Raw genomic sequence first — 66,505 nt, forward strand, 5'->3', positions numbered from 1 at the left:
CATCCCCTTTGTTCTCTAAACTGTATCTTTTAAAATACTACTCTCCCTTTTTCTTCTCCTGCAGCAGGCGCAAATGTTTCAATGCGGCCCCTATCTACTCTGTCCCAGAGGCTGGTCCAGATTAGAAGATGGAAAAATGAACTCGGGACAATAACTGCTGAGCTCTTGCAGTCCTCCTGCATTGATAGGGCCCAGTTGAATGCATGGAGGCAAACAATTGCAGAGTCGCGTAAAGCGTTACATGAATATGAAGAGAGGAAGGACGTGGGCGATGAGAGCAGGCAGGATGCTATGGTCAAGCTCATGGGGGAGCAAACTGATATGCTCCGCTGTATGGTGGATCTAATGCGGGAAAGGCAGCAAGACCACAGACTGCTGCTGCAGCCCCTGGATAACCGCCCTCCCTCCTCCCCAAGTTCGATAGCCTCCTCACCCAGACGCCCAAGAACATGCCGGGGGGGGGGGAGGCTGCGGGGACCAACACAGTCAACCCCAGAGGATTGCACAAGCAGCAGAAAACTGGCATATCCTAAATTTTGATTTGGTTTCTGGACTAGTCCTTCCCTCCTCCTCGTCCACCCCCGTAACTCAATACCCCCCTCTAGCTTCTGATTTCTCTCAGTGTTTTGTGCAACAACTAATACAGAACGGTTTTTAAACAATTGTGACTTTATTTCCTTTCATATATATATATGGGGGGGGCAGGTAACTTTAAGAGAAACAACAACAACTCTCACAGCGTACACTGGCCAGTCATGAAACTGGCTTTCAAAGCTTCTCTGATGTGCAGCGCGCCCTGCTGCGCTCTTCTAATCACCCTGTTGTCTGGCTGTGTGAAACTTGTCAGCAGGCAAGTTGCCTCAACCTCCCACCCCGCCATAAATGTCTTCCCCTTACTCTCACAGATATTGTGGAGCACACAACAAGCAGCAATTACAATTGGAATATTGGTTGTGCTGAGATCTAACCAAGTCAGGAAACTGCACCAGCGTGCTTTCAAACGTCCAAATGCACATTCTACCACCTTTCTGCACTTGCTCAGCCTAGAGTTGAACTGCTCCTTACTACTGTCCAGGGTGCCTATGTACGGCTTCATGAGCCATGGCATTTAGGGGTAGTCTGGGTCCCCCAAGATAACTATAGGCATTTCAACATCCCCAACAGTAATTTTCTGGTCTGGGAAGTAAGTTCCTTCCTGCAGCTGTTCAAACAGACCAGAGTTCCTGAAGATGCGAGCGTCATGCACCTTTCCAGGTCATCCCACGCTGATGTCGGTGAAACGTCCCTTGTGATCCACCAGTGCTTGCAGCGCCATGGAAAAGTACCCCTTGCGGTTTATGTACTGGCTGCCCTGGTGTTCCGGGGCGAAGATGGGGATATGTGTTCCGTCTATTGCCTGCCGCACTTAGGGAATCCCAGCACATTAAAGCCATCCACAATGGTCTGCACGTTTCCCAAAGTCACTCCCCTTGATAGCAACTGGTCATTGATTGCATTGGCTACTTGCAGCACAGCAGCCCCCACAGTAGATTTCCCCACTCCAAACTGATTCCCGACTGACCGGTAGCTGTCGGGCATTGCAAGCTTCCACAGGGCTATGGCCACTTGCTTCTCAACTGTGAGGGCTGCTCTCATTTTGGTGTCTTTGCGCTTCAGGGCAGGGGACAGCAAGTCACAAAGTGCCATGAAAGTGGCCTTACGCGTACGAAAGTTTCGCAGCCACTGGGAATCATCCCATACCTGCAACACTATGCGGTCCCACCAGTCTGTGCTTGTTTCCCGGGCCCAGAATCGGCGTTCCACAGCATGAACCTGGCCCAACAGCACCATGATCTCCCAATCGCCACATGCCGTGCTGTCTGTGTCCATGGAGAAGCTCGCAAGCGTGGCAATAGCGGGAGAGCAGAGTTGGTGGCAGAAGCTGTGTTGCTCGGTTCACGATGGCCGAGCAGAGTTGAGTTGGAGAGGTGGTTTCATCGTAGCAGGAGAGCAGTAGTGCACCATCTGCTGAAAGCAGTATGGCGTCTGCATGCCAAAAAGGGGCGAAACGATTGTCTGTCGTAGCTTTCTGATGACACACATCCAGAAACACCCGCCAGAATGTTTTTGCCCCATCATGCTAACTGGGAGCTTAACAGAGAATTCCAATGGGCGGCAGGGACTGTGGGAACTGTGGGATAGCTACCCACAGTAGGGGCACGGCTCTGACATTTGATGCTAGCCTTGGTACTGTGGACGCAATCTGCCAAATTCACCCGCTTTAGTGGGGACACAGAAGACCGAACGTATAAAATAGCTTCCGAAAATTCGAATAGAATAATTTTGAAATAATTTTGTACTGTAAACGTACTGAGGGTTAGCAGTGCCATGAGAAAAAGACAGACAGAGCCTAGGAAAACCACCAGCCAAGAGAAGCTCAAGAGGCCTAAGCCTACTGAGGTGTCCTTACATCCCATCCTCAGGTTTCACATAGCTCAGGCTGAGGCCTGCCTCGTTCTGTGGAGCTCCATACTTGGCCAGGTTAGGCTTCTTCAAGGCCTGGTATGAGGCCTCCCTGCTTTTTCACTAGTTTCACCCCTAACTTGGACTCTACACAGGCCACCAGGGCTAACCCCCTTAATCTTATTTTAAAAGAGCTATGAAATCATTAACAATCATGGGCCTCAGTTCCACACCTCATCAGAACAATGGCACCTCCATCAGCCCCTGGCACCACGCCAGAGCCCTGTTCCAACACTGACTCAGACAGAACGCAGTGACTCCTAGTGAATTAACACCACTGTTTTCTGGACCTCCTGGGTTTTGCCCACAGATCCCCCTACTCAGCACTGAGCGGGCCTGATCCTTCCAAAGGTATGACATGTAATGATAGGTCTCAGCTGGTGTCCCTTATGGGGTTGGTGATGGGATAAAGCACCAGGGTGACTAGGGGCCAGGACTACACCTGTACAGAGATGACGATGTCACCCGCATGAGGGGAGCTTGGGGATCTGTTGCTCTCTAGTGGCTGGTTCACATGGATGTTAATGAGTGTGCTACAGCCACTCCCTAGAGATGGTTCGTCCTTTTAGTTCAGAATCGCCTGGTTTTTGCTCTGAAGATCATGGAGTTTAAATCTCAGTGTGGGCCCAAGCAGGAGCAGTTAAAATTGCAAGCCAGAGATTGACATACGGGGCAAGGGGGTGCAGAGCAGTGGGACAGAAGACCAGACTAGCAGCATGTGTGTAGGTCAGAGTTAAGAGTACTAGCAGAGCTGTGGAGGAGGCGTATTTGGCAGCTGTTAGCATCAGGCTCAGGGGCCCGTTCTCCATTCCCCAGTCACAGGAGCAGTTTCTCTACACACCTTGCTTGCCCTGCCGCAAAGATAAAGCATCTTTGAATGAGTTTTACATTCCTCCCCCGATGCCCCCCCCGCCCCAGTGTTCACAACACAACAGGGAAGTAGGGAAGAAGCAGAGACAGAGTTACCAATTCTCATCATGTTATTGTGAGTGATGCAATAATTGTGCTTTTCTTAAAGCTCCAGCTCCTGGAGTCAGGTGAACATACCAGAACGTCAGCTTTCCTTTTAAAAACAGGGTTTCGAGCCTCATCTTTTTGTTTTATGTTTGTATGGTGCCTGGCCCAATGGGGTCCTGCTCCATGACCGGAGCTCTTAAGCACTGCAGGAATACAAATACATAATAACTGTAGAGACAGAGAAGCTTCAAAGCATGACCTCCGCAGATTCAAAAGCCAGAAAAGCATTTTAAAATAGCCACAAATTTGTTATTTTTAAAATCTCATGATTTTTAAGGGAAACTCATGAGTTTGGGGGGCCTCAGGATTTTTGAGCGCTCAGGGTTGGCGATATTCTCGGCACTGAGAAGGGCAGAAAGAGCGAGGGAGATGAGACGGGGAGCCCCAACCCCAAAGAGCCAAAAATCAAGAGATTGCTGCAAAAATCATGAGCTTTTTCACACAAAAAAATACACTTGAGGGGTTTTTTCATAGGTTCATGGATTTTCAGGCCAGAAGGGACCCTTAGATCAACCAATCTGACCTCCAGCAGAGCACAGACCAGAGAATGTCACCCTGTTACCTCTGCATGGAGCCCGATAACTTGTGTCTGAGTAAAGCGTCTTCCAGACAGGCCGCCTGTGGGCTGGTCTACACTAGAAAGTTAGGTTGACCCAGGTGTGTCCCTCAGGGCTGTGAAAAATTCACCCTCCTGAGAGACGTAGTTAATCCAACCTCTCTCCCAGGGTAGATGCCATGAGCTCACTGGAAGAACTCTGCCATCGTCCTACCTCTCGGAGCGGTGGATTTACGACAGCGTTGCTGCAGTAAGTGTCAGCACTACAGGGCAGCACTGCAGCTGTGTAGACATAGCCTGATCGAGAATCCACCACTTCCAGTGGCCATCTGCTCCAAGGGTTAGTCACCCTTCAAAATGTGTGCCTTACGTCTACCTTAGATTTGGCCACGGACGGTGGGTGAACCACAGGCTTGGGGAGGCTAGCCCCTGGCCCGGCCCACCCCTTGAGCCTGAGGCCCCACCCCAAAGCCAGAATCCCTCCCTCCCGCGGCTACCTGCCCCCCTCCCAATCCCGGGTTGCCCAAGCACCACCAGCCCCAAAGCGCCAGGGCACACACACACACTCAGAGCACCAGACAGGCTGCCCCATCAGCCCCGCAGCACTGGATGGGTGGGCTGCCCCCCAGCACCAGACCACTGGGTGGCGTCGGGCAGCCCTCCCTTTCCCCCCAGCCCTGGAGAACTGGGTGGTGCGGCCCCAGCCACCCCAAGTCCTAGCCGCCCTAGCCCCAGCCCCAGCCCAGCAGGCTTCCCGAAAGAGGAGCAGCCCGCTTGCCTGGACTGGGGCCAACTACCAGCAGCAGAAGGAGGGGGCCTTGGGCGGTGCATGGACAGGGCCGCGCAGGGCTCTTTGCGGAGGTACAGCCTCCCCAGGCTATTGTACGCATCGTCCATGGATTGGTCTGGCTCCAACTTCCAACCGCTGGATCTTGTTCTACCCTTCTCCACTCGATTAGAGAGCCCTTTAATAGCCAGTCTTTTCTCCCTATGAATGTGCTTGGGCACTGTACTTGAGCTACTTCTTGATCTCCTTTTCGATAAGCTAAACTGACTGAGCTCTGTAAGTCTCTTGCTAGCCGGCACTTCTTCCAGCCGGCAAATTTGCATTTGTGACTCTTCTCTGTATCCACTCCAGTTTTCAATAACCTAATCACACAGAACAAGAAAGAAAAAGGCCTCATTCAATACCATGGCCACCTACACACTGACTCGACCTTGTGCCTGCCCGCCCACTTCGAATCATAGAATATCAGGCTTGGAAGGGACCTCAAGAGGTCATCTAGTCCAACCCCCCTGCTCAGAGCAGGACCAATCCCCAACTAAATCATCCGATCCCAGAAGGATACACTGACTAGACCCCTCGATTCCAGGCAACTTGGCCTTCTAATTTTGGGGGCACTTGGGGTGTGCTTGAGCCCTGTTTTTAAGCTTTTCTCTGCAACTGTGAGGGCAAGAAACTTACTTTTCTTTTGAATGCACACTGAGGTTCTCAGCTAGTTCCTTGTTTCCAGGAGATGGGGCTTGAAATAAAACATCACTCACCATGGGACTTGCCATAAAATCCTGAGAGCTGGCAACACTCAAAAGGTAGCATAACAGGAGGATTCAATGGGAGGGGGGTCTTAGGGCTGAAGGCTTCGATGGTTATGTTCCCTTTCACCCTGAGCTTTGCACTTTTCACCCGGCCCTCCCCAGCAGCAGGCAGCTCCCCAGGTGTTGCCTCTCTGCTCATCTGATTCACACCCCGCCCCCACCCCACCACTCACCCTACAAAGCCCCGGTCCCACAGCTTCCCCCCCGTATGAGAAGTGGCTGCTAGACAGGGCTTCTTTCTTAGCATCTTCAGCCATGGGGCTGGGCTGTAGGTATTTTGTGGGCTTAGTGCTGCTCTGGTCCCTAAGAATAGCCCTTGGGCAGGGGGACTTCCACAGGGTCAGTTTCTCTGTCTTGCAACATGAGTATGACTGTGGAGACTATGGGATGCAGCTGCTGGTCTTTCCCAGCCAGGGCCACACCGTCCGCTTCAAAGTTGTGGGTAAGTAGCTGCCTGGCTGCTTCATAAGAAAGCTAAGAAGCCTCCTGCTCGTCTGCCCTCTTAGACATGCAGGAGGGTTTTATGGGTCTCCTGTGGAAACCTCTTACTTCTACAGTATGTAATGAGAGCTTTAGGAAGGGAACAAGAAGGTTCTACTCTAGTGCTTCTTGGTGGCCTGGCTATTATCCTCAAATCTTGAGTACCCTGGTCTCCTGAAGTGAGAGTCTGTGGCTTCTGTCCCCTGGAGAAAAGACTGGAGTTAGCCCTAACCATTGAATCCAGGTAGCGAAGTCTTTCCTCACAACAGCCTGCTGATCGTGACCCACAAAATAGCAGAGGGTAAAGAGGGAACCCTGCTGGGGGGGAGACTGTAAAAGGACATACCAAAATGTGGCTGGGTATCCCAAGCTCGGGTGTAACTCGGCCCTTTGAGCTCCAGACACCTGGATCCTGTGGCCTCTGTGGGCGATCACCTCCCTGTTGTCATGCCCAAGCATGGGGTCGGATGGGATGGCCTGGCCTGGCTCGGCCACTCTCAGCACTCGTGGCTCTAGGTCAGACTTGGTAAATGAGGGCCGTCCTGTACCTTTAGAGCTGCTTCCCACCATGCTAAACTCCACTAAACCGAAGGATGTGACAAACCACAGTCACTGTTCCAAACATGGCTACTTGGCTAAGCTTCATCAAGGGCTTTAACTCTTCCTTACCCACGACCTGTATGACTCTCTCCACAGATGAGTTTGGGACACCCTTCGAAGTTACCAACTGCTCCATCTGTCTCCATTGGGTCACATCTGGCGAGCAAGGAGCGATGATCTTCTCGGCTGGCTACAATGGCTGTCATGTCCAGAAGAAGGTGAGGGGGGTTGGCACGCCTCACCCCAGTGTACCTGAGCAACAACAGAAGCTGGAGATGGATCCATACCTGCAGTCACAGCAGCCTGTGCAGCTGGGGGGCACTGTGCTTAGCGCCTACAGAGAGTCTGTTAGGCCACAATACATACTGACTGGTGTCTCTTTATTGCAGGATGGCCGTAACCACCTGCAGGTGCGAGTGGAGGAACTGCTGAGCACCAGGGCCATCGCTGCCACCTATGATGTGAACATGACCTGCCCCAAGCCCACTGAACGTGACTTAACCCCAGAGGAGACCATGCGCTACGTACCGCAGCCGGGCCTGGTGCGCCCGGTGCCCCAGCCGCAGCCGGGCCTGGTGCGCCCGGTGCCCCAGCCGCAGCCGGGCCTGGTGCGCCCGGTGCCCCAGCCGCAGCCGGGCCTGGTGCGCCCGGTGCCCCAGCCGCAGCCGGGCCTGGTGCGCCCGGTGCCCCAGCCGCAGCCGGGCCTGGTGCGCCCGGTGCCCCAGCCGCAGCCGGGCCTGGTGCGCCCGGTGCCCCAGCCGCAGCCGGGCCTGGTGCGCCCGGTGCCCAGCCGCAGCCGGGCCTGGTGCGCCCGGTGCCCCAGCCGCAGCCGGGCCTGGTGCGCCCGGTGCCCCAGCCGCAGCCGGGCCTGGTGCGCCCGGTGCCCCAGCCGCAGCCGGCCTGGTGCGCCCGGTGCCCCAAATATATCCTCCACCAAGCAACATAGGTGTGTAGGGGTGTCTGTGACCTCTAACTGGTTTGAGTGCATGTGGGTTCCCTCTAATGGAAGGTTTCATGGTCACTTCTGACTCCTGTGGTGGTCTTCAGAGGAGCTGAACCTTGTCTCTTGCATGTTGCTGCATGTTAGAGCTGGTGTTGACAGTGTTGTAAGCCATGATCAAAAATGAGATTCGTTTAGAAATCATGCTGTTCCCCCCCCGCCAGTTTATTGAAGGGGAAGGGGTGGCTATTTGCCTTCTGGTTTTTTCAAAGCTTTAGGGAAGGCACTTGCTTCCAAGTCTGTGAGCTTCTTTGGTACAAAATCCAGTCACACATGCACCAATGTGTCCTTCCATTGGCTGCTCAGAGGGGTTTCCCCTGTTCCTCCAGTATCCCAGGGTTTGGGATCTGATGTTGTATCCCTTCATATGTCACCCCACATCTGCTTGCAATCTGTCTCCTTCCCCCCTGTGTCTCGCACAGGCTCTCCACAGCTCTTAGTCCCTCAGCACTCTTAGTGTCCTGTCTAGCCCTTCCCCTAAACCAGAGTGGCAGCCACTTTGCCTCTAGGTACAGCTTCAGTCTCATGAAAGAAATTCGCAGCCATGTTTACGAGGGGCACTTTCCTCTGATTGGCTATGGGGAAATGGTGGCCATCCTGCTAGCGTCTGCCCCATCATCAGTAAAGGGAGATGGTGACTTTAATAAAGGAAAAATTCATAGAGTAGGCGTCTGCTCACCATTTCATGAGATGGCTAGAAAAACCCACCCCGGAACTGCTAACTGATAAATTGGAGTTGACCACGCTGCTGGCTGTGTTGAGGGGGCTGTAGGGTGTGGGTGGGGGCTCTCCTCTGACACAGCAGCAGATCAGGAGCCTGAATTTCCAAGTGAAATGTTAAGCCTGGTATCTGGCTTAATGCAAAGAAGGGCAACATGCTACACTGGAGGACAGGGGTGGGGATCTGAGCACAATGCTGTCTGAGGTGGTATGTGGTTTGAGGTTATGGCTGTGGGGGGCAGGGTGAGCTGGGATGGAGGACCACTGTGGGAGCTCTTGCAGCCCTTTGGGGAAGGGGAGGAGGGTTGGACTGGTGTTGAGGTCAGCCACTTGTCCAGAGGTCACTACGGATCTTAAAAATCTCTGGGGAAGGGTCTCTTGTGATCCCTTCAGAGGATCTCTAGCTCTCCTTAATCCACACCCTGCTGTTCTAGGGGCCCATCTCACAGAGGAGCAGTGCCGTGTGGTGGCTGGGAAGATGCCCTGTGCGGATGCCCCAGGCCAAGCTGCTTGCTTCCAGGCTGGCTGCTGTTATGATGAGACTGACCTCACTACTCCCTGCTACTATGGCAACACAGGTAGGAGACCTGCCCTCATGTCAGCTTATGGAGCCTTTTGCCATCTCCGTCCTGGGAAGCTTGGTGACACACCGTACTTCTCAGATGAGTTTGGTCACCACCTACTAGCATGGTGAACTAGACTTGGATGCAATGTCTTTGTAACTCTCACCCTAGGCTGCAGCTGGCATCAGTTTGTGTGCAAAGGGATTCCTTCCTACATCACGGTCTCTCCTCAGTTGCCCAGTGCCTGGCAGATCTTGAGAGCCAACACCAAATGTGTGGTGGCAGAGGAAGAACCATCAGACCGTACAGGCTGGTGCTCCATCATCAGATCGAAGGATAACTCTGCCGGCTTGTGTCTCGTTCCTGCACAACCTGAGCTGCAATCATGCTGTGTCAGACAAACCCACTTACCCCCATGGGGCTTCACTTGATAGATTCCAAAGCCAGAAGGGACCATTGTGATCATTAGTCTGATTTCCTGTATCACACAAGCTATAGACTTTCCCTGAAATAATTCCTCAAGCAGATCTCTTAGTAGACATCCAGTCTTGCCTTATCAGTGACCCTGGGCAAACCATTCCAAGGGTTAACTACCCTCGCTCTCAGATCTACACCTTATTTAAATACTTAGATTGGAGAAGAGCCATGAGAAATATTAGAAAACAGGCCTTGTAGTGACCAAGTTCTGCCTCTTTAGACAGAGAGAAGGTTAAGGGGTGACTTGATTCCAGTCTATCATCCAGAGTGTGGCATGGAACTCTTGCCCAATTCCTCTACCAGGAACATCTATACTGAATCCTGCTCCTTTGTGTTGCAGTCACTGTTCAGTGCCTCCTGGATGGTCACTTTGTTCTGGTGGTCTCCAGGGACATGTCTGATCACCCCATCATCCTGGAGAGTGTCCGGCTAGCCTATGCCCAGGCAGGGTGTGACCCCATCAGGATGACTGAGGCTTTTGTGATCTTCCGCTTCCCCCTCATGCAGTGCGGCACCACAGTCCAGGTGAGGGGACACCCACGGGAAGCCAGGGTGAGTGCTCTGCTCAGGGGCTTGGGGGACTAACCTGCCCCATGTCTCCACTCTTCCAGGTGATCCATGACAAACTGATCTATGAGAACCAGCTGATCTCTGGCATCGACATCCGGACTGGGCCAGACGGCTCCATCACCCGGGACAGCACCTTCATGTAAGTTGGCCTGCTCTATTGACTAGCAAGGAAGTGATGGTGAGCAGGCTTCAGCCCTTCCACAGTGGAAGCGTGAGGCCAGATACTTTCCCCTGGCAAAGATCTGATCCATCAATTTTTCAGCAGCCTCTCCTGACCACCGAAGGACTTGGGGGATGTTCTCAGGTATGGATTCCCTGCAGTCACAGACATCCCCTTTTTTGAGTGTGGGGCAATGCACCTGATCCCTAATGGGGCATGGGGCAAAATCTTGCTTTGTGAAGGGAAGGACACGCTGTGCAGCTGACTGTCCAAGAGTCAGGGTTTTACATTGTCTGATCAAATGCCAACATTGGTCAGCCTCACCTCAGTCCCTAGAAAAATCCTGCAGCAGGTCAAATCCGTTCTGAAGCACTTGGCTGGTCCTGATCACCTTCCTCTCCTCCAAGTTGCATTCACCAAGGGCAAGTCATGCCTGACCAACCTGATTGCTTTCTATGACTAGAACTGGCTCTGCGCATATGGGGAAAGTGGTGGACGTGATATACCTTGACTCTAACAAAGTTTGACACAGTATCCCACCGTATTCTTGACAGCAAGTTAAAAAAGTATGGACTATAAGGTGGGTCGAAAGCTGGCTAGGTCATCAAGCTCAACCGGTAGTGATCAATAGCTCTGTCTAGTTGGCAGCTGGTATCAAGCAGCATGCCCAGGGGTCAGTCCTGGGGCTGGTTTTGTTCATCATCATTAATGATCTGGATGATGGGATGGCTTACACCCTCAGCAAGTTAATGGATGACACTAAATTGGGGGAGAGGTAGGTAGGGTCCAGAGTGACCTAGAAAATTGAAAATTGGGCTAAAAGAAATCTGAGGTTCAATAAGGACAAGTGCAGAGTCTGCACTTAGGAGGGAAGAATCCCATTTACTGGTACAGGCTGGGGACCGACTGGCTAAGCAGCAGTTCTACAGACAAGGTCCTGGGGATTAGAGTGAACGAGAAGCTGGCTATGAAATCAATAGTGGGCCCTTGTTGCCAAGAAAGCTACTGGTATGTTGGGCTGCATTAGTAGGAGCATTGCCAGCAGATGGAGGGAAGTGATTCCTCTCTATCCAGCACTGGTGAGGCCCATCTGGAATACTGTGTCCAGTTTTGGGCCCCCCCAACAGAAAGGATGTGGAAAAATTGGAGAGCCCAGCAGAGGGCAACAAAAATGAAGAGATGAGTGAGGGGGGATTTGATAGCAGCCTTCAACTACCTGAAGGGGTTCCAAGGAGAATGGAGCTCAGCTGTTCTCGGTGGTGGCAGATGACCGAACAAGGAGCAATGGTCTCAAGCTGCAGTGGGGAGGTCTAGGTTGGCTATTGGGGATGGGACTACACCACATGTGGTGAAGCACTGGAATGGGTTACCTAGGGAGGTGGCAGAACCTCTAAGGATGGAGATTCTGCCACCTGGCTTGACCAAGCCCTGGCTGGGATGATTTAGTTGGGGTTGGCCCTGCTTTGAGCAGGGGGTTGGACTAGCTGACCACCTGAGGTCACTTCCAATCCTAATCTTATGATTGTAAATGCCACTTGCTATGTGATCTCCAATGATGACAAGTAGGCACAGCCAGCCTGACCTGAGAAGGCCTCCGTGGGGCCACCCGGAGGGACTGATAACTCACTACAGGGTTGGTAGAAAGAAAGCTTGGATAAGTTGGTGGCAAACTTGAGAATGCTGCCAAGAGAGATGTGACTACAAGTAAGCAGGTGCTTCTAGCCTGTCTGAGAAGGCCCCCATGTGGCCGTGCTCGGACACTCCTGCTGAGTCCCTGAGTTAGAGGGAAGAACATCTGAGTTGCTAAAAGGGTTGATACACTAGCATCCTTGGATGTCTGCCATCCAAGTACTGATAGGGCCTGACCCTGCTTGTCTCAAGCACTAATAAGGTCACTGCCAGAAACCACATGGCCTCAATCTGAATTCACAGAGCATCAGCCCCTGTCTCCTCCCTCTGCTCTCTCCTGTGCAGCCTCCATGCTCGCTGCATCTACAATGCCAGTGACTTTCTGCCAGTCCAGGTCGAGGTCTTCTTGCCCCCCACACCTGCTCCAGTCACCCAGGCAGGACCCCTCCGGCTTGAGTTGCGCATCGCCACAGGTAGGTGACCCCTCACTCCAGCACGGAGATCCCATCCCCCTGAAGGACCACAGGTGTCTCAGCTCTGCTCTCCTCCTGCCCTCTCCCCCACAGACCTGAGCTACAGATCCTATCTCACAGACAGAGACTACCCTGTGGTGAAGGTGCTCAGGGACCCTCTCTACATGGAGGTTCGCATCCTGCACAGAACAGACCCGTCCCTGGTTCTGGTTCTACACCAGTGCTGGGCCACCCCAAGTGCTAACCCCCTGCAGCAGCCGCAGTGGCCCATCCTGGTGGACGGGTGAGTGGCTGGGATGGAGGGGGAGCATGGCTTGGGGAGGAGGAAGGCGGTTTCCTTGGTCCACCCTTCTCTCATGTCTTGCTCCCAGGTGCCCGTTCCTGGGAGACAACTACAGAACCCAGCTTGTGCCCGTGGGCCCTGCCTTACTGAGCTGCCCTTCCCGACTCACCACCAGCGCTTCGTCCTCTCCACCTTTGCCTTTGTGGACTCCGCCTCCCAGGTGGCGCTTGAGGGAGAGGTGAGAAGGGGCCCACATATAAAGCGGGTGAGGAGGGGGAAGTCGGAGTGCAGGGGCAGGAGCTCCTATTTCAGTCAGGTCCTGACCTTCACATTGTCTCTGCTGAGGCGCTGCACATGCAGAACCAAACTGATAGCTGTGGATCTACTTCCTGGCTCCTACCAGCACTGGCCAGTCACTCACTAACTCCATTCTCACTTGTGTGGATTTTAGGTGTACATTTACTGTAGCGCCTCAGCTTGCTACCCCTCCCGGCTGGAGCCCTGCAGGACCATGTGCCCATCAGGAGCTGCTACAGTAAGTCGGAGTGGCTCCATCTGGGCCCCAGTGGTCTGAAACCCATGTGGTTTCTACAAGCTGCCATCCCAAATACCAGAGGACTCATAGTGAACAGAGATCTGCCTGTCCTGCTATATTGGAGGAGGGCAAACTACCGCCCACAGGACCATCCTGCCCGGCCCCTGAGTTCCCGGCCGGGAGGCTAGCCCCCAGCCCTCCTGTGCCGTCCAGCACTCTACTCCGGCAGGGCTGTGAGCTCCTGCTGCTCTGAGCAGCATCATAAGGGGGTTGGCCTTGGATAAGGGGCAGAGGGTCCCAGGGGCAGTCGGGACAGGGGCTGGTTGGATTGGGCAGAGGTTCAGGGGGGCAGTCAGGGCATTGGATAGTCGTTGGAGTCCAGCGGGGGCTGTCAGGGAGCGGGGGGTTGGATAGGGGTGTGGTCCCAGGGCGCAGTTAGGGGCAGGGGTCCTGGGAGGGGGCAGTCAGGAGACAAGGAGTTGGGGGGGCAGAGGGGGTTTCTGAGGTGGGCAGTCAGGGGGCAGGAAGTGGGAGGGAGCCAGGCTCTTTGGGGAGGCACAGCCTTCCCTACCTGGCCCTCCATATAGTTTTACAGTGCTAATGTGGCCCTCAGGCCAAAAAGTTTGCCCAGCCCTGTGCTATACACTGACTGCAAGGCGTTCAGCCCAGCTCGTTATGTACCTGTACCATGTACTGTAGCGCTAGCTGGGGTATGATGGGCTAACACGAAGAGGTAAATGGCCTAATCTCCTACAATTGCCCTATGTAGGAGACAATACTAGAAATTGCCTCTGGAGTGTGGAGTGTCTGCTGCTCCTGATGAAATGGCCTTTCTTCCCAACTTCTCCCACACTTCAAATAAGCAATTCAGGAAGATCTAATACCTGGTAACAAACCTGTCAGGAGGCCTGTAAGGGCTCATGGTTGAGTCCATGGTGACTGCATTTCATCATGATGGGCCCTCTGGTTGTAGTGCACTGGACAGACAGCTCCCTAACTCTCCATTCCATCTCCCAGGAGGCCGCCGGTTCCTGGATATCAACAATGGGACAGGAGAGCCCCAGGACCTGGTGAGCTCTCCTGGCCCTGTGCTTCCAGCAGAGCCCTGAGCCGTGGAGAGAGCACTCTATGAGAACAAGGGTGAGTTTTCTGTTAAACCTGAGTAGGACAACTGGCATCTTGCACAGTACCTGGAATACAGCAAGTCAATGCTGTCCAGGGGATTCTAATGTAAATGTTCATGCGGGGCGGGGAGGGGGCTACATGCAGAAGTCACTCCTTGATGATCCATATGTAAGCTAATGCTGGCTGACACCACACCTGTGAGTGCTTCCTATGAGTGGGCCAATGTTGGGTTATTTCCTTATCCTTTGGACATTCATAGGATGTCTCAAAACCCAGCAAACTTGGGGGGGCGGGGGGGGGACACTATGGCACCTCAATGGTGACTTGTATGCCCTGAGCCTCTGTGGCACTCAATGCACTGGGGCTAGCATTGCCTCAGCCTTCAATAGAAGGCAATCAATGGGATGGTGGTGCTGGCTCACAGTCTAAAAGTGAGTTGACAATTCAAGTATCTTTCTGATGAAGGCTGGCCTAAGCGGTAGGGGGAGCACCACTGGGGCAGGGAAGTCTAGGTGTCATCTCCACACTTTAGACCCTACAGAAATCAGGATTGTCTTAACCTCTCCTCCTCTTCCTCCTCCAGACCCTGTCTCCAGACTGGACCTGACCCTGGTGCTTCTGGCCATGCTTTCATTGGTGGCTGTGGTTTCTCTTGTTACTGTGACACTACTCCATAGGAGAAGCAGCTGGATGACAAGGTCCCAAATCTTCCATGGCAGATGACTGTAAAATAAGGGAGGGGGAGCAGAAATAAAATGTCTGGACTGCACTAATGTCTTGTGGTAGCATGTGTCCCTCTGGGGGAGGGAACAGCAGTTGTTGAGGCCAGGCGTCTACTACTGGCCTTGTAGCTCTTCCCGTCAGCAGCAGAACAGACCTCTCTGCAGGGATAGACACCAGCTTACAGGAGGTGGTGAAGATTCCCCATTGTGTTAGTGACTGGAAACCTGATGCTCAAGACCTTAAGCATCCTGCCTTACAGCTGGGATCTCCCCCATAACTGCTATCTCCTGCTTCTTGACCCTTAAGCTATATCTATGGGGCACTCCAAAGTGTGGCTGTAGTGCGCACACACAGACCTCAATGAGCTAGCTTTCATCAAGCTAGTTGAAATAACAGTAGTGGAAGCATGGACTATACAAGATAGCTGGGACTCTGGGTCGGCTCCAGTGGGTAGCTGTGCTGCTGTTGCTCTAACTGCTTGATCTGGCTAGACTAAAGCTACCTTGGCTACATCTACACACTCACCTCTGTCTCACAGCAATCTACCCTTCTCCATTTGCATTAGTTTCCTTCTATCTCACCTGGGAAACTACAGCCCTCCAGCTCCTCTCCAAATCCCCTTCCAACAGCTAAAATCTTCTCTCCCACTGCTCCTACCATGTCAACATCCTCCACCTACTGTAGAACCCACAGGGACTGTCACACTAACGTGGTGTGACTGTTCTAGCCCCTCTATGAGCATCTTCTAGGGTAGCCTACTGTGGGACTGGATCCTGCAGACACTTAATGTGCATGTGGTAATGACTTCATGGGACTTCACGCATGCATGGAGTTAAGCACATGCTGAGGGCTGGCCAAGCAACACAAACTGTTCATTAAATGTCAACGTTCATTCTGCAGTAGGCAAAACCAATGCCTCAAAACTCTTCATGGAAAAAGCAGAAAGACATGTGTATCCTAGAAATGCATGGGCACTCGCCTGAGATCTAGGAGACTGGGTTTGAGTCCTGCTCTGCCTGACTGGGTGCACCTGTGTACTCCTGCATCCCAAAATGGAGTGTTGCAAGGTCAGAGTCTTGGACTGTAAGAGGATGGCAGCAGGGATCATGCTTTGTTACTCTCTGCAAAAAGCATTCTGTGATGGCTTGGCACAATAATGAACGGAAGCCTGGTGGCTTCAAGGCACAAGGCCATGAATTTGCCATTTGCTAAAATTCAAAGTAGTATAAAAATCATGCTGTAGTTGTAAAAGCCTTTGCTTCTGTGCTTAAGTCATGTACTTGAGGACTAACAATGAGAATTATTGCTGAAAGCTGGGCACTTATCTGCTAGAGGCAAACAGAGAAGGAGAAAGACTTGGGTGTATTGCTTGATCATAGGATGACTCTGATGCAGCTGGGAACAAGGCTAACCCAGTCATGGGATACTCAGGTGAGGTATTTCCAGTAGAGCCCGGGAAGTGCTAGTACCATTATACAAGGCACTGGTGAGACCTCATCTGGAATACTGTATGCAATTCTGGTCTCCCCATGTGTAAGATGAATCAAACTGGACCAGATATGGAGAAGGGCTACTAGGATGTCCAGAGAAATGGATAACCTCACTTATGAGAGGAGACAGAAATACTTTTATTTAGCCTAACCAAAAGAAGGCTGAGGGGAGAGAGAGAGTTGATGTTCTCTCTAATGCATCAGAGGGATAAACTATCACAGAGGAATTAACATAAGCACCAACGTGCACACAAGAACAAATGGATATAAACTGGCCATAAACAAGTTTAGGCTTTAGATTAGACAAAAGTTTCTCTCCATCAGAGGAGTGAGGTTCTGGAGCAACCTTTTCAAAGGGAGCAGAGTGTTGGGGGGCAAAAAGCAAAACTGGCTTCAAGACTGAGCTTCATAAGTTTATGGAGGGGATGGTAGGATGAGACTGCCTACAATGGCACATGGCTGATCTGTGACCGCTAGCTGCAAATATCTCCAATGGCTGGTTACAGGACACTAGATGGGGAGGGCTCTGAGTTACCTTGGGGAAAGAATTCTTTCCCAAGTATCTAGCTGGTGGGTCTTGCCCACATGTTCAGGGTCCTCACTGATCACCATTTTGGGGAATGGGAAGGAATTTCCCCCATGTCAGAGACCCTGTGGCTGGGGGTTTGCCGTCCTCTCCAGCACAGGGCACGGGTCACTTGCAGTTTAAACTAATGTAAATGTGGGGATTCTGTTTAGTTTTGTCTTTATATCATTATTTGAGGATATCACTAACTCAGACAGAGGTCATGGGTGTATTGCAGGAGTGGGTGGGTGAGGTTCTGTAGCCTGTAATGCGCAGGAGGTCAGACTACATGTCCATGATGGTCCCTTCCGACCTTAAAGTCTGTGACAGAAGAGAGACGGGGTTCCCTGAAAGCTCAACAATGGCAGCGGACAGCCAACTATAAGCAATAACGCAACACTGGAGATACAAGTTGCATGCAGCTGGATGGGTGCCTGTGACTTTCTTTCTACCAGCTAAATGACTGTCTTTGCTGATTGCATTGTCACATCTTGCACATGAAAGACTTGGTATCATCTTGGCACAGAAGTAAGACATATAATTGCCTTAGGGTACCAGAAACAATCCACAGGGAGTGGTGCAAGCTACAATGTTTGAATCAGGATTGCCAGCACTGATCTGTGCCAGGATAGAACATAGCAATAAGCTGTTTCCTCCAAAACCCAATGGTGTATTTAAATGATGCAAAACTGGGGGTCAATAGTGGCTGATGGCAGTGGTGGGGGTGGGCAGTGTGCTTTCCAGGACTGCAGTGATGGAGAGGGAAGCCTTAGCTAACCGAACTACCCTGGAGCCAAAACAATAGGTGGCAGCAGAAGAACAAGTTTCAGACACAAGGGAAAGGGAGTAAGTTCTGTATTTCTGCTACTGCTGCCTATTAAAATCTTTAAACGGAAAACCCTGGCCATCCCGAATTCTAAAGGCAGGGTGAAGAAGAAGGGAGGCCTCAGTAGCCTACTGAAAGGCCAATTCTGAATGTGTATAAAATGTCATTGCGTGGGGTTTCTTCCAGACACTGAAGGTGAGGGATGATTTTCCCCTGACAGAAAAGGCCTGCTTCAAAGTCCATGGGAATCTTCCATTGACTTCAGGGCAGAGACACTAGACAGGAGAGGATGAAACTTCTCCACTTAGGGGAAAAGTGCTGAGTGAGATAGAAAAGTGGCCAAATGTTTCTCCTGCTGAAGTAGGGAGACTTGGGCCTGGTCTACAGTAAGCGGTTATTTCCGAATTAGGCGAGTTACCTCAAAACAAACCTGGTTTCCATCCACACGACCGAACCAGTCTTTTTTCGATTTAAAGGGCTCTTTACTCCGATTTCTGTACTCCCCTTGGCAAGTGGAGTAGCCACACTAAAACTGAGATCGCAGTTCCGGGTTAGAGGTACTGTGGACGCAATTTGACAATATTAGCCTCTGGGAGCTATCCCAGAATGCTCCCTTGTGACCGCTCCGGACAACTCTCTGAACTCCGATGCACTAGCCAGGTAGGCAGGAAAAGCCCCGGGAACTTTTGAATTTCCTGTTTGGTCACCATCAGCACAGTCCACCATCACAGGAGACCATGCAGTCCACCATCTCAAGAGACCACGCAGTCCCGGATTCACAGACGAGCTCCAGCTTGGTCCGAACGGGAGGTACTGGATCTCATTGCATGTTGGGGAGAATCTCTTCTGGCTCAACTATGTTCCAAAAAAGGAACGCAAATACATACATTAAACTCTCCACGGCCATGACGGAAAGAGGCTACTCCAGGGACACAGAACATGTCGTACATATAATCAAGGAGCTGCAAGCTGAATTCTGTTGCCCGCCGGCGCATGTGATGGCTTACTCACACCAAAGTGGCAGGCACTTCAGTATGAGAGGCAAAATGAGACCTTGTACAGAAAGAACATGTGCTGTGTATTATGAATTGCCTGTTTCACTGAGAAACAGCATCCCTTTGTTCTCTAAACTGTATCTTTTAAAATACTACTCTCCCTTTTTCTTCTCCTGCAGCAGGCGCAAATGTTTCAATGCGGCCCCTATCTACTCTGTCCCAGAGGCTGGTCCAGATTAGAAGGTGGAAAAAATGAACTCGGGACAATAACTGCTGAGCTCTTGCAGTCCTCCTGCATTGATAGGGCCCAGTTGAATGCATGGAGGCAAACAATTGCAGAGTCGCGTAAAGCGTTACATGAATATGAAGAGAGGAAGGACGTGGGCGATGAGAGCAGGCAGGATGCTATGGTCAAGCTCATGGGGGAGCAAACTGATATGCTCCGCTGTATGGTGGATCTAATGCGGATCTAATGTGGATCTAATGGAAAGGCAGCAAGACCACAGACTGCTGCTGCAGCCCCTGGATAACCGCCCTCCCTCCTCCCCAAGTTCGATAGCCTCCTCACCCAGACGCCCAAGAACATGCGGGGGGGGGGGGGCTGCGGGGACCAACACAGTCAACCCCAGAGGATTGCACAAGCAGCAGAAAACTGGCATATCCTAAATTTTGATTTGGTTTCTGGACTAGTCCTTCCCTCCTCCTCGTCCACCCCCGTAACCCAATACCCCCCTCTAGCTTCTGATTTCTCTCAATGTTTTGTGCAACAACTAATACAGAACGGTTTTTAAACAATTGTGACTTTATTTCCTTTCATATATATATATGGGGGGGGGGCAGGTAACTTTAAGAGAAACAACAACAACTCTCACAGCGTACACTGGCCAGTCATGAAACTGGCTTTCAAAGCTTCTCTGATGTGCAGCGCGCCCTGCTGCGCTCTTCTAATCGCCCTGTTGTCTGGCTGTGTGAAACTTGTCAGCAGGCAAGTTGCCTCAACCTCCCACCCCGCCATAAATGTCTTCCCCTTACTCTCACAGATATTGTGGAGCACACAACAAGCAGCAATTACAATTGGAATATTGGTTGTGCTGAGATCTAACCAAGTCAGGAAACTGCACCAGCGTGCTTTCAAACGTCCAAATGCACATTCTACCGCCTTTCTGCACTTGCTCAGCCTAGAGTTGAACTGCTCCTTACTACTGTCCAGGGTGCCTATGTACGGCTTCATGAGCCATGGCATTTAGGGGTAGTCTGGGTCCCCAAGATAACTATAGGCATTTCAACATCCCCAACAGTAATTTTCTGGTCTGGGAAGTAAGTTCCTTCCTGCAGCTGTTCAAACAGACCAGAGTTCCTGAAGATGCGAGCGTCATGCACCTTTCCAGGTCATCCCACGCTGATGTCGGTGAAACGTCCCTTGTGATCCACCAGTGCTTGCAGGCCCATGGAAAAGTACCCCTTGCGGTTTATGTACTGGCTGCCCTGGTGTTCCGGGGCGAAGATGGGGATATGTGTTCCGTCTATTGCCTGCCGCACTTAGGGAATCCCAGCGCATTAAAGCCATCCACAATGGTCTGCACGTTTCCCCAAAGTCACTCCCCTTGATAGCAACTGGTCATTGATTGCATTGGCTACTTGCAGCACAGCAGCCCACAGTAGATTTCCCCACTCCAAACTGATTCCCGACTGACCGGTAGCTGTCGGGCATTGCAAGCTTCCACAGGGCTATGGCCACTTGCTTCTCAACTGTGAGGGCTGCTCTCATTTTGGTGTCTTTGCGCTTCAGGGCAGGGGACAGCAAGTCACAAAGTGCCATGAAAGTGGCCTTACGCGTACGAAAGTTTCGCAGCCACTGGGAATCATCCCATACCTGCAACACTATGCGGTCCCACCAGTCTGTGCTTGTTTCCCGGGCCCAGAATCGGCGTTCCACAGCATGAACCTGGCCCAACAGCACCATGATCTCCCAATCGCCACATGCCGTGCTGTCTGTGTCCATGGAGAAGCTCGCAAGCGTGGCAATAGCGGGAGAGCAGAGTTGGTGGCAGAAGCTGTGTTGCTCGGTTCACGATGGCCGAGCAGAGTTGAGTTGGAGAGGTGGTTTCATCGTAGCAGGAGAGCAGTAGTGCACCATCTGCTGAAAGCAGTATGGCGTCTGCATGCCAAAAAGGGGCGAAACGATTGTCTGTCGTAGCTTTCTGATGACACACATCCAGAAACACCCGCCAGAATGTTTTTGCCCCATCATGCTTAACTGGGAGCTTAACAGAGAATTCCAATGGGCGGCAGGGACTGTGGGAACTGTGGGATAGCTACCCACAGTAGGGGCACGGCTCTGACATTTGATGCTAGCCTTGGTACTGTGGACGCAATCTGCCAAATTCACCCGCTTTAGTGGGGACACAGAAGACCGAACGTATAAATAGCTTCCGAAAATTCGAATAGAATAATTTTGAAATAATTTTGTACTGTAAACGTACTGAGGGTTAGCAGTGCCATGAGAAAAAGACAGACAGAGCCTAGGAAAACCACCAGCCAAGAGAAGCTCAAGAGGCCTAAGCCTACTGAGGTGTCCTTACATCCCATCCTCAGGTTTCACATAGCTCAGGCTGAGGCCTGCCTCGTTCTGTGGAGCTCCATACTTGGCCAGGTTAGGCTTCTTCAAGGCCTGGTATGAGGCCTCCCTGCTTTTTCACTAGTTTCACCCCTAACTTGGACTCTACACAGGCCACCAGGGCTAACCCCCTTAATCTTATTTTAAAAGAGCTATAAAATCATTAACAATCATGGGCCTCAGTTCCACACCTCATCAGAACAATGGCACCTCCATCAGCCCCTGGCACCACGCCAGAGCCCTGTTCCAACACTGACTCAGACAGAACGCAGTGACTCCTAGTGAATTAACACCACTGTTTTCTGGACCTCCTGGGTTTTGCCCACAGATCCCCCTACTCAGCACTGAGCGGGCCTGATCCTTCCAAAGGTATGACATGTAATGATAGGTCTCAGCTGGTGTCCCTTATGGGTTGGTGATGGGATAAAGCACCAGGGTGACTAGGGGCCAGGACTACACCTGTACAGAGATGACGATGTCACCCGCATGAGGGGAGCTTGGGGATCTGTTGCTCTCTAGTGGCTGGTTCACATGGATGTTAATGAGTGTGCTACAGCCACTCCCTAGAGATGGTTCGTCCTTTTAGTTCAGAATCGCCTGGTTTTTGCTCTGAAGATCATGGAGTTTAAATCTCAGTGTGGGCCCAAGCAGGAGCAGTTAAAATTGCAAGCCAGAGATTGACATACAGGGCAAGGGGGTGCAGAGCAGTGGGACAGAAGACCAGACTAGCAGCATGTGTGTAGGTCAGAGTTAAGAGTACTAGCAGAGCTGTGGAGGAGGCGTATTTGGCAGCTGTTAGCATCAGGCTCAGGGGCCCGTTCTCCATTCCCCAGTCACAGGAGCAGTTTCTCTACACACCTTGCTTGCCCTGCCGCAAAGATAAAGCATCTTTGAATGAGTTTTACATTCCTCCCCCGATCCCCCCCCCCCCAGCAGTGTTCACAACACAACAGGGAAGTAGGGAAGAAGCAGAGACAGAGTTACCAACTCTCATCATGTTATTGTGAGTGATGCAATAATTGTGCTTTTCTTAAAGCTCCAGCTCCTGGAGTCAGGTGAACATACCAGAACGTCAGCTTTCCTTTTAAAAAAAGGGTTTCGAGCCTCATCTTTTTGTTTTATGTTTGTATGGTGCCTGGCCCAATGGGGTCCTGCTCCATGACCGGAGCTCTTAAGCACTGCAGGAATACAAATACATAATAACTGTAGAGACAGAGAAGCTTCAAAGCATGACCTCCGCAGATTCAAAAGCCAGAAAAGCATTTTAAAATAGCCACAAATTTGTTATTTTTAAAATCTCATGATTTTTAAGGGAAGCTCATGCGTTTGGGGGGCCTCAGGATTTTTGAGCGCTCAGGGTTGGCGATATTCTCGGCAGTGAGAAGGGCAGAAAGAGCGAGGGAGATGAGACGGGGAGCCCCAACCCCAAAGAGCCAAAAATCAAGAGATTGCTGCAAAAATCATGAGCTTTTTCACACAAAAAAATACACTTGAGGGGTTTTTTTCATAGGTTCATGGATTTTCAGGCCAGAAGGGACCCTTAGATCAACCAATCTGACCTCCAGCAGAGCACAGACCAGAGAATGTCACCCTGTTACCTCTGCATGGAGCCCGATAACTTGTGTCTGAGTAAAGCGTCTTCCAGACAGGCCGCCTGTGGGCTGGTCTACACTAGAAAGTTAGGTTGACCCAGGTGTGTCCCTCAGGGCTGTGAAAAATTCACCCTCCTGAGAGACGTAGTTAATCCAACCTCTCTCCCAGGGTAGATGCCATGAGCTCACTGGAAGAACTCTGCCATCGTCCTACCTCTCGGAGCGGTGGATTTACGACAGCGTTGCTGCAGTAAGTGTCAGCACTACAGGGCAGCACTGCAGCTGTGTAGACATAGCCTGATCGAGAATCCACCACTTCCAGTGGCCATCTGCTCCAAGGGTTAGTCACCCTTCAAAATGTGTGCCTTACGTCTACCTTAGATTTGGCCACGGACGGTGGGCGAACCACAGGCTTGGGGAGGCTAGCCCCTGGCCCGGCCCACCCCTTGAGCCTGAGGCCCCACCCCAAAGCCCAGAATCCCTCCCTCCCGCGGCTACCTGCCCCCCTCCCAATCCCGGGTTGCCCAAGCACCACCAGCCCCAAAGCGCCAGGGCACACACACACACTCAGAGCACCAGACAGGCTGCCCCATCAGCCCCGCAGCACTGGGTGGGTGGGCTGCCCCCCAGCACCAGACCACTGGGTGGCGTCGGGCAGCCCTCCCTTTCCCCCCAGCCCTGGAGAACTGGGTGGTGCGGCCCCAGCCACCCCAAGTCCTAGCCGCCCTAGCCCCAGCCCAGCCCAGCAGGCTTCCCGAAAGAGGAGCAGCCCGCTTGCCTGGACTGGGGCCAACTACCAGCAGCAGAAGGAGGGGGCCTTGGGCGGTGCATGGACAGGGCCGCGCAGGGGCTCTTTGCGGAGGTACAGCCTCCCCAGGCTATTGTACGCATCGTCCATGGATTGGTCTGGCTCCAACTTCCAACCGCTGGATCTTGTTCTACCCTTCTCCACTCGATTAGAGAGCCCTTTAATAGCCAGTCTTTTCTCCCTATGAATGTGCTTGGGCACTGTACTTGAGCTACTTCTTGATCTCCTTTTCGATAAGCTAAACTGACTGAGCTCTGTAAGTCTCTTGCTAGCCGGCACTTTCTTCCAGCCGGCAAATTGCATTTGTGACTCTTCTCTGTATCCACTCCAGTTTTTCAATAACCTAATCACACAGAACAAGAAAGAAAAAGGCCTCATTCAATACCATGGCCACCTACACACTGACTCGACCTTGTGCCTGCCCGCCCACTTCGAATCATAGAATATCAGGCTTGGAAGGGACCTCAAGAGGTCATCTAGTCCAACCCCCTGCTCAGAGCAGGACCAATCCCCAACTAAATCATCCGATCCCAGAAGGATACACTGACTAGACCCCTCGATTCCAGGCAACTTGGCCTTCTAATTTTGGGGGCACTTGGGGTGTGCTTGAGCCCTGTTTTTAAGCTTTTCTCTGCAACTGTGAGGGCAAGAAACTTACTTTTCTTTTGAATGCACACTGAGGTTCTCAGCTAGTTCCTTGTTTCCAGGAGATGGGGCTTGAAATAAAACATCACTCACCATGGGACTTGCCATAAAATCCTGAGAGCTGGCAACACTCAAAAGGTAGCATAACAGGAGGATTCAATGGGAGGGGGGTCTTAGGGCTGAAGGCTTCGATGGTTATGTTCCCTTTCACCCTGAGCTTTGCACTTTTCACCCGGCCCCTCCCCAGCAGCAGGCAGCTCCCCAGGTGTTGCCTCTCTGCTCATCTGATTCACACCCCGCCCCCTCCCACCACTCACCCTACAAAGCCCCGGTCCCACAGCTTCCCCCCCTTATGAGAAGTGGCTGCTAGACAGGGCTTCTTTCTTAGCATCTTCAGCCATGGGGCTGGGCTGTAGGTATTTTGTGGGCTTAGTGCTGCTCTGGTCCCTAAGAATAGCCCTTGGGCAGGGGGACTTCCACAGGGTCAGTTTCTCTGTCTTGCAACATGAGTATGACTGTGGAGACTATGGGATGCAGCTGCTGGTCTTTCCCAGCCAGGGCCGCACCGTCCGCTTCAAAGTTGTGGGTAAGTAGCTGCCTGGCTGCTTCATAAGAAAGCTAAGAAGCCTCCTGCTCGTCTGCCCTCTTAGACATGCAGGAGGGTTTTATGGGTCTCCTGTGGAAACCTCTTACTTCTACAGTATGTAATGAGAGCTTTAGGAAGGGAACAAGAAGGTTCTACTCTAGTGCTTCTTGGTGGCCTGGCTATTATCCTCAAATCTTGAGTACCCTGGTCTCCTGAAGTGAGAGTCTGTGGCTTCTGTCCCCTGGAGAAAAGACTGGAGTTAGCCTACCATTGAATCCAGTAGCGAAGTCTTTCCTCACAACAGCCTGCTGATCGTGAGCCCACAAAATAGCAGAGGGTAAAGAGGGAACCCTGCTGGGGGGGAGACTGTAAAAGGACATACAAAATGTGGCTGGGTATCCCAAGCTCGGGTGTAACTCGGCCCTTTGAGCTCCAGACACCTGGATCCTGTGGCCCTCTGTGGGCATCACCTCCCTGTTGTCATGCCCAAGCATGGGGTCGGATGGGATGGCCTGGCTGGCTCGCCACTCTCAGCAGCTCCTGGCTCTAGGTCAGACTTGGTAAATGAGGGCCGTCCTGTACTTTAGAGCTGCTTCCACCATGCTAAACTCCACTAAACCGAAGGATGTGACAAACCACAGTCACTGTTCCAAACATGGCTACTTGTCTAAGCTTCATCAGGGCTTTAACTCTTCCTTACCCACGACCTGTATGACTCTCTCCACAGATGAGTTTGGGACACCCTTCGAAGTTACCAACTGCTCCATCTGTCTCCATTGGGTCACATCTGGCGAGCAAGGAGCGATGATCTTCTCGGCTGGCTACAATGGCTGTCATGTCCAGAAGAAGGTGAGGGGGGTTGGCACGCCTCACCCCAGTACCTGAGCAACAACAAGCTGGAGAATGGGTCCACACCTGCAGTCACAGCAGCCTGTGCGCTGGGGGGCACTGTGCTTAGCGCCTACAGGAGTCTGTTAGGCCACATACATACTGACTGGTGTCTCTTTATTCAGGATGGCCGTAACCACCTGCAGGTGCGAGTGGAGGGAACTGCTGAGCACCAGGGCCATCGCTGCCACCTATGATGTGAACATGACCTGCCCCAAGCCCACTGAACGTGACTTAACCCCAGAGGAGACCATGCGCTACGTGCCGCAGCCGGGCCTGGTGCGCCCGGTGCCCCAGCCGCAGCCGGGCCTGGTGCGCCCGGTGCCCCAGCCGCAGCCGGGCCTGGTGCGCTCCCGGTGTTGGGTGCCCAGTGCCGCAGCCGGGCCTGGTGCGCCCGGTGCCCGCCGCAGCCGGGCCTGGTGCGCCCGGTGCCCCAGCCGCCGCAGCCGGGCCTGGTGCGCCCGGTGCCCCAAATATATCCTCCACCAAGCACATAGGTGTGTAGGGGTGTCTGTGACCTCTAACTGGTTTGAGTGCATGTGGGTCCCCTCTAATGGAAGGTTTCATGGTCCACTTCTGACTCCTGTGGTGGTCTTCAAGGAGCTGAACCTTGTCTCTTGCTTGTGGCTGCCATGTTAGAGCTGTGTTGACAGTGTTGTAAGCCTGATCAAAAATGAGATTTGTTTAGAAATCATGCTGTTCCCCCCCCCCCCCCGCCTCCCCCAGTTTATTTGAAGGGAAGGGGTGGCTATTTGCCTTCTGGTTTTTCAAAGCTTTAGGGAAGGCACTTGCTTCCAAAGTCTGTGAGCTTCTTTGGTGCAAAATCCAGTCACACATGCACCAATGTGTCCTTGCCATTGGCTGCTCAGAGGGTTTCCCCTGTTCCTCCAGTATCCCAGGGTTTGGGATCTGATGTTGTATCCCTTCATATCTCATCCCCACATCTGCTTGCAATCTGTCTCCTTCCCCCCATGTCTCTCTCGCACAGGCTCTCCACAGCTCTTAGTCCCTCAGCACTCTTAGTGTCCTGTCTAGCCCTTCCCCTAAACCAGAGTGGCAGCCACTTTGCCTCTAGGTACAGCTTCAGTCTCATGAAAGAAATTCGCAGCCATGTTTACGAGGGGCACTTTCCTCTGATTGGCTATGGGGAAATGGTGGCCTTCCTGCTAGCGTCTGCCCCATCATCAGTAAAGGGAGATGGTGACTTTAATAAAGGAAAATTCATAGAGTAAGTGTCTGCTCACCATTTCATGAGATGGCTAGAAAAACCCACCCCGGAACTGCTAACTGTGATAAATTGGAGTGGACCACACTGCTGGCTGTGTTGAGGGCTGTAGGGTGTGGGTGGGGGCTCTCCTCTGACACAGCAGCAGATCAGGAGCCTGAATTTCCAAGTGAAATGTTAAGCCTGGTATCTGGCTTAATGCAAAGAAGGGCAACATCCTACATCTGGAGGACAGGGGTGGGGATCTGAGCACAATGCTGTCTGAGGTGGTATGTGGTTTGAGGTTATGGCTGTGGGGGGCAGGGTGAGCTGGGATGGAGGACCACTGTGGGAGCTCTTGCAGCCCTTTGGGGAAGGGGAGGAGGGTTGGACTGGTGTTGAGGTCAGCCACTTGTCCAGAGGTCACTACGGATCTTAAAAGTCTCTGGGGAAGGGTCTCTTGTGATCCCTTCAGAGGATCTCTAGCTCTCCTTAATCCACACCCTGCTGTTCTAGGGGCCCATCTCACAGAGGAGCAGTGCCGTGTGGTGGTGCTGGGAAGATGCCCTGTGCGGATGCCCCAGGCCAAGCTGCTTGCTTCCAGGCTGGCTGCTGTTATGATGAGACTGACCTCACTACTCCCTGCTACTATGGCAACACAGGTAGGAGACCTGCCCTCATGTCAGTTATGGAGCCTTTTGCCATCTCCGTCCTGGGAAGCTTGGTGACACACCGTACTTCTCAGATGAGTTTGGTCACCACCTACTAGCATGGTGAACTAGACTTGGATGCAATGTCTTTGTAACTCTCACCCTAGGCTGCAGCTGGCATCAGTTGTGTGCAAAGGGATTCCTTCCTACATCACGGTCTCTCCTCAGTTGCCCAGTGCCTGGCAGATCTTGAGAGCCAACACCAAATGTGTGGTGGCAGAGGAAGAACCATCAGACCGTACAGGCTGGTGCTCCATCATCAGATCGAAGGATAACTCTGCCGGCTTGTGTCTCGTTCCTGCACAACCTGAGCTGCAATCATGCTGTGTCAGACAAACCCACTTACCCCCATGGGGCTTCACTTGATAGATTCCAAAGCCAGAAGGGACCATTGTGATCATTAGTCTGATTTCCTGTATCACACAAGCTATAGACTTTCCCTGAAATAATTCCTCAAGCAGATCTCTTAGTAGACATCCAGTCTTGCCTTATCAGTGACCCTGGGCAAACCATTCCAAGGGTTAACTACCCTCGCTCTCAGATCTACACCTTATTTAAATACTTAGACTGGAAATAAGCAGGCCTTGTAGTGACCAAGTTCTGCTCTTTAGAAGAGGCAGAAGGTTAAGGGTGACTTATTCCAGTCTATCTATCATCCGAGTGTGGCATGGAACTCTTGCCCAATTCCTCTACCAGGAACATCTATACTGAATCCTGCTCCTTTGTGTTGCAGTCACTGTTCAGTGCCTCCTGGATGGTCACTTTGTTCTGGTGGTCTCCAGGGACATGTCTGATCACCCATCATCCTGGAGAGTGTCCGGCTAGCCTATGCCCAGGCAGGGTGTGACCCCATCAGGATGACTGAGGCTTTTGTGATCTTCCGCTTCCCCCTCATGCAGTGCGGCACCACAGTCCAGGTGAGGGGACACCCACGGGAAGCCAGGGTGAGTGCTCTGCTCAGGGGCTTGGGGGACTAACCTGCCCCATGTCTCCACTCTTCCAGGTGATCCATGACAAACTGATCTATGAGAACCAGCTGATCTCTGGCATCGACATCCGGACTGGGCCAGACGGCTCCATCACCCGGGACAGCACCTTCATGTAAGTTGGCCTGCTCTATTGACTAGCAAGGAAGTGATGGTGAGCAGGCTTCAGCCCTTCCACAGTGGAAGCGTGAGGCCAGATACTTTCCCCTGGCAAAGATCTGATCCATCAATTTTTCAGCAGCCTCTCCTGACCACCGAAGGACTTGGGGATGTTCTACAGGTATGGATTCCCTGCAGTCACAGACATCCCCTTTTTTGAGTGTGGGGCAATGCACCTGATCCCTAATGGGGCATGGGGCAAAATGCTTTGTGAAGGGAAGGACACGCTGTGCAGCTGACTGTCCAAGAGTCAGGGTTTTACATTGTCTGATCAAATGCCAACATTGGTCAGCCTCACCTCAGTCCCTAGAAAAATCCTGCAGCAGGTCAAATCCGTTCTGAAGCACTTGGCTGGTCCTGATCACCTTCCTCTCCTCCAAGTTGCATTCACCAAGGGCAAGTCATGCCTGACCAACCTGATTGCTTTCTATGACGAGAACTGGCTCTGCGCATATGGGGAAAGTGGTGGACATGATATACCTTGACTCTAACAAAGTTTGACACAGTATCCCACCGTATTCTTGACAGCAAGTTAAAAAAGTATGGACTATAAGGTGGGTCGAAAGCTGGCTAGGTCATCAAGCTCAACCGGTAGTGATCAATAGCTCTGTCTAGTTGGCAGCTGGTATCCAGCAGCATGCCCCAGGGGTCAGTCCTGGGGCTGGTTTTGTTCATCATCATTAATGATCTGGATGATGGGATGGCTTACACCCTCAGCAAGTTAATGGATGACACTAAATTGGGGGGAGAGGTAGGTAGGGTCCAGAGTGACCTAGAAAAATTGAAAATTGGGCTAAAAGAAATCTGAGGTTCAATAAGGACAAGTGCAGAGTCTGCACTTAGGAGGGAAGAATCCCATTTACTGGTACAGGCTGGGGACCGACTGGCTAAGCAGCAGTTCTACAGACAAGGTCCTGGGATTAGAGTGAACGAGAAGCTGGCTATGAAATCAATAGTGGGCCCTTGTTGCCAAGAAAGCTACTGGTATGTTGGGCTGCATTAGTAGGAGCATTGCCAGCAGATGGAGGGAAGTGATTCCCCTCTATCCAGCACTGGGGAGGCCCATCTGGAATACTGTGTCCAGTTTTGGGCCCCCACCAACAGAAAGGATGTGGAAAAATTGGAGAGCCCAGCAGAGGGCAACAAAAATGAAGAGATGAGTGAGGGGGGATTTGATAGCAGCCTTCAACTACCTGAAGGGGTTCCAAGGAGAATGGAGCTCAGCTGTTCTCGGTGGTGGCAGATGACCGAACAAGGAGCAATGGTCTCAAGCTGCAGTGGGGGAGGTCTAGGTTGGCTATTGGGGATGGGACTATCCCACAGGGAGGGTGGTGAAGCACTGGAATGGGTTACCTAGGGAGGTGGCAGAACCTCTAAGGATGGAGATTCTGCCACCTGGCTTGACCAAGCCCTGGCTGGGATGATTTAGTTGGGGTTGGTCCTGCTTTGAGCAGGGGGTTGGACTAGCTGACCACCTGAGGTCACTTCCAATCCTAATCTTATGATTGTAAATGCCACTTGCTATGTGATCTCCAATGATGACAAGTAGGCACAGCCAGCCTGACCTGAGAAGGCCTCCGTGGGGCCACCCGGAGGGACTGATAACTCACTACAGGGTTGGTAGAAAGAAAGCTTGGATAATAGTTGGTGGCAAACTTGAGAATGCTGCCAAGAGAGATGTGACTACAAGTAAGCAGGTGCTTCTAGCCTGTCTGAGAAGGCCCCCATGTGGCCGTGCTCGGACACTCCTGCTGAGTCCCTGAGTTAGAGGGAAGAACATCTGAGTTGCTAAAAGGGTTGATACACTAGCATCCTTGGATGTCTGCCATCCAAGTACTGATAGGGCCTGACCCTGCTTGTCTCAAGCACTAATAAGGTCACTGCCAGAAACCACATGGCCTCAATCTGAATTCACAGAGCATCAGCCCCTGTCTCCTCCCTCTGCTCTCTCCTGTGCAGCCTCCATGCTCGCTGCATCTACAATGCCAGTGACTTTCTGCCAGTCCAGGTCGAGGTCTTCTTGCCCCCACACCTGCTCCAGTCACCCAGGCAGGACCCCTCCGGCTTGAGTTGCGCATCGCCACAGGTAGGTGACCCCTCACTCCAGCACGGAGATCCCATCCCCCTGAAGGACCACAGGTGTCTCAGCTCTGCTCTCCTCCTGCCCTCTCCCCCACAGACCTGAGCTACAGATCCTATCTCACAGACAGAGACTACCCTGTGGTGAAGGTGCTCAGGGACCCTCTCTACATGGAGGTTCGCATCCTGCACAGAACAGACCCGTCCCTGGTTCTGGTTCTACACCAGTGCTGGGCCACCCCAAGTGCTAACCCCCTGCAGCAGCCGCAGTGGCCCATCCTGGTGGACGGGTGAGTGGCTGGGATGGAGGGGGAGCATGGCTTGGGGAGGAGGAAGGCGGTTTCCTTGGTCCACCCTTCTCTCATGTCTTGCTCCCAGGTGCCCGTTCCTGGGAGACAACTACAGAACCCAGCTTGTGCCCGTGGGCCCTGCCTTATCTGAGCTGCCCTTCCCGACTCACCACCAGCGCTTCGTCCTCTCCACCTTTGCCTTTGTGGACTCCGCCTCCCAGGTGGCGCTTGAGGGAGAGGTGAGAAGGGGCCCACATATAAAGCGGGTGAGGAGGGGGAAGTCGGAGTGCAGGGGCAGGAGCTCCTATTTCAGTCAGGTCCTGACCTTCACATTGTCTCTGCTGAGGCGCTGCACATGCAGAACCAAACTGATAGCTGTGGATCTACTTCCTGGCTCCTACCAGCACTGGCCAGTCACTCACTAACTCCATTCTCACTTGTGTGGATTTTAGGTGTACATTTACTGTAGCGCCTCAGCTTGCTACCCCTCCCGGCTGGAGCCCTGCAGGACCATGTGCCCATCAGGAGCTGCTACAGTAAGTCGGAGTGGCTCCATCTGGGCCCCAGTGGTCTGAAACCCATGTGGGTTTCTACAAGCTGCCATCCCAAATACCAGAGGACTCATAGTGAACAGAGATCTGCCTGTCCTGCTATATTGGAGGAGGGCAAACTACCGCCCACAGGACCATCCTGCCCGGCCCCTGAGTTCCCGGCCGGGGAGGCTAGCCCCCAGCCCCTCCTGTGCCGTCCAGCACTCTACTCCGGCAGGGCTGTGAGCTCCTGCTGCTCTGAGCAGCATCATAAGGGGGTTGGCCTTGGATAAGGGGCAGAGGGTCCCAGGGGGCAGTCGGGACAGGGGCTGGTTGGATTGGGCAGAGGTTCAGGGGGCAGTCAGGGGGCATTGGATAGTCGTTGGAGTCCAGCGGGGGCTGTCAGGGAGCGGGGGGTTGGATAGGGGTGTGTCCCAGGGCAGTTAGGGGCAGGGGTCCTGGGAGGGGGCAGTCAGGAGACAAGGAGTTGGGGGGGCAGAGGGGGTTTCTGAGGTGGGCAGTCAGGGGGCAGGAAGTGGGAGGGAGCCAGGCTCTTTGGGGAGGCACAGCCTTCCCTACCTGGCCCTCCATATAGTTTTACAGTGCTAATGTGGCCCTCAGGCCAAAAAGTTTGCCCAGCCCTGTGCTATACACTGACTGCAAGGCGTTCAGCCCAGCTCGTTATGTACCTGTACCATGTACTGTAGCGCTAGCTGGGGTATGATGGGCTAACACGAAGAGGTAAATGGCCTAATCTCCTACAATTGCCCTATGTAGGAGACAATACTAGAAATTGCCTCTGGAGTGTGGAGTGTCTGCTGCTCCTGATGAAATGGCCTTTCTTCCCAACTTCTCCCACACTTCAAATAAGCAATTCAGGAAGATCTAATACCTGGTACCAAACCTGTCAGGAGGCCTGTAAGGGCTCATGGTTGAGTCCATGGTGACTGCATTTCATCATGATGGGCCCTCTGGTTGTGAGTGCGCTGGACAGACAGCTCCCTAACTCTCCATTCCATCTCCCAGGAGGCCGCCGGTTCCTGGATATCAACAATGGGACAGGAGAGCCCCAGGACCTGGTGAGCTCTCCTGGCCCTGTGATCTTCCAGCAGAGCCCTGAGCCGTGGAGAGAGCACGTCTATGAGAACAAGGGTGAGTTTTCTGTTAAACCCGAGTAGGACAACTGGCATCTTGCACAGTAACCTGGAATACAGCAAGTCAATGCTGTCTAGGGGTTCTAATAAATGTTCGGCGGGGCGGGGGGCTACATGCAGAAGTCACTCCTTGATGATCCATATGTAAGCTAATGCTGGCTGACACCACACCTGTGAGTGCTTCCTATGAGTGGCCAATGTTGGGTTATTTCCTTATCCTTTGGACATTCATAGGATGTCTCAAAACCCAGCAAACTTGGGGGGGGGGGGGGGACACTATGGCCCCTGAGCCTCTGTGGCACTCAATGCACTGGGGCTAGCATTGCCTCAGCCATTCAATAGAAGGCAATCAATGGGATGGTGGTGCTGGCTCACAGTCTAAAAAGTGAGTTGACAATTCAAGTATCTTTCTGATGAAGGCTGGCCTAAGCGGTAGGGGAGCACCACTGGGGCAGGGAAGTCTAGGTGTCATCTCCACACTTTAGACCCTACAGAAATCAGGATTGTCTTAACCTCTCCTCCTCTTCCTCCTCCAGACCCTGTCTCCAGACTGGACCTGACCCTGGTGCTTCTGGCCATGCTTTCATTGGTGGCTGTGGTTTCTCTTGTTACTGTGACACTACTCCATAGGAGAAGCACTGGATGACAAGGTCCCCAATCTTCCATGGCAGATGACTGTAAAATAAGGGAGGGGGAGCAGAAATAAAATGTCTGGACTGCACTAATGTCTTGTGGTAGCATGTGTCCCTCTGGGGAGGGAACAGCAGTTGTTGAGGCCAGGCGTCTACTACTGGCCTTGTAGCTCTTCCCCAGTCAGCAGCAGAACAGACCTCTCTGCAGGGATAGACACCAGAATAGGATGTGGCATAGAGGACAGGAAGAAGACTGCAAGCTAGCACTAGACAAGGTAAATCAAATGGCTTTCTCTCATCTCCTGGGGTCCTATCTGGGGGGAGGGGAAGCCACTCAGCCGAACTAGAGACTTTTTGATTAACTTTACTGTGAATAGCTGGATTCTAACTCACTGGGCACGCAATAAGAACGACTGGCGCTTGCCAGTCTAACATGAAGTCCATGTGAGCAAGCTGGGGGACAAGCCTAAGTCTGGTAATTAGAACCCTTGTGTCTTCTGTGGGGGCTGTGGCCAGCCCCTAGCTTACAGGAGGTGGTGAAGATTTCCCCATTGTGTTAGTGACTGGGAAACCTGATGCTTCAAGACCTTAAGCATCCTGCCTTACAGCTGGGATCTCCCCCATAACTGCTATCTCCTGCTTCTTGACCCTTAAGCTATATCTATGGGGCACTCCAAAGTGTGGCTGTAGTGCGCACACACAGACCTCAATGAGCTAGCTTTCATCAAGCTAGTTGAAATAACAGTAGTGGAAGCATGGACTATACAAGACTAGCTGGACTCTGGGTCAGGCTCCAGTGGGTAGCCTGTGCTGCTGTTGCTCTACTGCTTGATCTGGCTAGGCTAAAGCTACCTTGGCTACATCTACACACTCACCTCTGTCTACACAGCAATCTACCCTTCTCCATTTGCATTAGTTTCCTTCTATCTCACCTGGGAAACTACAGCCCTCCAGCTCCTCTCCAAATCCCCTTCCAACAGCTAAAATCTTCTCTCCCACTGCTCCTACCATGTCAACATCCTCCACCTACTGTAGAACCCACAGGGACTGTCACACTAACGTGGTGTGACTGTTCTAGCCCCTCTATGAGCATCTTCTAGGGTAGCCTACTGTGGGACTGGATCCTGCAGACACTTAATGTGCATGTGGTAATGACTTCATGGGGACTTCACGCATGCATGGAGTTAAGCACATGCTGAGGGCTGGCCAAGCAACACAAACTGTTCATTAAATGTCAACGTTCAGTCTGCAGTAGGCAAAACCAATGCCTCAAAACTCTTCATGGAAAAAGCAGAAAGACATGTGTATCCTAGAAATGCATGGGCACTCGCCTGAGATCTAGGAGACATGGGTTTGAGTCCCTGCTCTGCCTGACTGGGTGCACCTGTGTACTCCTGCATCCCAAAATGGAGTGTTGCAAGGTCAGAGTCTTGGACTGTAAGAGGATGGCAGCAGGGATCATGCTTTGTTACTCTCTGCAAAAAGCATTCTGTGATGGCTTGGCACAATAATGAACGGAAGCCTGGTGGCTTCAAGGCACAAGGCCATGAATTTGCCATTTGCTAAAATTCAAAGTAGTATAAAAATCATGCTGTAGTTGTAAAAGCCTTTGCTTCTGTGCTTAAGTCATGTACTTGAGGACTAACAATGAGAATTATTGCTGAAAGCTGGGCACTTATCTGCTAGAGCAACAGAGAAGGAGAAAGACTTGGGTGTATTGCTTGATCATAGGATGACTCTGATGCAGCTGGGAACAAGGCTAACCCAGTCATGGGATACTCAGGTGAGGTATTTCCAGTAGAGCCCGGGAAGTGCTAGTACCATTATACAAGGCACTGGTGAGACCTCATCTGGAATACTGTATGCAATTCTGGTCTCCCATGTGTAAGATGAATTCAAACTGGACCAGATATGGAGAAGGGCTACTAGGATGTCCAGAGAAATGGATAACCTCACTTATGAGAGGAGACAGAAATACTTTTATTTAGCCTAACCAAAAGAAGGCTGAGGGAGAGAGAGAGTTGATTGTTCTCTCTAAATGCATCAGAGGGATAACTATCACAGAGGAATTAACATAAGCACCAACGGTGCACACAAGAACAAATGGATATAAACTGGCCATAAACAAGTTTAGGCTTTAGATTAGACAAAAGTTTCTCTCCATCAGAGGAGTGAGGTTCTGGAGCAACCTTTCAAAGGGAGCAGAGTGTTGGGGGGCAAAAAGCAAAACTGGCTTCAAGACTGAGCTTCATAAGTTTATGGAGGGGATGGTAGGATGAGACTGCCTACAATGGCACACGGCTGATCTGTGACCGCTAGCTGCAAATATCTCCAATGGCTGGTTACAGGACACTAGATGGGGAGGGCTCTGAGTTACCTTGGGGAAAGAATTCTTTCCCCAAGGTATCTAGCTGGTGGGTCTTGCCCACATGTTTCAGGGTCTCACTGATCACCATTTTGGGGAATGGGAAGGAATTTCCCCCATGTCAGAGACCCTGTGGCTGGGGGTTTGCCGTCCTCTCCAGCAACAGGGCACGGGTCACTTGCAGGTTTAAAACTAATGTAAATGTGGGGATTCTGTTTAGTTTTGTCTTTATATCATTATTTGAGGATATCACTAACTCAGACAGAGGTCATGGGTGTATTGCAGGAGTGGCTGGGTGAGGTTCTGTAGCCTGTAATGCGCAGGAGGTCAGACTAGATGACCGTGATGGTCCCTTCCGACCTTAAAGTCTGTGACAGAAGAGAGACGGGGTTCCCTGAAAGCTCAACAATGGCAGCGGACAGCAACTATAAGCAATAACGCAACACTGGAGATACAAGTTGCATGCAGCTGGATGGGTGCCTGTGACTTTCTTTCTAACCAGCTAAATGACTGTCTTTGCTGATTGCATTGTCACATCTTGCACATGAAAGACTTGTATCATTCTTGGCACAGAAGTAAGGACATATAATTGCCTTAGGGTACCAGAAACAATCCACAGGGAGTGGTGCAAGCTACAATGTTTGAATCAGGATTGCCAGCACTGATCTGTGCCAGGATAGAACAATAGCAATAAGCTGTTTCCTCCAACAACCCAATGGTGTATTTAAATGATGCAAAACTGGGGGTCAATAGTGGCTGATGGGCAGTGGTGGGGGTGGGCAGTGTGCTTTCCAGGACTGCAGTGATGGAGAGGGAAGCCTTAGCTAACCGAACTACCCTGGAGCCAAAACAATAGGGTGGCAGCAGAAGAACAAGTTTCAGACACAAGGGAAAGGGAGTAAGTTCTGTATTTCTGCTACTGCTGCCTATTAAAATCTTTAAACGGAAAACCCTGGCCATCCCGAATTCTAAAGGCAGGGTGAAGAAGAAGGGAGGCCTCAGTAGCCTACTGAAAGGCCAATTCTGAATGTGTATAAAATGTCATTGCGTGGGGTTTCTTCCAGACACTGAAGGTGAGGGATGATTTTCCCCTGACAGAAAAGGCCTGCTTCAAAGTCCATGGGGAATCCTTCCATTGACTTCAGGGGCAGAGACACTAGACAGGAGAGGATGAAACTTCTCCACTTAGGGGAAAAGTGCTGAGTGAGATAGAAAAGTGGCCAAATGTTTCTCCTGCTGAAGTAGGGAGACTTGGGCCTGGTCTACAGTAAGCGGTTATTTCCGAATTAGGCGAGTTACCTCAAAACAAACTGGTTCCATCCACACGACCGAACCAGTCTTTTCGATTTAAAGGGCTCTTTACTCCGATTTCTGTACTCCACCTTGGCAAGTGGAGTAGCCACACTAAAACTGAGATCGCAGTTCCGGGTTAGAGGTACTGTGGACGCAATTTGACAATATTAGCCTCTGGAGCTATCCCAGAATGCTCCCTTGTGACCGCTCCGGACAACTCTCTGAACTCCGATGCACTAGCCAGGTAGGCAGGAAAAGCCCCGGGAACTTTTTGAATTTCCTGTTTGGTCACCATCAGCACAGTCCACCATCACAGGAGACCATGCAGAGTCCACCATCTCAAGAGGACCACGCAGTCCCGGATTCACAGACGAGCTCCAGCTTGGTCCGAACGGGAGGTACTGGATCTCATTGCATGTTGGGGAGACGAATCTCTTCTGGCTCAACTATGTTCCAAAAAAAGGAACGCAAATACATACATTAAATTCTCCACGGCCATGACGGAAAGAGGCTACTCCAGGGACACAGAACAGTGTCGTACATATAATCAAGGAGCTGCAAGCTGAATTCTGTTGCCCGGCCGCATGTGATGGCTTACTCACACCAAAGTGGCAGGCACTTCAGTATGAGAGGCAAAATGAGACCTTGTACAGAAAGAACACGTGCTGTGTATTATGAATTGCCTGTTTCACTGAGAAACAGCATCCCCTTTGTTCTCTAAACTGTATCTCTTTAAATACTACTCTCCCTTTTTCTTCTCCTGCAGCAGGCGCAAATGTTTCAATGCGGCCCCTATCTACTCTGTCCCAGAGGCTGGTCCAGATTAGAAGGTGAAAAAATGAACTCGGGACAATAACTGCTGAGCTCTTGCAGTCCTCCTGCATTGATAGGGCCCAGTTGAATGCATGGAGGCAAACAATTGCAGAGTCGCGTAAAGCGTTACATGAATATGAAGAGAGGAAGGACGTGGGCGATGAGAGCAGGCAGGATGCTATGGTCAAGCTCACGGGGGAGCAAACTGATATGCTCCGCTGTATGGTGGATCTAATGTGGGAAAGGCAGCAAGACCACAGACTGCTGCTGCAGCCCTGGATAACCGCCCTCCCTCCTCCCCAAGTTCGATAGCCTCCTCACCCAGACGCCCAAGAACATGGCGGGGGGGGGGGGGGGAGGCTGCGGGGACCAACACAATCAACCCCAGAGGATTGCACAAGCAGCAGAAAACTGGCATATCCTAAATTTTGATTTGGTTTCTGGACTAGTCCTTCCCTCCTCCTCGTCCACCCCCGTAACCAATACCCCCCTCTAGCTTCTGATTTCTCTCAATGTTTTGTGCAACAACTAATACAGAACGGTTTTTAAACAATTGTGACTTATTTCCTTTCATATATATAAATATTGGGGGGGGGGGCAGGTAACTTTAGAGAAACAACAACAACTCTCACAGCGTACCATGGCCAGTCATGAAACTGGCTTTCAAAGCTTCTCTGATGTGCAGCGCGCCCTGCTGCGCTCTTCTAATCGCCCTGTTGTCTGGCTGTGTGAAACTTGTCACCAGGCAAGTTGCCTCAACCTCCCACCCCGCCATAAATGTCTCCCCTTACTCTCACAGATATTGTGGAGCACACAACAAGCAGCAATTACAATTGGAATATTGGTTGTGCTGAGATCTAACCAAGTCAGGAAAACTGCACCAGCGTGCTTTCAAAACGTCCAAATGCACATTCTACCAACTTTCTGCACTTGCTCAGCCTAGAGTTGAACTGCTCCTTACTACTGTCCAGGGTGCCTATGTACGGCTTCATGAGCCATGGCATTTAGGGCTAGTCTGGGTCCCCAAGATAACTATAGGCATTTCAACATCCCCAACAGTAATTTTCTGGTCTGGGAAGTAAGTTCCTTCCTGCAGCTGTTCAAACAGACCAGAGTTCCTGAAGATGCGAGCGTCAGGCAACCTTTCCAGGTCATCCCACGCTGATGTCGGTGAAACGTCCCTTGTGATCCACCAGTGCTTGCAGCGCCATGGAAAAGTACCCCTTGCGGTTTATGTACTGGCTGCCCTGGTGTTCCGGGGCGAAGATGGGGATATGTGTTCCGTCTGGTTGCCTGCCGCACTTAGGGAATCCCAGCGCATTAAAGCCATCCACAATGGTCTGCACGTTTCCCAAAGTCACTCCCCTTGATAGCAACTGGTCATTGATTGCATTGGCTACTTGCCAGCACAGCAGCGCCCACAGTAGATTTCCCCACTCCAAACTGATTCCACGACTGACCGGTAGCTGTCGGGCATTGCAAGCTTCCACAGGGCTATGGCCACTTGCTTCTCAACTGTGAGGGCTGCTCTCATTTTGGTGTCTTTGCGCTTCAGGCAGGGGACAGCAAGTCACAAAGTGCCATGAAAGTGGCCTTACGCGTACGAAAGTTTCGCAGCCACTGGGAATCATCCCATACCTGCAACACTATGCGGTCCCACCAGTCTGTGCCTTGTTTCCCGGGCCCAGAATCGGCGTTCCACAGCATGAACCTGGCCCAACAGCACCATGATCTCCCAATCGCCACATGCCGTGCTGTCTGTGTCCATGGAGAAGCTCGCAAGCGTGGCAATAGCGGGAGAGCAGAGTTGGTGGCAGAAGCTGTGTTGCTCGGTTCACGATGGCCGAGCAGAGTTGAGTTGGAGAGGTGGTTTCATCGTAGCAGGAGAGCAGTAGTGCACCATCTGCTGAAAGCAGTATGGCGTCTGCATGCCAAAAAGGGGCGAAACGATTGTCTGTCGTAGCTTTCTGATGACACACATCCAGAAACACCCGCCAGAATGTTTTTGCCCCATCATGCTTAACTGGGAGCTTAACAGAGAATTCCAATGGGCGGCAGGGACTGTGGGAACTGTGGGATAGCTACCCACAGTAGGGGCACGGCTCTGACATTTGATGCTAGCCTTGGTACTGTGGACGCAATCTGCCAAATTCACCCGCTTTAGTGGGGACACAGAAGACCGAACGTATAAAATAGCTTCCGAAAATTCGAATAGAATAATTTTGAAATAATTTTGTACTGTAAACGTACTGAGGGTTAGCAGTGCCATGAGAAAAAGACAGACAGAGCCTAGGAAAAACCACCAGCCAAGAGAAGCTCAAGAGGCCTAAGCCTACTGAGGTGTCCTTACATCCCATCCTCAGGTTTCACATAGCTCAGGCTGAGGCCTGCCTCGTTCTGTGGAGCTCCATACTTGGCCAGGTTAGGCTTCTTCAAGGCCTGGTATGAGGCCTCCCCTGCTTTTTCACTAGTTTCACCCCTAACTTGGACTCTACACAGGCCACCAGGGCTAACCCCCTTAATCTTATTGTTAAAAGAGCTATAAAATCATTAACAATCATGGGCCTCAGTTCTACACCTCATCAGAACAATGGCACCTCCATCAGCCCCTGGCACCACGCCAGAGCCCTGTTCCAAACACTGACTCAGACAGAACGCAGTGACTCCTAGTGAATTAACACCACTGTTTTCTGACCTCCTGGGTTTTGCCCACAGATCCCCCTACCTCAGCACTGAGCGGGCCTGATTCCTTCCAAAGGTATGACATGTAATGATAGGTCTCAGCTGGTGTCCCTTATGGGGTTGGTGATGGGATAAAGCACCAGGGTGACCTAGGGGCCAGGACTACACCTGTACAGAGATGACGATGTCACCCGCAATGAGGGGAGCTTGGGGATCTGTTGCTCTCTAGTGGCTGGTTCACATGGATGTTAATGAGTGTGCTACAGCCACTCCCTAGAGATGGTTCGTCCTTTAGTTCAGAATCGCCTGGTTTTTGCTCTGAGATCATGGAGTTTTAAATCTCAGTGTGGGCCCAAGCAGGAGCAGTTTAAAATTGCAAGCCAGAGATTGACATACAGGGCAAGGGGGTGCAGAGCAGTGGGACAGAAGACCAGACTAGCAGCATGTGTGTAAGGGTCAGAGTTAAGAGTACTAGCAGAGCTGTGGAGGAGGCGTATTTGGCAGCTGTTAGCATCAGGCTCAGGGGCCCGTTCTCCATTCCCCAGTCACAGGAGCAGTTTCTCTACACACCTATGCTTGCCCTGCCGCAAAGATAAAGCATCTTTGAATGAGTTTTACATTCCTCCCCCGATGCCCCCCCGCCCCAGTGTTCACAACACAACAGGGAAGTAGGGAAGAAGCAGAGACAGAGTTACCAACTCTCATCATGTTATTGTGAGTGATGCAATAATTGTGCTTTCTTAAAGCTCCAGCTCCTGGAGTCAGGTGAACATACCAGAACGTCAGCTTTCCTTTTAAAAACAGGGTTTCGAGCCTCATCTTTTTGTTTTATGTTTGTATGGTGCCTGGCCCAATGGGGTCCTGCTCCATGACCGGAGCTCTTAAGCACTGCAGGAATACAAATACATAATAACTGTAGAGACAGAGAAGCTTCAAAGCATGACCTCCGCAGATTCAAAAGCCAGAAAAGCATTTTAAAATAGCCACAAATTTGTTATTTTTAAAATCTCATGATTTTTAAGGGAAGCTCATGAGTTTGGGGGGGCCTCAGGATTTTTGAGCGCTCAGGGTTGGCGATATTCTCGGCAGTGAGAAGGGCAGAAAGAGCGAGAGAGATGAGACGGGGAAGCCCCAACCCCAAAGAGCCAAAAATCAAGAGATTGCTGCAAAAATCATGAGCTTTTTCACACAAAAAATACACTTGAGGGGTTTTTTCATAGGTTCATGGATTTTCAGGCCAGAAGGGACCCTTAGATCAACCAATCTGACCTCCAGCAGAGCACAGACCAGAGAATGTCACCCTGTTACCTCTGCATGGAGCCCGATAACTTGTGTCTGAGTAAAGCGTCTTCCAGACAGGCCGCCTGTGGGCTGGTCTACACTAGAAAGTTAGGTTGACCCAGGTGTGTCCCTCAGGGCTGTGAAAAATTCACCCTCCTGAGAGAAGTAGTTAATCCAACCTCTCTCCCAGGGTAGATGCCATGAGCTCACTGGAAGAACTCTGCCATCGTCCTACCTCTCGGAGCGGTGGATTTACGACAGCGTTGCTGCAGTAAGTGTCAGCACTACAGGGCAGCACTGCAGCTGTGTAGACATAGCCTGATCGAGAATCCACCACTTCCAGTGGCCATCTGCTCCAAGGGTTAGTCACCCTTCAAATGTGTGCCTTACTCTACCTTAGATTTGGCCATGGACGGTGGGTGAAACCACAGGGCTTGGGGAGGCTAGCCCCTGGCCCGGCCCACCCCTTGAGCCTGAGGCCCCACCCCAAAGCCCAGAATCCCTCCCTCCCGCGGCTACCTGCCCCCCCTCCCAATCCCGGGTTGCCCAAGCACCACCAGCCCCAAAAGCGCCAGGGCACACACACACACTCAGAGCACCAGACAGGCTGCCACATCAGCCCCGCAGCACTGGATGGGTGGGCTGCCCCCCAGCACCAGACCACTGGGTGGCGTCGGGCAGCCCTCCCTTTCCCCCCAGCCCTGGAGAACTGGGTGGTGCGGCCCCAGCCACCCCAAGTCCTAGCCGCCCTAGCCCCAGCCCCAGCCCAGCAGGCTTCCCGAAAGAGGAGGCAGCCCGCTTGCCTGGACTGGGGCCAACTACCAGCAGCAGAAGGAGGGGGGCCTTGGCGGTGCATGGACAGGCCACGCGGGGCTCTTTCCGGAGGTACAGCCTCCCCAGGCTATTGTACGCATCGTCCATGGATTGGTCTGGCTCCAACTTCCAACCGCTGGATCTTGTTCTACCCTTCTCCACTCGATTAGAGAGCCCTTTAATAGCCATTCTTTTCTCCCTATGAATGTGCTTGGGCACTGTACTTGAGCTACTTCTTGATCTCCTTTTCGATAAGCTAAACTGACTGAGCTCTGTAAGTCTCTTGCTAGCTGGCACTTCTTCCAGCCGGCAAATTGCATTTGTGACTCTTCTCTGTATCCACTCCAGTTTTTCAATAACCTAATCACATAGAACAAGAAAGAAAAAGGCCTCATTCAATACATTGCCACCTACACACTGACATCGACCTTGTGCCTGCCCGCCCACTTCGAATCATAGAATATCAGGCTTGGAAGGGACCTCAAGAGGTCATCTAGTCCAACCCCCTTCTCAGAGCAGGACCAATCCCCAACTAAATCATCCGATCCCAGAAGGATACACTGACTAGACCCCTCGATTCCAGGCAACTTGGCCTTCTAATTTTGGGGGCACTTGGGGTGTGCTTGAGCCCTGTTTTTAAGCTTTTCTCTGCAACTGTGAGGGCAAGAAACTTACTTTTCTTTGAATGCACACTGAGGTTCTCAGCTAGTTCCTTGTTTCCAGGAGATGGGGCTTGAAATAAAACATCACTCACCATGGGACTTGCCATAAAATCCTGAGAGCTGCAACACTCAAAAGGTAGCATAACAGGAGGATTTAATGGGAGGGGGGTCTTAGGGCTGAAGGCTTCGATGGTTATGTTCCCTTTCACCCTGAGCTTTGCACTTTTCACCCGGCCCCTCCCCAGCAGCAGGCAGCTCCCCAGGTGTTGCCTCTCTGCTCATCTGATTCACACCCCGCCCCCTCCCCACCACTCACCCTACAAAGCCCCGGTCCCACAGCTTCCCCCCCTTATGAGAAGTGGCTGCTAGACAGGGCTTCTTTCTTAGCATCTTCAGCCATGGGGCTGGGCCTGTAGGTATTTTGTGGGCTTAGTGCTGCTCTGGTCCCTAAGAATAGCCCTTGGGCAGGGGGACTTCCACAGGGTCAGTTTCTCTGTCTTGCAACATGAGTATGACTGTGGAGACTATGGGATGCAGCTGCTGGTCTTTCCCAGCCAGGGCCGCACCGTCCGCTTCAAAGTTGTGGTAAGTAGCTGCCTGGCTGCTTCACAAGAAAGCTAAGAAGCCTCCTGCTCGTCTGCCCTCTTAGACGTGCAGGAGGGTTTTATATGGGTCTCCTGTGGAAACCTCTTACTTCTACAGTATGTAATGAGAGCTTTAGGAAGGGAACAAGAAGGTTCTACTCTAGTGCTTCTTGGTGGCCTGGCTATTATCCTCAAATCTTGAGTACCCTGGTCTCCTGAAGTGAGAGTCTGTGGCTTCTGTCCCCTGGAGAAAAGACTGGAGTTAGCCCTAACCATTGAATCCAGGTAGCGAAGTCTTCCTCACAACAGCCTGCTGATCGTGACCCACAAAATAGCAGAGGGTAAAGAGGGAACCCTGCTGGGGGGGAGACTGTAAAAGGACATACCAAAAATGTGGCTGGGTATCCCAAGCTCAGGTGTAACTTGGCCCTTTGAGCTCCAGACACCTGGATCCTGTGGCCTCTGTGGGCGATCACTCCCTGTTGTCATGCCCAAGCATGGGGTCGGATGGGATGGCCTGGCCTGGCCTGGCTCGGCCACTCTCAGCACTCCTGGCTCTAGGTCAGACTTGGTAAATGAGGGCCGTCCTGTACCTTTAGAGCTGCTTCCCACCATGCTAAACTCCACTAAACCGAAGGATGTGACAAACCACAGTCACTGTTCCAAAACATGGCTACTTGGCTAAGCTTCATCAAGGGCTTTAACTCTTCCTTACCCACGACCTGTATGACTCTCTCCACAGATGAGTTTGGGACACCCTTCGAAGTTACCAAACTGCTCCATCTGTCTCCATTGGGTCACATCTGGCGAGCAAGGAGCGATGATCTTCTCGGCTGGCTACAATGGGCTGTCATGTCCAGAAGAAGGTGAGGGGGGTTGGCACGCCTCACCACAGTGTACCTGAGCAACAACAGAAGCTGGAGATGGGTCCATACCTGCAGTCACACAGCCTGTGCAGCTGGGGGGCACTGTGCTTAGCGCCTACAGAGAGTCTGTTAGGCCACAATACTGACTGACTGGTGTCTCTTTATTGCAGGATGGCCGTAACCACCTGCAGGTGCGAGTGGAGGAACTGCTGAGCACCAGGGCCATCGCTGCCACCTATGATGTGAACATGACCTGCCCCAAGCCCACTGAACGTGACTTAACCCCAGAGGAGACCATGCGCTACGTACCGCAGCCGGCCTGGTGCGCCCGGTGCCCCAAGCCGCAGCCGGGGCCTGGTGCGCCCGGTGCCCCAGCCGCAGCCGGGCCTGGTGCGCCCGGTGCCCCAGCCGCAGCCGGGCCTGGTGCGCCCGGTGCCCCAGCCGCAGCCGGGCCTGGTGCGCCCGGTGCCCCAGCCGCAGCCGGGCCTGGTGCGCCCGGTGCCCCAGCCGCAGCCGGGCCTGGTGCGCCCGGTGCCCCAGCCGCAGCCGGGCCTGGTGCGCCCGGTGCCCCAGCCGCAGCCGGGCCTGGTGCGCCCGTGCCCCAGCCGCAGCCGGGCCTGGTGCGCCCGGTGCCCCAGCCGCAGCCGGGCCTGGTGCGCCCGGTGCCCCAGCCGCAGCCGGGCCTGGTGCGCCCCCGGTGCCCCAGCCGCAGCCGGGCCTGTGCGCTCCGGTGCCCCAGCCGCAGCCGGGCCTGGTGCGCCCGGTGCCCCAGCCGCAGCCGGGCCTGGTGCGCCCGGTGCCCCAGCCGCAGCCGGGCCTGGTGCGCCCGGTGCCCCAGCCGCAGCCGGGCCTGGTGCGCCCGGTGCCCCAGCCGCAGCCGGGCCTGGTGCGCCCGGTGCCCCAGCCGCAGCCGGGCCTGGTGCGCCCCGGTGCCCCAGCCCGCAGCCGGGCCTGGTGCGCCCGGTGCCCCAAAATATGTTGCTTGGTGGAGGACTATAGGTATGTAGGGGTGTCTGTGACCTCTAACTGGTTTGAGTGCATGTGGGTCCCCTCTAATGGAAGGTTCATGGTCCACTTCTGACTCCTGTGGTGGTCTTCAGAGGAGCTGAACCTTGTCTCTTGCATGTTGCTGCCATGTTAGAGCTGGTGTTGACAGTGTTGTAAGCCATGATCAAAAATGAGATTTGTTTAGAAATCATGCTGTTCCCCCCCCCCCCCCGCCTCCCCCCAGTTTATTTGAAGGGAAGGGGTGGCTATTTGCCTTCTGGTTTTTCAAAGCTTTAGGGGAAGGCACTTGCTTCCAAAGTCTGTGAGCTTCTTTGGTGCAAAATCCAGTCACACATGCACCAATGTGTCCTTGCCATTGGCTGCTCAGAGGGGTTTCCCCTGTTCCTCCAGTATCCCAGGGTTTGGGATCTGATGTTGTATCCCTTCATATCTCATCCCCACAATCTGCTTGCAATCTGTCTCCTTCCCCCCATGTCTCTCGCACAGGCTCTCCACAGCTCTTAGTCCCTCAGCACTCTTAGTGTCCTGTCTAGCCCTTCCCCTAAACCAGAGTGGCAGCCACTTTGCCTCTAGGTACAGCTTCAGTCTCATGAAAGAAATTCGCAGCCATGTTTTACGAGGGGCACTTTCCTCTGATTGGCTATGGGGAAATGGTGGCCTTCCTGCTAGCGTCTGCCCCATCATCAGTAAAGGGAGATGGTGACTTTAATAACGGAAAAATTCATAGAGTAGGCGTCTGCTCACCATTTCATGAGATGGCTAGAAAAACCCACCCCGGAACTGCTAACTGTGATAAATTGGAGTGGACCACGCTGCTGGCTGTGTTGAGGGGGCTGTAGGGTGTGGGTGGGGGCTCTCCTCTGACACAGCAGCAGATCAGGAGCCTGAAATTCCAAGTGAAATGTTAAGCCTGGTATCTGGCTTAATGCAAAGAAGGGCAACATGCTACATCTGGAGGACAGGGGTGGGGATCTGAGCACAATGCTGTCTGAGGTGGTATGTGGTTTGAGGTTATGGATGTGAGGGGGCAGGGTGAGCTGGGATGGAGGACCACTGTGGGAGCTCTTGCAGCCCTTTGGGGAAGGGGAGGAGGGTTGGACTGGTGTTGAGGTCAGCCACTTGTCCAGAGGTCACTACGGATCTTAAATAGTCTCTGGGGAAGGGTCTCTTGTGATCCCTTCAGAGGATCTCTAGCTCTCCTTAATCCACACCCTGCTGTTTCTAGGGGCCCATCTCACAGAGGAGCAGTGCCGTGTGGTGGCTGGGAAGATGCCCTGTGCGGATGCCCCAGGCCAAGCTGCTTGCTTCCAGGCTGGCTGCTGTTATGATGAGACTGACCTCACTACTCCCTGCTACTATGGCAACACAGGTAGGAGACCTGCCCTCATGTCAGCTTATGGAGCCTTTTGCCATCTCCGTCCTGGGAAGCTTGGTGACACACCGTACTTCTCAGATGAGTTTGGTCACCACCTACTAGCATGGTGAACTAGACTTGGATGCAATGTCTTTGTAACTCTCACCCTAGGCTGCAGCTGGCATCAGTTGTGTGCAAAGGGATTCCTTCCTACATCACGGTCTCTCCTCAGTTGCCAGTGCCTGGCAGATCTTGAGAGCCAACACCAAATGTGTGGTGGCAGAGGAAGAACCATCAGACCGTACAGGCTGGTGCTCCATCATCAGATCGAAGGATAACTCTGCCGGCTTGTGTCTCGTTCCTGCACAACCTGAGCTGCAATCATGCTGTGTCAGACAAACCCACTTACCCCCATGGGGCTTCACTTGATAGATTCCAAAGCCAGAAGGGACCATTGTGATCATTAGTCTGATTTCCTGTATCACACAAGCTATAGACTTTCCCTGAAATAATTCCTCAAGCAGATCTCTTAGTAGACATCCAGTCTTGCCTTATCAGTGACCCTGGGCAAACCATTCCAAGGGTTAACTACCCTCGCTCTCAGATCTACACCTTATTTAAATACTTAGACTGGAATCAAGTCACCCCTTAACCTTCTCTCTGTCTAAAAGAGGCAGAACTTGGTCACTACAAGGCCTGTTTTCTAATATTTCTCATGGCTCTTCTCCAATCTATCATCCTGAGTGTGGCATGGAACTCTTGCCCAATTCCTCTACCAGGAACATCTATACTGAATCCTGCTCCTTTGTGTTGCAGTCACTGTTCAGTGCCTCCTGGATGGTCACTTTGTTCTGGTGGTCTCCAGGGACATGTCTGATCACCCCATCATCCTGGAGAGTGTCCGGCTAGCCTATGCCCAGGCAGGGTGTGACCCCATCAGGATGACTGAGGCTTTTGTGATCTTCCGCTTCCACCTCATGCAGTGCGGCACCACAGTCCAGGTGAGGGGACACCCACGGGAAGCCAGGGTGAGTGCTCTGCTCAGGGGCTTGGGGGGACTAACCTGCCCCATGTCTCCACTCTTCCAGGTGATCCATGACAAACTGATCTATGAGAACCAGCTGATCTCTGGCAATCGACATCCGGACTGGGCCAGACGGCTCCATCACCCGGGACAGCACCTTCATGTAAGTTGGCCTGCTCTATTGACTAGCAAGGAAGTGATGGTGAGCAGGCTTCAGCCCTTCCACAGTGGAAGCGTGAGGCCAGATACTTTCCCCTGGCAAAGATCTGATCCATCAATTTTTCAGCAGCCTCTCCTGACCACCGAAGGACTTGGGGGATGTTCTACAGGTATGGATTCCCTGCAGTCACAGACATCCCCTTTTTTGAGTGTGGGGCAATGCACCTGATCCCTAATGGGGCATGGGGCAAAATCTTGCTTTGTGAAGGGAAGGACACGCTGTGCAGCTGACTGTCCAAGAGTCAGGGTTTTACATTGTCTGATCAAATGCCAACATTGGTCAGCCTCACCTCAGTCCCTAGAAAAATCCTGCAGCAGGTCAAATCCATTCTGAAGCACTTGGCTGGTCCTGATCACCTTCCTCTCCTCCAAGTTGCATTCACCAAGGGCAAGTCATGCCTGACCAACCTGATTGCTTTCTATGACGAGAACTGGCTCTGCGCATATGGGGAAAGTGGTGGACATGATATACCTTGACTCTAACAAAGTTTGACACAGTATCCCACCGTATTCTTGACAGCAAGTTAAAAAAGTATGGACTATAAGGTGGGTCGAAAGCTGGCTAGGTCATCAAGCTCAACCGGTAGTGATCAATAGCTCTGTCTAGTTGGCAGCTGGTATCAAGCAGCATGCCCCAGGGGTCAGTCCTGGGGCTGGTTTTGTTCATCATCATTAATGATCTGGATGATGGGATGGCTTACACCCTCAGCAAGTTAATGGATGACACTAAATTGGGGGGAGAGGTAGGTAGGGTCCAGAGTGACCTAGAAAAATTGAAAATTGGGCTAAAGAAATCTGAGGTTCAATAAGGACAAGTGCAGAGTCTGCACTTAGGAGGGAAGAATCCCATTTACTGGTACAGGCTGGGGACCGACTGGCTAAGCAGCAGTTCTACAGACAAGGTCCTGGGGATTAGAGTGAACGAGAAGCTGGCTATGAAATCAATAGTGGGGCCCTTGTTGCCAAGAAAGCTACTGTATGTTGGGCTGCATTAGTAGGCGCATTGCCAGCAGATGGAGGGAAGTGATTCCCCTCTATCCAGCACTGGGGAGGCCCATCTGGAATACTGTGTCCAGTTTTGGGCCCCACCAACAGAAAGGATGTGGAAAAATTGGAGAGCCCAGCAGAGGGCAACAAAAAATGAAGAGATGAGTGAGGGGGGATTTGATAGCAGCCTTCAACTACCTGAAGGGGTTCCAAGGAGAATGGAGCTCAGCTGTTCTCGGTGGTGGCAGATGACCGAACAAGGAGCAATGGTCTCAAGCTGCAGTGGGGGAGGTCTAGGTTGGCTATTGGGGATGGGACTATCCCACAGGGAGGGTGGTGAAGCACTGGAATGGGTTACCTAGGGAGGTGGCAGAACCTCTAAGGGATGGAGATTCTGCCACCTGGCTTGACCAAGCCCTGGCTGGGATGATTTAGTTGGGGTTGGTCCTGCTTTGAGCAGGGGGTTGGACTAGCTGACCACCTGAGGTCACTTCCAATCCTAATCTTATGATTGTAAATGCCACTTGCTATGTGATCTCCAATGATGACAAGTAGGCACAGCCAGCCTGACCTGAGAAGGCCTCCGTGGGGCCACTCGGAGGGACTGATAACTCACTACAGGGTTGGTAGAAAGAAAGCTTGGATAATAGTTGGTGGCAAACTTGAGAATGCTGCCAAGAGAGATGTGACTACAAGTAAGCAGGTGCTTCTAGCCTGTCTGAGAAGGCCCCCATGTGGCCGTGCTCGGACACTCCTGCTGAGTCCCTGAGTTAGAGGGAAGAACATCTGAGTTGCTAAAAGGGTTGATACACTAGCATCCTTGGATGTCTGCCATCCAAGTACTGATAGGGCCTGACCCTGCTTGTCTCAAGCACTAATAAGGTCACTGCCAGAAACCACATGGCCTCAATCTGAATTCACAGAGCATCAGCCCCTGTCTCCTCCCTCTGCTCTCTCCTGTGCAGCCTCCATGCTCGCTGCATCTACAATGCCAGTGACTTTCTGCCAGTCCAGGTCGAGGTCTTCTTGCCCCCCACACCTGCTCCAGTCACCCAGGCAGGACCCCTCCGGCTTGAGTTGCGCATCGCCACAGTAGGTGACCCCTCACTCCAGCACGGAGATCCCATCCCCCTGAAGGACCACAGGTGTCTCAGCTCTGCTCTCCTCCTGCCCTCTCCCCCACAGACCTGAGCTACAGATCCTATCTCACAGACAGAGACTACCCTGTGGTGAAGGTGCTCAGGGACCCTCTCTACATGGAGGTTCGCATCCTGCACAGAACAGACCCGTCCCTGGTTCTGGTTCTACACCAGTGCTGGGCCACCCCAAGTGCTAACCCCCTGCAGCAGCCGCAGTGGCCCATCCTGGTGGACGGGTGAGTGGCTGGGATGGAGGGGGAGCATGGCTTGGGGAGGAGGAAGGCGGTTTCCTTGGTCCACCCTTCTCTCATGTCTTGCTCCCAGGTGCCCGTTCCTGGGAGACAACTACAGAACCCAGCTTGTGCCCGTGGGCCCTGCCTTATCTGAGCTGCCCTTCCCGACTCACCACCAGCGCTTCGTCCTCTCCACCTTTGCCTTTGTGGACTCCGCCTCCCAGGTGGCGCTTGAGGGAGAGGTGAGAAGGGGCCCACATATAAAGCGGGTGAGGAGGGGGAAGTCGGAGTGCAGGGGCAGGAGCTCCTATTTCAGTCAGGTCCTGACCTTCACATTGTCTCTGCTGAGGCGCTGCACATGCAGAACCAAACTGATAGCTGTGGATCTACTTCCTGGCTCCTACCAGCACTGGCCAGTCACTCACTAACTCCATTCTCACTTGTGTGGATTTTAGGTGTACATTTACTGTAGCGCCTCAGCTTGCTACCCCTCCCGGCTGGAGCCCTGCAGGACCATGTGCCCATCAGGAGCTGCTACGAGTAAGTCGGAGTGGCTCCATCTGGGCCCCAGTGGTCTGAAAACCCATGTGGGTTTCTACAAGCTGCCATCCCAAAATACCAGAGGACTCATAGTGAACAGAGATCTGCCTGTCCTGCTATATTGGAGGAGGGCAAACTACCGCCCACAGTAGACCATCCTGCCCGGCCCCTGAGTTCCCGGCCGGGGAGGCTAGCCCCCAGCCCCTCCTGTGCCGTCCAGCACTCTACTCCGGCAGGGCTGTGAGCTCCTGCTGCTCTGAGCAGCATCATAAGGGGGTTGGCCTTGGATAAGGGGCAGAGGGTCCCAGGGGGCAGTCGGGACAGGGGCTGGTTGGATTGGGCAGAGGTTCAGGGGCAATTGGATAGTCGTTGGAGTCCAGCGGGGGCTGTCAGGGAGCGGGGGGGTTGGATAGGGGTGTGGTCCCAGGGGCAGTTAGGGGCAGGGGTCCTGGGAGGGGGCAGTCAGGAGACAAGGAGTTGGGGGGGCAGAGGGGGTTTCTGAGGTGGGCAGTCAGGGGGCAGGAAGTGGGAGGGAGCCAGGCTCTTTGGGGAGGCACAGCCTTCCCTACCTGGCCCTCCATATAGTTTTACAGTGCTAATGTGGCCCTCAGGCCAAAAAGTTTGCCCAGCCCTGTGCTATACACTGACTGCAAGGCGTTCAGCCCAGCTCGTTATGTACCTGTACCATGTACTGTAGCGCTAGCTGGGGTATGATGGGCTAACACGAAGAGGTAAAATGGCCTAATCTCCTACAATTGCCCTATGTAGGAGACAATACTAGAAATTGCCTCTGGAGTGTGGAGTGTCTGCTGCTCCTGATGAAATGGCCTTTCTTCCCAACTTCTCCCACACTTCAAATAAGCAATTCAGGAAGATCTAATACCTGGTACCACAACCTGTCAGGAGGCCTGTAAGGGCTCATGGTTGAGTCCATGGTGACACTGCATTTCATGACGATGGCCCTCTGGCTGTGAGTGCACTGGACAGACAGCTCCCTAACTCTCCATTCCATCTCCCAGGAGGCCGCCGGTTCCTGGATATCAACAATGGGACAGGAGAGCCCCAGGACCTGGTGAGCTCTCCTGGCCCTGTGATCTTCCAGGAGAGCCCTGAGCCATGGAGAGAGCACGTCTATGAGAACAAGGGTGAGTTTTCTGTTAAAACCCGAGTAGGACAACTGGCATCTTGCACAGTAACCTGGAATACAGCAAGTCAATGCTGTCTAGGGGGTTCTAATGTAAATGTTCGGGCGGGGGAGCTACATGCAGAAGTCACTCCTTGATGATCCATATGTAAGCTAATGCTGGCTGACACCACACCTGTGAGTGCTTCCTATGAGTGGGCCAATGTTGGGTTATTTCCTTATCCTTTGGACATTCATAGGATGTCTCAAAACCCAGCAAACTTGGGGGGTGGGGTGGGGGGGACACTATGGCACCTCAATGGTGACTTGTATGCCCTGAGCCTCTGTGGCACTCAATGCACTGGGGCTAGCATTGCCTCAGCCATTCAATAGAAGGCAATCAATGGGATGGTGGTGCTGGCTCACAGTCTAAAAAGTGAGTTGACAATTCAAGTATCTTTCTGATGAAGGCTGGCCTAAGCGGTAGGGGGAGCACCACTGGGGCAGGGAAGTCTAGGTGTCATCTCCACACTTTAGACCCTACAGAAATCAGGATTGTCTTAACCTCTCCTCCTCTTCCTCCTCCAGACCCTGTCTCCAGACTGGACCTGACCCTGGTGCTTCTGGCCATGCTTTCATTGGTGGCTGTGGTTTCTCTTGTTACTGTGACACTACTCCATAGGAGAAGCAGCTGGATGACAAGGTCCCCAATCTTCCATGGCAGATGACTGTAAAATAAGGGAGGGGGAGCAGAAATAAAATGTCTGGACTGCACTAATGTCTTGTGGTAGCATGTGTCCCTCTGGGGGAGGGAACAGCAGTTGTTGAGGCCAGGCGTCTACTACTGGCCTTGTAGCTCTTCCCCAGTCAGCAGCAGAACAGACCTCTCTGCAGGGATAGACACCAGAATAGGATGTGGCATAGAGGACAGGAAGAAGACTGCAAGCTAGCACTAGACAAGGTAAATCAAATGGCTTTCTCTCATCTCCTGGGGTCCTATCTGGGGGGAGGGGAAGGCCACTCAGCCGAACTAGAGACTTTTTGATTAACTTTACTGTGAATAGCTGGATTCTAACTCCACTGGGCACGCAATAAGAACGACTGGCGCTTGCCAGTCTAACATGAAGTCCATGTGAGCAAGCTGGGGGACAAGCCTAAGTCTGGTAATTAGAAACCCTTGTGTCTTCTGTGGGGGCTGTGGCCAGCCCCTAGCTTACAGGAGGTTGGTGAAGATTTCCCCATTGTGTTAGTGACTGGGAAACCTGATGCTTCAAGACCTTAAGCATCCTGCCTTACAGCTGGGATCTCCCCATAACTGCTATCTCCTGCTTCTTGACCCTTAAGCTATATCTATGGGGCACTCCAAAGTGTGGCTGTAGTGCGCACACACAGACCTCAATGAGCTAGCTTTCATCAAGCTAGTTGAAATAACAGTAGTGGAAGCATGGACTATACAAGACTAGCTGGGACTCTGGGTCAGGCTCCAGTGGGTAGCCTGTGCTGCTGTTGCTCTACTGCTTGATCTGGCTAGGCTAAAGCTACCTTGGCTACATCTACACACTCACCTCTGTCTACACAGCAATCTACCCTTCTCCATTTGCATTAGTTTCCTTCTATCTCACCTGGGGAAACTACAGCCCTCCAGCTCCTCTCCAAATCCCCTTCCAACAGCTAAATCTTCTCTCCCACTGCTCCTACCATGTCAACATCCTCCACCTACTGTAGAACCCACAGGGACTGTCACACTAACGTGGTGTGACTGTTCTAGCCCCTCTATGAGCATCTTCTAGGGTAGCCTACTGTGGGACTGGATCCTGCAGACACTTAATGTGCATGTGGTAATGACTTCATGGGGACTTCACGCATGCATGGAGTTAAGCACATGCTGAGGGCTGGCCAAGCAACACAAACTGTTCATTAAATGTCAACGTTCAGTCTGCAGTAGGCAAAACCAATGCCTCAAAACTCTTCATGGAAAAAGCAGAAAGACATGCTGTATCCTAGAAATGCATGGGCACTCGCCTGAGATCTAGGAGACATGGGTTTGAGTCCCTGCTCTGCCTGACTGGGTGCACCTGTGTACTCCTGCATCCCAAAATGGAGTGTTGCAAGGTCAGAGTCTTGGACTGTAAGAGGATGGCAGCAGGGATCATGCTTCTGTTACTCTCTGCAAAAAGCATTCTGTGATGGCTTGGCACAATAATGAACGGAAGCCTGGTGGCTTCAAGGCACAAGGCCATGAATTTGCCATTTGCTAAAATTCAAAGTAGTATAAAAATCATGCTGTAGTTGTAAAAGCCTTTGCTTCTGTGCTTAAGTCATGTACTTGAGGACTAACAATGAGAATTATTGCTGAAAGCTGGGCACTTATCTGCTAGAGGCAACAGAGAAGGAGAAAGACTTGGGTGTATTGCTTGATCATAGGATGACTCTGATGCAGCTGGGAACAAGGCTACCCAGTCATGGGATACTCAGGTGAGGTATTTCCAGTAGAGCCCGGGAAGTGCTAGTACCATTATACAAGGCACTGGTGAGACCTCATCTGGAATACTGTATGCAATTCTGGTCTCCCATGTGTAAGATGAATTCAAACTGGACCAGATATGGAGAAGGGCTACTAGGATGTCCAGAGAAATGGATAACCTCACTTATGAGAGGAGACAGAAATACTTTTATTTAGCCTAACCAAAAGAAGGCTGAGGGAGAGAGAGAGTTGATTGTTCTCTCTAAATGCATCAGAGGGATAACTATCACAGAGGAATTAACATAAGCACCAACGTGCACACAAGAACAAATGGATATAAACTGGCCATAAACAAGTTTAGGCTTAGATTAGACAAAAGTTTCTCTCCATCAGAGGAGTGAGGTTCTGGAGCAAACCTTTCAAAGGGAGCAGAGTGTTGGGGGGCAAAAAGCAAAACTGGCTTCAAGACTGAGCTTCATAAGTTTATGGAGGGGATGGTAGGATGAGACTGCTACAATGGCACACGGCTGATCTGTGACCGCTAGCTGCAAATATCTCCAATGGCTGGTTACAGGACACTAGATGGGGAGGGCTCTGAGTTACCTTGGGGAAAGAATTCTTTCCCCAAGGTATCTAGCTGGTGGGTCTTGCCCACATGTTCAGGGTCTCACTGATCACCATTTTGGGGAATGGGAAGGAATTTCCCCATGTCAGAGACCCTGTGGCTGGGGGTTTGCCGTCCTCGTCCAGCACAGGGCACGGGTCACTTGCAGGTTTAAACTAATGTAAATGTGGGGATTCTGTTTAGTTTTGTCTTTATATCATTATTTGAGGATATCACTAACTCAGACAGAGGTCATGGGTGTATTGCAGGAGTGGCTGGGTGAGGTTCTGTAGCCTGTAATGCGCAGGAGGTCAGACTAGATGACCGTGATGGTCCCTTCCGACCTTAAAGTCTGTGACAGAAGAGAGACGGGGTTCCCTGAAAGCTCAACAATGGCAGCGGACAGCCAACTATAAGCAATAACGCAACACTGGAGATACAAGTTGCATGCAGCTGGATGGGTGCCTGTGACTTTCTTTCTACCAGCTAAATGACTGTCTTTGCTGATTGCATTGTCACATCTTGCACATGAAAGACTTGGTATCATCTTGGCACAGAAGTAAGACATATAATTGCCTTAGGGTACCAGAAACAATCCACAGGGAGTGGTGCAAGCTACAATGTTTGAATCAGGATTGCCAGCACTGATCTGTGCCAGGATAGAACAATAGCAATAAGCTGTTTCCTCCAACAACCCAATGGTGTATTTAAATGATGCAAAACTGGGGGTCAATAGTGGCTGATGGGCAGTGGTGGGGGTGGGCAGTGTGCTTTCCAGGACTGCAGTGATGGAGAGGGAAGCCTTAGCTAACCGAACTACCCTGGAGCCAAAACAATAGGGTGGCAGCAGAAGAACAAGTTTCAGACACAAGGGAAAGGGAGTAAGTTCTGTATTTCTGCTACTGCTGCCATATTAAAAATCTTTAAAACGGAAAACCCTGGCCATCCCGAATTCTAAAGGCAGGGTGAAGAAGAAGGGAGGCCTCAGTAGCCTACTGAAAGGCCAATTCTGAATGTGTATAAAATGTCATTGCGTGGGGTTTCTTCCAGACACTGAAGGTGAGGGATGATTTTCCCCTGACAGAAAAGGCCTGCTTCAAAGTCCATGGGAATCCTTCCATTGACTTCAGGGGCAGAGACACTAGAACAGGAGAGGATGAAACTTCTCCACTTAGGGGAAAAGTGCTGAGTGAGATAGAAAAGTGGCCAAATGTTTCTCCTGCTGAAGTAGGGAGACTTGGGCCTGGTCTACAGTAAGCGGTTATTTCCGAATTAGGCGAGTTACCTCAAAAAACCTGGTTCCATCCACACGACCGAACCAGTCTTTTCGATTTAAAGGGCTCTTTACTCCGATTTCTGTACTCCACCTTGGCAAGTGGAGTAGCCACACTAAAACTGAGATCGCAGTTCCGGGTTAGAGGTACTGTGGACGCAATTTGACAATATTAGCCTCTGGGAGCTATCCCAGAATGCTCCCTTGTGACCGCTCCGGACAACTCTCTGAACTCCGATGCACTAGCCAGGTAGGCAGAAAAGCCCCGGGAACTTTTGAATTTCCTGTTTGGTCACCATCAGCACAGTCCCACCATCACAGGAGACCATGCAGAGTCCACCATCTCAAGAGACCACGCAGTCCCGGATTCACAGAACGAGCTCCAGCTTGGTCCGAACGGGAGGTACTGGATCTCATTGCATGTTGGGGAGACGAATCTCTTCTGGCTCAACTATGTTCCAAAAAAAGGAACGCAAATACATACATTAAATTCTCCACGGCCATGACGGAAAGAGGCTACTCCAGGGACACAGAACAGTGTCGTACATATAATCAAGGAGCTGCAAGCTGAATTCTGTTGCCCGGCCGCATGTGATGGCTTACTCACACCAAAGTGGCAGGCACTTCAGTATGAGAGGCAAAATGAGACCTTGTACAGAAAGAACACGTGCTGTGTATTATGAATTGCCTGTTTCACTGAGAAACAGCATCCCCTTTGTTCTCTAAACTGTATCTCTTAAAATACTACTCTCCCTTTTTCTTCTCCTGCAGCAGGCGCAAATGTTTCAATGCGGCCCCTATCTACTCTGTCCCAGAGGCTGGTCCAGATTAGAAGGTGGAAAAAATGAACTCGGGACAATAACTGCTGAGCTCTTGCAGTCCTCCTGCATTGATAGGGCCCAGTTGAATGCATGGAGGCAAACAATTGCAGAGTCGCGTAAAGCGTTACATGAATATGAAGAGAGGAAGGACGTGGGCGATGAGAGCAGGCAGGATGCTATGGTCAAGCTCACGGGGGAGCAAACTGATATGCTCCGCTGTATGGTGGATCTAATGTGGGAAAGGCAGCAAGACCACAGACTGCTGCTGCAGCCCCTGGATAACCGCCCTCCCTCCTCCCCAAGTTCGATAGCCTCCTCACCCAGACGCCCAAGGAACATGCCGGGGGGGGGGGGGGGGGGGGGAGGCTGCGGGACCAACACAAGTCAACCCCAGAGGATTGCACAAGCAGCAGAAAACTGGCATATCCTAAATTTTGATTTGGTTTCTGGACTAGTCCTTCCCTCCTCCTCGTCCACCCCCGTAACCCAATACCCCCCTCTAGCTTCTGATTTCTCTCAATGTTTTGTGCAACAACTAATACAGAACGTTTTTAAACAATTGTGACTTTATTTCCTTTCATATATATAAATATGGGGGGGGGGGCAGGTAACTTTAAGAGAAACAACAACAACTCTCACAGCGTACCATGGCCAGTCATGAAACTGGCTTTCAAAGCTTCTCTGATGTGCAGCGCGCCCTGCTGCGCTCTTCTAATCGCCCTGTTGTCTGGCTGTGTGAAACTTGTCAGCCAGGCAAGTTGCCTCAACCTCCCACCCCGCCATAAATGTCTTCCCCTTACTCTCACAGATATTGTGGAGCACACAACAAGCAGCAATTACAATTGGAATATTGGTTGTGCTGAGATCTAACCAAGTCAGGAAACTGCACCAGCGTGCTTTCAAACGTCCAAATGCACATTCTACCACCTTTCTGCACTTGCTCAGCCTAGAGTTGAACTGCTCCTTACTACTGTCCAGGGTGCCTATGTACGGCTTCATGAGCCATGGCATTTAGGGCGTAGTCTGGGTCCCCCAAGATAACTATAGGCATTTCAACATCCCCAACAGTAATTTTCTGGTCTGGGAAGTAAGTTCCTTCCTGCAGCTGTTCAAACAGACCAGAGTTCCTGAAGATGCGAGCGTCATGCACCTTTCCAGGTCATCCCACGCTGATGTCGGTGGAAACGTCCCTTGTGATCCACCAGTGCTTGCAGCGCCATGGAAAAGTACCCCTTGCGGTTTATGTACTGGCTGCCCTGGTGTTCCGGGGCGAAGATGGGGATATGTGTTCCGTCTGTTGCCTGCCGCACTTAGGGGAATCCCAGCGCATTAAAGCCATCCACAATGGTCTGCACGTTTCCCAAAGTCACTCCCCTTGATAGCAACTGGTCATTGATTGCATTGGCTACTTGCAGCACAGCAGCCCCCACAGTAGATTTCCCCACTCCAAACTGATTCCCGACTGACCGGTAGCTGTCGGGCATTGCAAGCTTCCACAGGGCTATGGCCACTTGCTTCTCAACTGTGAGGGCTGCTCTCATTTTGGTGTCTTTGCGCTTCAGGGCAGGGGACAGCAAGTCACAAAGTGCCATGAAAGTGGCCTTACGCGTACGAAAGTTTCGCAGCCACTGGGAATCATCCCATACCTGCAACACTATGCGGTCCCACCAGTCTGTGCTTGTTTCCCGGGCCCAGAATCGGCGTTCCACAGCATGAACCTGGCCCAACAGCACCATGATCTCCCAATCGCCACATGCCGTGCTGTCTGTGTCCATGGAGAGCTCGCAAGCGTGGCAATAGCGGGAGAGCAGAGTTGGTGGCAGAAGCTGTGTTGCTCGGTTCACGATGGCCGAGCAGAGTTGAGTTGGAGAGGTGGTTTCATCGTAGCAGGAGAGCAGTAGTGCACCATCTGCTGAAAGCAGTATGGCGTCTGCATGCCAAAAAGGGGCGAAACGATTGTCTGTCGTAGCTTTCTGATGACACACATCCAGAAACACCCGCCAGAATGTTTTTGCCCCATCATGCTTAACTGGAGCTTAACAGAGAATTCCAATGGGCGGCAGGGACTGTGGGAACTGTGGGATAGCTACCCACAGTAGGGGCACGGCTCTGACATTTGATGCTAGCCTTGGTACTGTGGACGCAATCTGCCAAATTCACCCGCTTTAGTGGGGACACAGAAGACCGAACGTATAAAATAGCTTCCGAAAATTCGAATAGAATAATTTTGAAATAATTTTGTACTGTAAACGTACTGAGGGTTAGCAGTGCCATGAGAAAAAGACAGACAGAGCCTAGGAAAACCACCAGCCAAGAGAAGCTCAAGAGGCCTAAGCCTACTGAGGGTGTCCTTACATCCCATCCTCAGGTTTCACATAGCTCAGGCTGAGGCCTGCCTCGTTCTGTGGAGCTCCATACTTGGCCAGGTTAGGCTTCTTCAAGGCCTGGTATGAGGCCTCCCTGCTTTTTCACTAGTTTCACCCCTAACTTGGACTCTACACAGGCCACCAGGGCTAACCCCCTTAATCTTATTTTAAAAGAGCTATAAAATCATTAACAATCATGGGCCTCAGTTCTACACCTCATCAGAACAATGGCACCTCCATCAGCCCCTGGCACCACGCCAGAGCCCTGTTCCAACACTGACTCAGACAGAACGCAGTGACTCCTAGTGAATTAACACCACTGTTTTCTGGACCTCCTGGGTTTTGCCCACAGATCCCCCTACTCAGCACTGAGCGGGCCTGATCCTTCCAAAGGTATGACATGTAATGATAGGTCTCAGCTGGTGTCCCTTATGGGGTTGGTGATGGATAAAGCACCAGGGTGACTAGGGGCCAGGACTACACCTGTACAGAGATGACGATGTCACCCGCATGAGGGGAGCTTGGGGATCTGTTGCTCTCTAGTGGCTGGTTCACATGGATGTTAATGAGTGTGCTACAGCCACTCCCTAGAGATGGTTCGTCCTTTTAGTTCAGAATCGCCTGGTTTTTGCTCTGAAGATCATGGAGTTTAAATCTCAGTGTGGGCCCAAGCAGGAGCAGTTAAAATTGCAAGCCAGAGATTGACATACAGGGCAAGGGGGTGCAGAGCAGTGGGACAGAAGACCAGACTAGCAGCATGTGTGTAGGTCAGAGTTAAGAGTACTAGCAGAGCTGTGGAGGAGGCGTATTTGGCAGCTGTTAGCATCAGGCTCAGGGGCCCGTTCTCCATTCCCCAGTCACAGGAGCAGTTTCTCTACACACCTTGCTTGCCCTGCCGCAAAGATAAAGCATCTTTGAATGAGTTTTACATTCCTCCCCCGATGCCCCCCCGCCCCAGTGTTCACAACACAACAGGGAAGTAGGGAAGAAGCAGAGACAGAGTTACCAACTCTCATCATGTTATTGTGAGTGATGCAATAATTGTGCTTTTCTTAAAGCTCCAGCTCCTGGAGTCAGGTGAACATACCAGAACGTCAGCTTCCTTTTAAAAACAGGGTTTCGAGCCTCATCTTTTTGTTTTATGTTTGTATGGTGCCTGGCCCAATGGGGTCCTGCTCCATGACCGGAGCTCTTAAGCACTGCAGGAATACAAATACATAATAACTGTAGAGACAGAGAAGCTTCAAAGCATGACCTCCGCAGATTCAAAAGCCAGAAAAGCATTTTAAAATAGCCACAAATTTGTTATTTTTAAAATCTCATGATTTTTAAGGGAAGCTCATGAGTTTGGGGGCCTCAGATTTTTGAGCGCTCAGGGTTGGCGATATTCTCGGCAGTGAGAAGGGCAGAAAGAGCGAGAGAGATGAGACGGGGAGCCCCCAACCCCAAAGAGCCAAAAATCAAGAGATTGCTGCAAAAATCATGAGCTTTTTCACACAAAAAATACACTTGAGGGGTTTTTTCATAGGTTCATGGGATTTTCAGGCCAGAAGGGACCCTTAGATCAACCAATCTGACCTCCAGCAGAGCACAGACCAGAGAATGTCACCCTGTTACCTCTGCATGGAGCCCGATAACTTGTGTCTGAGTAAAGCGTCTTCCAGACAGGCCGCCTGTGGGCTGGTCTACACTAGAAAGTTAGGTTGACCCAGGTGTGTCCCTCAGGGCTGTGAAAAATTCACCCTCCTGAGAGAAGTAGTTAATCCAACCTCTCTCCCAGGGTAGATGCCATGAGCTCACTGGAAGAACTCTGCCATCGTCCTACCTCTCGGAGCGGTGGATTTACGACAGCGTTGCTGCAGTAAGTGTCAGCACTACAGGGCAGCACTGCAGCTGTGTAGACATAGCCTGATCGAGAATCCACCACTTCCAGTGGCCATCTGCTCCAAGGGTTAGTCACCCTTCAAAATGTGTGCCTTACGTCTACCTTAGATTTGGCCATGGACGGTGGGTGAACCACAGGCTTGGGGAGGCTAGCCCCTGGCCCGGCCCACCCCTTGAGCCTGAGGCCCCACCCAAAGCCCAGAATCCCTCCCTCCCGCGGCTACCTGCCCCCCCTCCCAATCCCGGGTTGCCCAAGCACCACCAGCCCCAAAGCGCCAGGGCACACACACACACTCAGAGCACCAGACAGGCTGCCCCATCAGCCCCGCAGCACTGGGATGGGTGGGCTGCCCCCCAGCACCAGACCACTGGGTGGCGTCGGGCAGCCCTCCCTTTCCCCCAGCCCTGGAGAACTGGGTGGTGCGGCCCCAGCCACCCCAAGTCCTAGCCGCCCTAGCCCCAGCCCCAGCCCAGCAGGCTTCCCGAAAGAGGAGCAGCCCGCTTGCCTGGACTGGGGCCAACTACCAGCAGCAGAAGGAGGGGGCCTTGGGCGGTGCATGGACAGGGCCGACGCGGGGCTCTTTCCGGAGGTACAGCCTCCCCAGGCTATTGTACGCATCGTCCATGGATTGGTCTGGCTCCAACTTCCAACCGCTGGATCTTGTTCTACCCTTCTCCACTCGATTAGAGAGCCCTTTAATAGCCAGTCTTTTCTCCCTATGAATGTGCTTGGGCACTGTACTTGAGCTACTTCTTGATCTCCTTTCGATAAGCTAAACTGACTGAGCTCTGTAAGTCTCTTGCTAGCTGGCACTTCTTCCAGCCGGCAAATTGCATTTGTGACTCTTCTCTGTATCCACTCCAGTTTTTCAATAACCTAATCACATAGAACAAGAAAGAAAAAGGCCTCATTCAATACCATGGCCACCTACACACTGACTCGACCTTGTGCCTGCCCGCCCACTTCGAATCATAGAATATCAGGCTTGGAAGGGACCTCAAGAGGTCATCTAGTCCAACCCCCTTCTCAGAGCAGGACCAATCCCCAACTAAATCATCCGATCCCAGAAGGATACACTGACTAGACCCCTCGATTCCAGGCAACTTGGCCTTCTAATTTTGGGGGCACTTGGGGTGTGCTTGAGCCCTGTTTTAAGCTTTTCTCTGCAACTGTGAGGGCAAGAAACTTACTTTTCTTTTGAATGCACACTGAGGTTCTCAGCTAGTTCCTTGTTTCCAGGAGATGGGGCTTGAAATAAAACATCACTCACCATGGGACTTGCCATAAAATCCTGAGAGCTGGCAACACTCAAAGGTAGCATAACAGGAGGATTTAATGGGAGGGGGGTCTTAGGGCTGAAGGCTTCGATGGTTATGTTCCCTTTCACCCTGAGCTTTGCACTTTTCACCCGGCCCCTCCCCAGCAGCAGGCAGCTCCCCAGGTGTTGCCTCTCTGCTCATCTGATTCACACCCCGCCCCCTCCCCACCACTCACCCTACAAAGCCCCGGTCCCACAGCTTCCCCCCCTTATGAGAAGTGGCTGCTAGACAGGGCTTCTTTCTTAGCATCTTCAGCCATGGGGCTGGGCTGTAGGTATTTTGTGGGCTTAGTGCTGCTCTGGTCCCTAAGAATAGCCCTTGGGCAGGGGGACTTCCACAGGGGTCAGTTTCTCTGTCTTGCAACATGAGTATGACTGTGGAGACTATGGGATGCAGCTGCTGGTCTTTCCCAGCCAGGGCCGCACCGTCCGCTTCAAAGTTGTGGGTAAGTAGCTGCCTGGCTGCTTCACAAGAAAGCTAAGAAGCCTCCTGCTCGTCTGCCCTCTTAGACGTGCAGGAGGGTTTTATGGGTCTCCTGTGGAAACCTCTTACTTCTACAGTATGTAATGAGAGCTTTAGGAAGGGAACAAGAAGGTTCTACTCTAGTGCTTCTTGGTGGCCTGGCTATTATCCTCAAATCTTGAGTACCCTGGTCTCCTGAAGTGAGAGTCTGTGGCTTCTGTCCCCTGGAGAAAAGACTGGAGTTAGCCCTAACCATTGAATCCAGGTAGCGAAGTCTTTCCTCACAACAGCCTGCTGATCGTGACCCACAAAATAGCAGAGGGTAAAGAGGGAACCCTGCTGGGGGGGAGACTGTAAAAGGACATACCAAAATGTGGCTGGGTATCCCAAGCTCAGGTGTAACTTGGCCCTTTGAGCTCCAGACACCTGGATCCTGTGGCCTCTGTGGGCGATCACCTCCCTGTTGTCATGCCCAAGCATGGGGTCGGATGGGATGGCCTGGCCTGGCCTGGCTCGGCCACTCTCAGCACTCCTGGCTCTAGGTCAGACTTGGTAAATGAGGGCCGTCCTGTACCTTTAGAGCTGCTTCCCACCATGCTAAACTCCACTAAACCGAAGGATGTGACAAACCACAGTCACTGTTCCAAACATGGCTACTTGGCTAAGCTTCATCAAGGGCTTTAACTCTTCCTTACCCACGACCTGTATGACTCTCTCCACAGATGAGTTTGGGACACCCTTCGAAGTTACCAACTGCTCCATCTGTCTCCATTGGGTCACATCTGGCGAGCAAGGAAGCGATGATCTTCTCGGCTGGCTACAATGGCCTGTCATGTCCAGAAGAAGGTGAGGGGGTTGGCACGCCTCACCCCAGTGTACCTGAGCAACAACAGAAGCTGGAGATGGGTCCATACCTGCAGTCACAGCAGCCTGTGCAGCTGGGGGGCACTGTGCTTAGCGCCTACAGAGAGTCTGTTAGGCCACAATACATTACTGACTGGTGTCTCTTTATTGCAGGATGGCCGTAACCACCTGCAGGTGCGAGTGGAGGAACTGCTGAGCACCAGAGCCATCGCTGCAACTATGATGTGAACATGACCTGCCCCAAGCCCACTGAACGTGACTTAACCCCAGAGGAGGACCATTGCGCTACGTGCCCCCAGCCGCAGCCGGGCCTGGTGCGCCCGGTGCCCCAGCCGCAGCCGGGCCTGGTGCGCCCGGTGCCCCAGCCGCAGCCGGGCCTGGTGCGCCCGGTGCCCCAGCCGCAGCCGGGCCTGGTGCGCCCGGTGCCCCAGCCGCAGCCGGGCCTGGTGCGCCCGGTGCCCCAGCCGCAGCCGGGCCTGGTGCGCCCGGTGCCCCAGCCGCAGCCGGGCCTGGTGCGCCCGGTGCCCCTAGCCGCAAGCCGGGCCTGGTGCGCCCGGTGCCCCAGCCGCAGCCGGGCCTGGTGCGCCCGGTGCCCCAGCCGCAGCCGGGCCTGGTGCGCCCGGTGCCCCAGCCGCAGCCGGGCCTGGTGCGCCCGGTGCCCCAGCCGCAGCCGGGCCTGGTGCGCCCGGTGCCCCAGCCGCAGCCGGGCCTGGTGCGCCCGGTGCCCCAAATATAGTTGCTTGGTGGAGGATATAGGTATGTAGGGGTGTCCTGTGACCTCTAACTGGTTTGAGTGCATGTGGGTCCCCTCTAATGGAAGGTTTCATGGTCCACTTCTGACTCCTGTGGTGGTCTTCAGAGGAGCTGAACCTTGTCTCTTGCATGTTGCTGCCATGTTAGAGCTGGTGTTGACAGTGTTGTAAGCCATGATCAAAAATGAGATTTGTTTAGAAATCATGCTGTTCCCCCCCCCCCCCGCCTCCCCCCAGTTTATTTGAAGGGAAGGGGTGGCTATTTGCCTTCTGGTTTTTCAAAGCTTTAGGGGAAGGCACTTGCTTCCAAAGTCTGTGAGCTTCTTTGGTGCAAAATCCAGTCACACATGCACCAATGTGTCCTTGCCATTGGCTGCTCAGAGGGGTTTCCCCTGTTCCTCCAGTATCCCAGGGTTTGGGATCTGATGTTGTATCCCTTCATATCTCATCCCCCACATCTGCTTGCAATCTGTCTCCTTCCCCCCATGTCTCTCGCACAGGCTCTCCACAGCTCTTAGTCCCTCAGCACTCTTAGTGTCCTGTCTAGCCCTTCCCCTAAACCAGAGTGGCAGCCACTTTGCCTCTAGGTACAGCTTCAGTCTCATGAAAGAAATTCGCAGCCATGTTTTACGAGGGGCACTTTCCTCTGATTGGCTATGGGGAAATGGTGGCCTTCCTGCTAGCGTCTGCCCCATCATCAGTAAAGGGAGATGGTGACTTTAATAACGGAAAAATTCATAGAGTAGGCGTCTGCTCACCATTTCATGAGATGGCTAGAAAAACCCACCCCGGAACTGCTAACTGTGATAAATTGGAGTGGACCACGCTGCTGGCTGTGTTGAGGGGGCTGTAGGGTGTGGGTGGGGGCTCTCCTCTGACACAGCAGCAGATCAGGAGCCTGAAATTCCAAGTGAAATGTTAAGCCTGGTATCTGGCTTAATGCA

The 66,505-nt window shown here is 52.3% G+C and overlaps 1 protein-coding gene, 1 long non-coding RNA gene and 1 pseudogene across 2 annotated transcripts; all 3 read left to right on the forward strand.

Moving 5' to 3' along the window:
* Positions 1-5,866: 5,866 nt before the first annotated feature.
* Positions 5,867-53,525, forward strand: LOC119566329. Its single transcript, XM_043548467.1, is given in 34 exon segments — positions 5,867-6,113; positions 6,848-6,969; positions 7,141-7,537; positions 7,540-7,647; positions 7,650-7,697; positions 8,906-9,049; positions 9,852-10,036; positions 10,123-10,220; positions 12,216-12,343; positions 12,437-12,626; positions 12,715-12,767; positions 12,770-12,864; positions 13,078-13,161; positions 14,179-14,231; positions 26,147-26,300; positions 27,074-27,249; positions 28,043-28,173; positions 28,761-28,852; positions 28,939-29,036; positions 31,084-31,166; positions 31,260-31,449; positions 31,538-31,688; positions 44,185-44,259; positions 45,295-45,429; positions 47,327-47,501; positions 48,303-48,487; positions 48,575-48,616; positions 48,618-48,673; positions 50,682-50,812; positions 50,902-51,091; positions 51,180-51,330; positions 51,544-51,628; positions 52,648-52,773; positions 53,340-53,525. Coding segments are annotated over 34 exon segments (4,458 nt in total). The 5' UTR covers positions 5,867-5,926; the 3' UTR covers positions 53,480-53,525.
* LOC122466356 lies at positions 14,226-15,055 on the forward strand. The gene is made up of 2 exons (XR_006291784.1): positions 14,226-14,301; positions 14,870-15,055. It is a non-coding gene; the product is annotated as an uncharacterized LOC122466356 (long non-coding RNA).
* Positions 24,885-33,797, forward strand: LOC119566331 (annotated as a pseudogene).
* Positions 53,526-66,505: the final 12,980 nt, after the last annotated feature.

Source organism: Chelonia mydas, chromosome 6, assembly GCF_015237465.2.
Source record: "Chelonia mydas isolate rCheMyd1 chromosome 6, rCheMyd1.pri.v2, whole genome shotgun sequence".
NCBI classification, from domain to species: Eukaryota; Metazoa; Chordata; order Testudines; family Cheloniidae; genus Chelonia; species Chelonia mydas.